The sequence below is a fragment of the Acomys minous genome (genome assembly GCF_964271855.1).
Source record: "Acomys minous genome assembly, chromosome: 8".
NCBI lineage: Eukaryota > Metazoa > Chordata > Mammalia > Rodentia > Muridae > Acomys > Acomys minous.
In genome coordinates, this window is record NC_140489.1 from 111,400,448 (window position 1) to 111,472,536 (window position 72,089).

General features: G+C 42.2%; 1 protein-coding gene across 2 annotated transcripts; it reads right to left on the reverse strand.

Annotated features, from left to right (window-relative positions):
- Window positions 1-3,778: 3,778 nt before the first annotated feature.
- On the reverse strand, window positions 3,779-30,797 carry LOC311603859 (uncharacterized protein). 2 transcript variants are annotated; one of them, XM_084793093.1, is made up of 4 exons: window positions 30,535-30,797; window positions 25,938-26,044; window positions 10,072-10,161; window positions 3,779-4,338 (listed from the first exon to the last, which is right to left on the reverse strand). In XM_084793093.1, the coding sequence occupies exons 1-4, from the start codon at window positions 30,580-30,582 to the stop codon at window positions 4,137-4,139; spliced, it is 447 nt and encodes a 148-aa protein (XP_084649219.1). In that variant the 5' UTR covers window positions 30,583-30,797; the 3' UTR covers window positions 3,779-4,136. The 2 variants fall into 2 exon arrangements, 1 of the variants encoding a protein (XP_084649219.1); XR_014781292.1 differs by lacking the exons at window positions 3,779-4,338; window positions 10,072-10,161 and adding an exon at window positions 24,783-24,900.
- Between the last annotated feature and the right edge of the window lie 41,292 nt (window positions 30,798-72,089).

Genomic DNA, 72,089 nt, shown 5'->3' on the forward strand with positions numbered 1-72,089 from the left:
TGCTGCACTGTGCATGTGGAGGGCAGGGAAAACTTACAGGAGTTGGTTCTTCCCTATCGTGTGGGTTCTGGGGATCAGACTGGTCGTCAGGCTTGGTGGCTGGTACTATTGCCCTCTGAGCCATCTGGCCAGCCAGATGTTTTACTTTAAAGACAGTCAGAAGAGGCCTGAAATTGAATGAGAAAGTGGAGCATTTGTCAGGCAGTCACACTGCACTCCAGAACAGGAAAAGCAGAATTTTTCAGGCTGACAAAAATTGTGACCATGGGAAGCCTTTGCATTTTATAATATCCTTCTCTGTCATAAACATCTTGGTGAAAACTGTATTGCCTGCTCATAGAAGATTAGAAATGGGGAAACATACTCTGTTAGAGAAGGAAACTGCTGTTTTCGGAGAAGGAATAGGAGTTATAGTCTAAGTAATAGTAATTTGGTATAATCATGAAAACAAATGAGAACATGGGAAGGTGGCTTAGTTTATGAGTGGCCTTCTGCAGAAGCATGAAGATGTGAGTTCAGATCTCTAGGACCCTAGCAAATCCTTGATGTGGTGGCCAGGGCCTATAATCCAAGCATTGGGTGCTAGAGATGGGCTGGGCAGAGACTACAGGAGGATCTCTGGGACTTGCTACCCAGCCTGTTTAACCAAGTGATGAGCTCCAGGCTCAGCGAGAGACCCTGTCGCAAAAACTAAGGTGGAGAACAATGGAGGAAAACACTCAGTGTGAACCTCTGGCCTCCACGCTTAGACATGCACTCATACATGAGGATCTGCATGCATGAATGCCCACTCATACATGCAACACACACACACACAATACACACACACACACACACACATATATATACATACCTCACACACACATACACACACCACACACATTTCACACATATTCACCACACACACACCATACACATACATACACACATACCACGTACACACATATACACATACACACCACTCACACACATACACCACACACACACACACACACACACACACACACACACACATCTTTCTGGGAAAGCCATTGACATTAACCTTTTTCTTATACGTTTCCATATTTTATACAAAGATTTCCTGACATCCTGCAGAAAAATAGAAAAAAAAAACTCTCAAGCCCCAGGTGGAGTTTTGGTAGAAGACTCAAGTTTTAATCTCAGACCCTGGGAGGTGTCTCGACTCCCAAAGTAGAAGCAGATTTGATATCATTCCTCTAATTAAAGCCATCTGTCACACAGAACCCTTCTCAGTTGCCCTAAATAACTTATTTTTCCAACACCAGCTTCAGTCTGTCTTCCCACAAAGCATGTTATCATTTGTTCAGGAGACTGATAACCCATGCATCGTGAATAATGGAAAAATGGCAAAGCTTGCTGTACATAATCGGTTGGCAAAGGAAGGAGAAATAACAGCTGCTTAATGGTTGTAACTTATATTTTTAAACTGAGCCTGGAAGTCAGTATGGCTGCCAAGTCACAGATTCTCTCAACAATGTCAAGATGGCTTAGGTCCACACAGATAGGACTCTCTTGGTGACTTTGGGAGACTACTGGGCAGGGGAAAGGCTACTTTTAGAGCCAAGGTTGCTCAGACCCGCGCCTGCCAGTTGGAACATTGCTGAAGACACATTTATGTCTGCTGATCAGCAATGGACTTCCTTGAATATCAATAAGCACTAATTTTGGGATCAAAAAATCAGTCTCATCTGTCTGGAATTAGGGGGTATGGGGGGGTGTCAAGGTAGAAACCTAGTGCAATAAAATGCCTAGGAACCTACGAGGGTGACCCTAGCTAAGACTCCTAGTAACGGAGGATATGGAGCCTGAAGTAGCCATCTTCTGTAATCAGGCAAGACTTCCAGTGGAATCTCACCAACCCAGCCACAAAGCCTGTCTTGCCTGCAAGATGTGCTGGGGTAAAGGTGACGCAGAACTTATGGGAGTGACTAAACAATGACTGGTCCAATTTGAGACCCATACCATGAGAGGGAGCCCATGTCTGACACTGTCTGGATGGCCAGGAACCAGAGGCTGGATAACCCAGAGAACCAAACGAACAGTAAAAATAGATAGGTAGTTGATAGATAGATAGATAGATAGATAGATAGATAGATGATAGATAGATAGATGAATAAGTCAATGAAATGATTCCTAGTCACACTCTCCTATATTTGTAGTCCAGAGTCTAGTACAACTGTCATTGGAGAGGCTTTATCCAACAACTGATGGGAGCAGATACAGACACCCACAGTCAAAGATTAGGCTGGGTTTGGGGAATCCTGGGGAAGATGGGGAGGAAGGATTGGAGGGACCAGAAGGGTCAAGGACTCCACAAGAACATGGCCCACCAAATAACTATCTAGGGGCTCACAAACTGAACCGATGATCAGGGATCCTGTATGGGTCTGATGGGCCCCCTGCCCCTGCGTTACAGCGGTGGGGCTTGCTCTTCTTGTGTCGCTCCTAATGGTGGGGGTGCAGGTGGCTCTGCTTCCTTTGCCTGCTTTAAGGTCTCTTTTCTTCCAACTGGGTTACCTCTAGCCCTAATGGGAAGGGATGTGCCTAGTCTTATTGCAGCACGGTATGCCATATTTGGTTGATATCCCTGGGAGGGAGGTCTGCCCTTTCTGAAGAGGAAAGAGAGAAGCAGTGATCTGGGGGAGAAGGAAGGTGATGGGAGAGAGACTGAGAGGGAGACTGGTCGAGATACAAATATGAGAGAAAAATAAATTAAAAAATCAGTCTCATCTAGAAAAGTTGATTGGCAGTCAGATTAAATAGAAACAAACACCAAATACAATAATGAAGCTAGGTCTTTACAGAGCTCTATCTTTTCTGGTACGTATTGCAAGCTAAGGGCCTTTTATAGAGAAGCATGTTAATTCAGATGAGTGAAGTTGGAACCCCGGCTCTACTCTGTGTCGGTTGTTGTATGAAGGTTAGTAAGGGATTAGCTATGAGGAATATCTCTTCTCATGTTTGAAGGGAGCTCTATAATATCTCATTTCAGGAGCTGTATTTAAAAATGTACCAGAGGGAGGCAGAGGCAGGTGGATCGCTGTGAGTTCGAGGCCAGCCTGGACTACAAAGCGAGTCTAGGACAGCCAAGGCTACACAGAGAAACCCTGTCTCCAAAAAAAAAAAAAGTACCAGAGGGGCTGGAGAGATGGCTCAGCAGTTAAGAGCACTGTCTGCTCTTCCAGAGATCCTGAGTTCAATTCTCAGTACCCACATGGTGGCTCACAACCATATATAACGAGATCTGGTGCCCTCTCTGGCATGCAGATGTACATGCACATAGAACACTCATATAAATAAATAAATAAATAAAATCTTTAAAAATGTATTAGATATATACATTATCTTGTTTATTAATTTTAATAAATTATAAATTGAAAACATACAGAAAATATAAGAGAAGTAGAGATATAGTACTTATCATTAGATTAACGAGCTCTGGTGTCCCATTTTTGACCACATCTCCTTGATGGGGAGACCTGGTGGCACTCAGAGGAAGGGTAGCAGGCTACCAAGGAGAGACTTGATACTCTATGAGCATATGCAGGGGGAGGAGGTCCCCCTCAGTCACAGTCATAGGGGAGGGGAGTAGGGTGAAAGCAGGAGGGAGGGAGGAATGGGAGGATACAAGGGATGGGATAACAATTGAGATGTAATATGAATAAATTATAAAACATTTAAAAAGTATAGGTAATCATTTTCCTCCACTTCTCTTTTTTAAGAAACAAAGAGTTCATAATTATAATTGATTGTCTGTATCCCATCCTTTTGGGAATGGTCTGCAGTTTCCCTATCTGTCCATCATGGTTACTGTTTGTCAATCTAACAGTATTCAGAAGCACCTAGGAGCTGAGCGTCTGGGCATGCCTCTGGGGAATCTTCTTGATTAAGTGATAGGGTAGACCCTTTGCAAGTCTGGGTGAAGCACTCCCTGGGCAGAAGATTCTGAGTTGTGAAAAATAGAGAAAGTGGGCAGCTGCATGGGTTGACTGCTTGCTGGTTCTCGGCCATGGCTGCATTGGATGGGTTGCTTGCTGATCTTTGGCTATGGCTGCATGGGTGGGTTGCTTGCTGATCCTTGGCCATAGCTGCATGGGTTGGCTGCTTGCTGGTCCTCACCCATGGCTGCATGGGTGGGTTGTTTGCTGATTCTGGCTGCATGGGTGGGTTGTTTGCTGATCTTCGGCTGTGGCTGCACTGTGACCAACTGTTTCAGCTCCTGTTGCCTGGGCTTCCCTGACACATGGACCGTGCCATGAAGAGTGATCCAAAACACATCCTTTCTTCCTAAAGTTGCATTTGTCAGGGTGTTTTATCCTGGAAACAGGAAAATAAATGAAGGTTTAAAATATATTTATGTATCAAATAAAGAAGAGTTACCCCATTGGTGGATTCCCTTTCTGTGTTTTCATTTACATGGCTGATTTCAATCCTAAAATATTAAGTGTAAAATTTCAGAAATAACTCAGAATCTTTAAAAATATTTGTGTGTGTCGTTTAGCTTTATGGTACTTCTGTGCCTGGTTCCCACTGGGGCTAGAGGAGGGCATCAGAGCCCCTGGGACTGGAGTTACAGACAGTTGTGGACCACCTTGTGGGTGCTGGAACCTTTATCGAAAACAGTAAGTTCTCTTAACCACTGAGCCATCTCTCCACTCCCCTAATCCAGGATTTTAAAGTAGAGTATTGTCCAGAGTAGTAGGATGAGAACTTACAACAGCCTAGTGCATCCCGCCCAGGTCCTGAATCTGTCTCTTTCTCCGGTACATCCATATTGAATACTCCACCCTGCTGATTGTTCCTCAGCCATGTGGGTCATTAGATTAACTCTGTTCTTCTTTTTACTCCTTAAGCTGCTCGCCCCCCAACTGTTCTCCCCTTTCCAAATATGTATCCAAAATGCATGGAATTTCCTCATTAACTAATATTTCAGACACTTGTCATTAATTTAATGTTAGTTTTAAATATCCAGTTCCAAATATGAAACAATTCCATTATGATTTTTTTTCATTGCGCACGAATAGCTTTCAAGGTCTATTTCCAAATGCATATTCCACCCACCAGTTGTTACTAGTTTCTGTTGCTGCATTCTGCATCACGTTAATGCTGTTATTTTGCCTCTCACACTTTTCTGTGGTTGATCTTTGAGTTGCTAACTGATTCTTTTTCATATTATTTTTCTCACACTGTGAATGATTTCCAAATGTTGGGTGTATCTATGTGTGTTAGTGTAAGCTCGTCTTCAGCGTAACATGTGCTTTTGTGTGGATTTCTCTGCTATCTTAGTTCTGCGGGCATTTCTCTACAGAGATTTTTGTATTTGTTTCTACTTGGAGCCCCAGGGTTTTGATGGTTCAGCACAAGTTTTAAACCAACAACTTACTATTTCTTTATTACCCAAATTATATAAATTTGACCCTTATCTCTGCCAAGTCATAGGTTTGGGTTTTTTTCTTTCATATTGTTGGAGTTCTGTCCCCTTCTGAGATCCCTTGTAAATGGCAAGGCGTTCTGTCATTCCCTGGGCTGATGAGATCCTGGGCTTCTGCAGTCTTTTGGTAGTAGATGCCATTCCAGCTCCTATTCTCCCATGGAGTAAAACTTTTCCTGTATTTCTAGGTGGATGTTGAACTTTGGCCTCCAGTCAGGCTACCTTAGGGACCATTGGGGCCCCAGTGAGCCTGTTGGGTTTCTTTTTCTGGCCCTGAGTAGCTCTTCGTTTCTGTAATTTTCTTCTGACATCAGCCTCCTGTTAAAAATAGCTATGATTATGTTTTAGAATGTTCAGGGAAGCCCCGCCAGTTCAGCAAGTTTCTCATAACCTATGTAGATTCTTATAAATATAAGTTAGCAGTATTTTTTTTTTAAATCTTGCACTGCAAACTACCATTCCTAAAGCAAAATCTCCTTGTAAATAACTGTTTTTATGTGTTAGGTTTGCTTAAAGTGGATAAGACATACATAATTATTTTAAAGCAAGCTCCCTTAGGGATGCAAAATCTAGGAATGAGTCATGGTTCTATCCCAAGGTGTTAGACACTCTTGGGGGCAGGGGAGTTCTGTATTGAGGGAGAGAGAGATGGCTCTATTGAGTGCTGATAGGGAATACTGTCTAAGTCTACATCAGTGTCAACTCTCTGGACTGGGATCAGTTGGATCCTGGTGGGCACCCGAGGTGATGTGCACGGTTCCACAAGTCTGGCATGATGGGTTTTGATAGATTGGTGAGCTTCACTTTCATCTACATTCTCACTGAGTTCTAAACCTGGAAATGAGTTTCACTTCTCAAGGTGGAGAATAGCAAGGGTTTGCTTTCTAAAGAGTAAGCTTTCTTCACTCTAGGTCTGATTATCTTTGTCATGTTGACAGTTCATAGGAAGTAGAGATCTCTTTTGGCCAGCCGGAGTGCCTGCCTATGAAAGTTTTAGAATGCTGAAACATTTAAATTTATATAACTCCCCTCTCCTTGGGTGTGGTGGGGCACACCTTTAATCCTAGTACTCTGGAAGCAGAGGCAGGAGGATTGCTGTGAGTTCAAGGCTAGCCTGGTCTACAAAAGTGAGTCCAGGATAGCCAGGACTGTTGTTACACAGAGAAACCATGTATTGAAAAACCAACCAACCAATGAACCAACCAACCAAACACCCAAACCAAACAACAACAACCTCAAGATCTAACTTTCCAGGTGTCCTTGAACATGCCTTTAATCCCAGCACTTGGGAAGTAGAGGCAGATGGATCTCTGAGTTGGAGGCCAGCCTGGTCTACAGAGTGAGTTCTAGGACAGGCAGGGCTATGCAAAGAAATCCTATCTTGAAACACCCCCCCCCCAAAGAAAAAAAATCTAACATTACAATAAAAAAATAGGACTGATTGTATGAGCTGATATTTCAAGATGCTAAGTACAAGAACCTACTAACAAATTAGAATTCATGCATATTGATGCACTTAAAATATGGAGCTCATTTGAATAATTGATAAATATAAACAGGAGCCTAACTAGTGAGTATATAATTATCCTTCTTACCATTGACATTGATAAGCATTTAGTTATTAAACGTATGATGACCATGAGGCTTCTCTTTTGCTAAAACACCTTTGATTGAGACAAGCACTTGGGAAGAGAAGAAGAAGGATTCTGGAGAGAACATAAATCACCACCGCTGTGACCAAGATACAATCTCATTTCCTGATGTGGTCCACACTGGGCTGTCTCCAGCACACGAATGCTCTAATCCAGTCATACTGAGTCTCTGACATTTCTATGTATTTACTTTGGTATTGGAACCTGCTGAATTCTAAATATTTCTGGCACTCTAGTAGCTTGTTGGTGTAACATTTCTGTACTTGCACTTAAAGCATAGAAATTTCATTATATTCTATAGAAGCCACTTTGTAACACTCTTTTGAAGACATCTGACACAGTGGTTAGTGATATGATTAACCTGTCTAAGTTCAAAGCCCATCTATGACTTTACTGAGATGGAAACAGACCAGAAGGACACAGTCCTCCCAAATGGCATATGGTCAGGGACCAAGTACTGTTGAGTACTGCTATGATTTCTCAGGCCTTTACCATAGGCATCCTTTACCATTACTGTTTCCACGAATGAACGAAACTTTTGCAAGTAGAAAGTGAGTCATTAAGCCCCATAGACCTGGCTTCCTAGAGTGGGGAGCTGGGAAGCAAGTGGCCCCTTTCTGGGCAAAGTGTTCCCTGAACACCCCCTGATCGCTCTGAGGGCATCCACTCTAGCTGCAGGGACTCCTGCAACCTAAACTGCTGCCGAAGCCAAGGCTATCGCTTCAGAAGTTTTGCTCCAAGTAGCATGCACCAGGCTTAGAGAACTCCATTCAGGTCAAGGCCAGACTCAGTGAACTTAGACAGCCCTGTTCACCTTGCTGTTCTTCTCCCTCAGCACGGGACAGAGAGCACTTATCACGTGACAGCAAAAGGCTTGCTGTTGGTGCATAATGCAAAGCCTATGAGGGGTGGGAGTGGGAACTGTGTGCGTGGAAGACTCTGACAGGAAGAATTACAATCTGAGCACAGTATCTCAGAAAACTGGGAATAGGGCTTCCGCAAGACCCAGCTATTCCACTCCTTGGAATATACCCAGATGCTCCAGCACACAATAAGAAAATTTGCTCAACCATGTTCATAGCAGGCTTGTTCATAATAGCCAGAACATGGAAACAGCCTAAGTGTCCCTCAGTAGAAGAATGGATAAAGAAACTGTGGTACATTTACACTATGGAATACTACTCAGCTATTAAAAACAAGGAATTCCAGAAATTTTTGGACAAATGGATTGAGCTAGAAATGATCATATTGAGTGAGTTCACCCAGAAGCAGAAAGAGTCAAATGGTATATACTCACTTATATCTGCATACTAGCCCAAGGGGCATGTCCCATGAAAGTCTTCAGTAACCAGGAAACTGGGACAGAGGGGAGGACATCCTATTGGGACTCTAGATGAGAGAAGCATGGGAGAATGACAAAGTTGAAGGATCCAGAGGATCCTAGAAACCTACAAGAATAATATTATGATAGGCAGACTTGGGTCCAGGGGTCCTGCTCAAACTATGGCACCAGCCAAGGACAATACAGGCCGTAAACTTCAAACCCCTACCCAGATCTAGCCAATGGACAGGACGTTCTCCACAGTTGAGTGGAGAGTGGGGTCTGACTTTCACACGTACTCTGGTGCCCCATATTTGAATATGTCCCCTAGATAAGGAGGCCTGGTGGCACTCAGAGGAAGGATAGCAGGCTACCAAGAAGAGACTTAATACTCTATGAGCATAAACAGGGGGATGAGGTCCCCTCAGTTACAGTCATAGGGGAGGGGAGTAGGGGGAAATGGGAGGGATGGAGGAATGGGAGGATACAAAGGATGGGATAACCATTGAGATGTAATATGAATAAATTAATAAAACAAAATAAAAAACCCAAAAAACCAAAAAAACAATCTGAGCACAGGTGTGCCACAGCCCTTTTCTAGCTACATAAACATGCCATTTCTCAGACCTATTGGCTTAGTCTGGAAGCCTTCTGTGTATTTATTCTAGTACTGAAAGACCAATCTGAATAAAAATATCTCCAGAATGGTCCTTTTTTTTTTTTTTTTAAACTGCGGTCTTTGCCACAGGTAGAGTGGGCTGAGCCAGCAGTGCTAAGAGTGGCCAGAGCCCTGTGCCTCTAGCCCCATCACTCAGAGGCAGTGGCTAGAAGGTGGTCCCCAGGCTTACAAACCCCTAAGAGTCCTGGGACTATAAATGAATCTTTCACTTAGTTGGGACACAGGAGGTTGTTGACAAATATCAGAAGTTGGCTGGGAACAGAGACTGAGGATAGTGAACTGTAGAAATACAGGGGTGTTGTGGAAGGCTCTGACTATGGAAGGCTGTGAGTAGCAAAGACAGAGAGCTGCAGACCCTGGAAGAGCTCCAGAGGACTATCAAGAATTAAGAGCTGAGGGTCTCAACTCACACATTCAGGACCTGAAACACTAGCAGCTGTTAAGAGGCAAGGATCCCAATACCGGAAGCTCAGGAGCTCCATCTGACACTAGCCACTGGGTCTGAAGGCCCAGAGTCTGGTACTCCCTAAATATCTAGAGCAATACGCCTCTCGCTTTAAAGCTTGGACCTAGATATCTCTAGTTCTCAGGATGTAGGTTGACTAGCCTCTGTGGTTGGAAAGCCCATTCTCTGATCCTGTGGCACTCAGGAGTTTCAGTGCTGGCAATAGCTAGAGTCTGGATTTGCCTGTTTGTGATCTCCACCTGAGCACAGCAAAGGATCCATAGCCGGCTTTGTCAAATGCCTATCCTGTTCAGAGCTGATCCAATGTCTCATTTTTTAAAAAAATGGAGACATTAATAATAAGACTACCACCCTCATGGGTAGTTGGGAAGCTTAGAAATATATGGAAAACATATGCTTGCCATGTGGTGAGCAGGCGGTGTTAACCACTGTAATTAAATATGTATATATTCTGTGTGGATACACACTCAAAGGACCTAAATTATAGTTTTAGCCACATACCAGTGACTGAAAAAGTATCTGCCATCCTTTGGGGAATAAATTTTGATTTTTTGTCTTGAGAAAGCAAGCAATCTGTCGAAGTCGATGATTCTATGGAAAAAGAAATAATCCCGTCAATCTCCGATATTTCAGCCTCAACAGGAGTGAGCCTTGGTCAACCAAGTTTTAGCTCCAACTTTGTTTTGCTGATTTATTCTTCTCTTAAATCCAGACTTTAATGAAAGGAATCTGAGCTTCATAACCATGCAAGGGGGGACTTGAATATCAATTGCTTTCCTGCCGCACTGCCTTGTCTAAGTCCTTTAATTGACTTTGCAGCATCATTGACTGCCCTCCACCAGCCCCTACCCTTCCCTCACCCCCTACTTATTTTGCTGTTCAGAGCTAAGGCTTTTCCAACTGGAACGATCCACTCTGCCTTTTGAACTGCTGGCTTTCCAGCTGGGAAGGGAGCGTGTGCAAACTCACAGAGCCTGTGTCTGTGCATTTCTGGTTTGCATTAGACCATCATGGTTTTATTGTTCCACAGTCTCTGGAAGGAGGGCCTGGGTACCCACTGTGCCGCGCATCCTCTTCAGGATGAGACATTTGTTTTAGGTGGCTGTGCACTTGACAGTTGTGAGTTTAGAACCCCCTTGGGGGAAAATCTTTAGATACAGTTCATCACCGTCAAGTAACAAACGGGGATATTCTGAATCCCTTGAGAGCATGCATAAAATATGTAATTGCCCTTGAAAATAAGCACAAATAATTTACTGGTATATACTTGTTTCACAAGACCACACCCTCTTCTCCAGGCTGCAGTCTGCACGCCGCCACAGATGTTGTCAAAGAGGATAGTTTTCTTTGGTTCACTGTGGTCCTAAGTCCATGGCTACTTCCATAGCTTTTTTGTTGTTGTTGTTTCAAAAGACATGAGACTGAAGAAAGGATCTTTTATTCACCTTACCATTGGCTTCTCTGACAAAGGTTTCCATTGCTTCCCTGGCTGGTGTTCATTTAAGCTCTTCCCCTCCCCAGCATTCGCTCTTTCTTCTACATACTCTTCTGGACTCTTGATCTAAACATTCTCTTACATTCCCCTCTACCTTCATCCAAAGCTACGAGAGCCATTTTCACTGACCTAGACATTCCCGAGTTTAGAAATCAATCTGAGTTCGCAATGAACGACAGCCTCATTTATTGCCTGGGTTTTTAGCAATCCCCATGTGACCACTGCCTGACCCCAGGTGTATTAAAATACCCTAGCATCCGTGTCTGCACATGTGTTCAGTTCATTGCTTCATCAATGTCTGGCTTGTCTTTGTTTTTCATTGGCTGTTAGAATGCCTATTGACTATTTTGTTATTGAAGGAGGTGGCCAAGACAAGTCTTTATGTGTACTTCTCCAAGTATAATTAGTCAACCATCAAACATAGAGTAAGTAAAAATATTCGCTGGACAAATTATCCTGACTCTGTATTATCTGACATGAACAAGCTGGGCAAAATATAGCTGAAAATTGAGAGCTGTGACAACTTATGAGCTGGAGGTGTGTGGAAAACATTAAAAGAAAAAAAGTATTTTCCATCAATTAATACAAAGATTAAAAGTTGGGAAGGAGATGTGTTGGGAAGTCCTGGGGTGGGAGCATCTGGGGGTGGGGAGTGGATATAATCAAAATATATTGTATAAATGTATAAAATTTCAAAGAATAAAAAATCCCTTTCCAGCTATATGATCTGTCTGTTTGCTTTTTCATAGTGTCTTTGTTTCATGAAAGGTATTTTGCTTAGATTAGGCATGGTGGCACATGCCTTTAATACCGCCAATTGGGAGGCAGGGGGTGGATCTCTGTGAGTTCCAGAACAGCCAGGAGTAGGTAGAGAGACTCTGTATCAAAACAAACAAATAGACAAAAACTTACTTTGTTCAGAAAGTTACCTTATTAAGTTTTAATAGCTTGTTGTTATGGATATAGCAATGAACTTCTGCCTCGTCTCGATCTAAAAGGCCAGTGTTCTAAACAAGATTAATGGATTATTTTGACTGTATTATATCTGCTCCTCTGCTAATGCATAGTAATTTATGATTACTGCAATTATTCATAGTTATTTAGGGTGAAGAATATTCCAAACATGCTTAACGAATCAATTATCTGTGAGAACTGTGTGCTTAGAGGATTCCTAGGATAGCATTCTCCATCCACATGAATATGTTTTCTCAAAAACTTCCTATATTCTAGGCAAGCACTGTTCCACCAAGCCACAGACCAAGTCACAATTAGAATTTAAGCTCATACATACATGTACGAGTCTTTGTCTTTGAGAGGTGCTGGGAAGAAATGTCTAGATCAATGGCTCTCAACCTTCCTAATGCTGCAACCCTTTAATACAGTCCTTCATGTTGGTGACCCCAACCACGAAATTATTCCTTCTTACATCATAACTGTAATTTTGCTACTGTGATGAATTATAATGTAAATATCTGATATGCAGTGTCCTGATACGTGACCCCTGTGAAAAGCTTCATTTGATGACCAAGGGGGTCGCAGCCCACAGGTTGAGAACTGCTGGTCTAGAGTCTTCTATAGGTCTCCATATAAGGTGAGATCTTGGTTACTTTTCCATTTGGCATGATAAAACACCACAATCAAGATGATTTTTATAGAAGAAAGTGTTTAATTTGGTGCTTATATCAGAAGGTGAGTTCTTGACCATCATGATTGCAGGCGTGGCACAGGAGCAGCCGCTGAGATTAGCATGAGGCAATAAGAGAGAGGCAGAGAAAGCTAACTGAGAATGGTGTGGGCTTTTGAAACCTCTAAGCCCACTCTTCGGCGACACACCTCCTCCTACAAGGCCATACCTTCTAATCCTTCCCAGACAGTTCCACCAACTAGAGGTTAAGTATTGAAATGCCTATGGGGGTCATTATCATTCAAGCTACAACAAATGGGATCAGAACAGTGTTCCTTAGAGGCCTGAGGTTTGATTTGGAACAGTAAGGAGTAGTTTTCAGTCTTGGGAAGGTGTGGATAGAGATGTAAGTGTGAATAAGTAAGAAAATTAGAAGAGGTGTGATGGCCAGTTTATGTACCTTTTGTTTAGTCTATGAAGCTCAGTTTGATCAAGCAACAATGTAGACATTACCAGAAAAGAAAGTTTATTCAAGAATTATTTTTTTAGCATTTAAATCAATAGACTTATCCATTACTTTCTATAGTGGTGTTGGTCTTCATCTTCGGAACAAAGACTGAGATGCCTTTTCACCAAACCAAAGAATATGGGATTTGAATTCTCCTTAAGATATAGAAATTCAACTTCCCTTTCTAGCTTTGGCTTTAGGATTCCAGACTCAACTCTCACAGGTTTCCAGCCTGTTGACCTGATTTATCCATTTTGAGCTTGGTAGCACCTACAATCATGTTAACAATGTATAGGCTCTGGGTTTTTTTTTTTTTCTGTAGATGTCTGACTCACACAGGAGATGAAGAAGATGGTAGTAGAAGGAGCTATACAGGGACCATACGTGCACAGACCTCAAGTAAGATGAAGCTGGCTTTATATATATAGGCTAAAGCATCTGAACACTTGGTCCCCAGCTAGTGATGTAGTTTTGAGAGGTTGAGAGGGTATGGGTTCTTTGGAGAAGTATGTCAAAGAAGTGGACTTTGAGATTTTAAAAACCTGTATCATTTCCAATTGTTCTGTTCTCCATGCTTATTGTAGTTCAAGATGTCGGTTCTCAGCTTGCTGCTCGGGCTACCGTGCTTACCTGCTGCCATGCCTCCCTGACGTAACGGTGATGGGCTTTTATCCCAAACAAACTCTTCCTTCTATAAATGGCTCTGGTCAGGGTGCTATGTTACAACAATAGAAAAGCAATTAATATAGCATGGAAATCCAGTGGTTAGAGAAGGAGGTGGCTGGAATTTTGTCTTATGAAGGCCTCTTGTGAGAATTGGCACTTTTATATTTATTATCTTGTGTGTGTGTGTGTGTGTGTGTGTGTGTGTGTGTGTGTGTGTGTGTTCTCTTTTCTCCTCTTTGTCCTTCCAAGTCTGTGTATGTTCTCCTTGTGTAGTCCAGACTTGTCTGGGACTCACCATCTTTCTGTCTCTGTCAAATGTGGGGATTACAGGTGTGTGCCACCACTTCTAAGAAAGATATCTGACAAGATCTGATATATTGTTAATAGAAATATCATAATGCTATTGCATAGAAAACAAATGCCTAGGGATTTCCATTCACCTTTTTTGATAGCATACTGTTCTTAGATGTTTCCTTTTTAACCTTCAAACTACAGAGTCATGTAAGCACTTATAGAATCTTTCTATGCTTTGGCCCTACAGTTAATGCACTTTCAGTAAAATGATCCCCACTCTTTCCACACTTGTTCCAGGTCCTTGATTTTCTTTTGGGAAACACACTCTCACATTCTTGGTGGTCAGACATCTCTGCTAGTAGAGCCCTCTTGCTTTCCTTTTGCTGAAAATGAGATGAAACTGTTCAAACCTTAAGCAAAAAAGTAAATTCTAAGAGTTGACAGATCCTCAATGGTGACTTTTAAAAAATGACATATTTACTTTTATGTTGTGTGTATGAGTGTTTGACTGTGTGTAGATGTGTGCACCACCTGTTTGCAGTGCCTGCGGAGGCCAGAAGAGGGCACCAGGTCTGGAACTAGAGTTACAGCAGATGGCTGTGCGCTACCATGGGGTGGTTGGGATTTGAACCCAGGTCCTTTGCAAATGACCTTACCCCATGAGCCATCCTCTAGTCTTCACTCTAGGTGTCTTTTTGAAGAAATCTTCAGCTTTTCCTGCTACCTGAATTCTCAGTCCTACCTAGTTTCTGCCCATTCTGCAAGCTGGTTTTCAGTTTTGTCTCTGATAGTGTTAGCGACTACCTTACATTCCCTGGTAGCAGATCCTCTTCTTTCTGAAGTTAACCAGAACTAGCTTTTGTGGCTTGCAGCTAAAGACCCTCCTGCTACTACAAGAAAGGAGAAAAGCAAATCACTCAAGAAACAGCCACAGAGACTGGCATACATGGGAAGCAATAGAGATGAAATAGTTCGAGCCCAGGTTCGGAGAGATGCAGGGAGAGATGTCAAAGAAATGAGAAACAAGATTGTTCTCTGCACAGACACAAATGGGATGTGTTCACTTAGTGGGAGAGTGAAACAAGAGCCAGCTGGGCCTCTAAGTGGGTTATGAGTGATTCAAGGAACTCCCAGAATTCCAATGGAGATGCAAGATCAGGGAGTGGGCATGAGCAGATAGATCATGGGAGCCTCATCCACTGTTTTGTGTGAACAGAAAGGCCTGGTGAAATGGCTCTGGGTGTGAGGCTGCTAGTGCAGCTCAGAGGCAGAGTGTATGCCCCTGCAGTTTAGCATGTATTAAAGGCCAGGCCTACAGTTACATGCACCCCAAAGGAAAACAAGAAACAAAGAAAAATGGCCATCAGTTTGGAATATAGATTGGAATAGATGCTACAGAAGGGATGTTCTGAGGACGAGTGGCTTGCTGCATCTCTGACACTCACCTGCAGAGAGATAGACAAGCCTGCTCACTCCAGCCAGAACATTGTCTGCTTCAGGCCAAGCAGCTAACTTTCCTTGAGCCACAAAGGATCTTTATTATAAAATGACTATTTGTTTAACTGTGTCTGGGGGGAGGGATAGCAACTCAGTCCAAAGGAGGAGCAAGGCTTGCCTGGCAGATATGCTTCAGTGAAAATCAATATGTCGGCAGCTTGGTCTCTTCATGACTTTTGAATACTTAGTTAACCTGGGTTTACTTCCAAAATACTGGCTGGATTTCTGAGCTTATGAATGTGAGGGCAAGGCTGAAGACTGTGATGGTTCATTCATTTAGGTAATACTATGAATGAAAGCTCTTTTGTATTTTGCATAAAACCATTTCTGTCCATTTTATTTTATAGTCCAAGAATGCCTGTCCTCAGAGGTTTATTAGGTAACAAAGGAGACTTCCCCTGGGATAAAATTAGGTCTGTGAGAACATTATTATGCGAGCCTGGGGAACGTGTGGGGACCCAAATGAGGCAATGACAGTGTACAGAGTTTGGAGATGTCAAATCTGGATTGAACTGGGCTCATAGACTCTCCAGGGCTGTTGGACAAGCAGGGTGAGGGGCTGAGCTAAGGGTTTCAAAAGGAAGTCTTGTCATTTTTTCCCCATTAGATAGTCTTGTCTAAGGGCCACCCCGCAATGTCCCAGCTGTGCTGCAATAGTTAAAATCGTGAGTGTGAGGCACAGAATCTGAATCTCATTAGCGCTGTCAGCCCATTGCATGAACCATCAATTCCCTCAGAGATCCAGCGACATATTGGATAAGGTGAAATTAATCCATTGGAGCTGCAAGTTGACATGTGCACATGTGAGGAATCCATAAAGTATACTCTGAGTATTAGAGGAGGAAGCTCAAAAAATGCAGGCAAACACATCTGTGTCCCATTCTCCAGGCGAAGCCTTGCCCCCGGTGTCATTTTCTCCCGAGACGCTGGACAAGGGCAGGGCCCTGAAACATGAACTTTGTTAATCTTTATAATCTGATGTGTTGCTGATGGCGCCCCTGGCTGAACTTGAGGAAGCCTTACAATCAGCTCACTGCTTTATTATGATCCACTACCTGAAATTTAGAGGAGGCACTGACTGTAATAGCCAGGGACAAAACCAAGAGAGTTTCAAGTTCTTATTGGTCCCCAAGTTACATCCCCCTCCAGGCCAAGGCAGAGTTGCCAGCTACATTAATGAAGATCACGAGCCTGTTGCGAGATAACCAGGAGGCACTGCTGATAAGAAACTCCGGAGGACACAACACACCTCACTTCTGGATTCATAGTTAAAGTTGTTCTTTTTGTTTTAAATATTTCTTTTAAAAGAAAAACTCTGTGAGCTAGTTTTGTGACTTTTCACTGCCTTGTGTAAAATAAAGGGTGTGTGGTTGGTTACGTGATAGGTTTAGGGCCTTTACCGCAATCCATCTTGATGTTGGAGGGCAGATTTTCTGTGGCAGATTGGCCTAGAAGTTACAAAAGTTAGCAGTTCACATCTGACTATGAAGCCCCAGCTGTGGAGGATTTGAAACCTGTCTGACCCAGTAATTCCTTTGGGCTGATCAATACCTCGTTCTCAGAGCACAAAGAAAACTCTGTGCTTCCCAGCTGATCGGCTGGGCAGAAGGAGTGTGCTGCAGAATGTGCCATAGCCCTGTACAGAGAAAAAACCAGAAAGGCTATGTAGAGGCTGTTAATCCTAAATACCATGCTTTCATTCACTCTACAGGGCTGAACTTACCCCCTGGACATCAAATTGCTGACTTTAAGTAAGCATTCCTCTCATCTTTTTGACTATCAACCATGTGTTTGGCATGGTCAACTGTGTATATTCTTAAATATATTAGAAAACAGCACAGACTTCTAGATTTGGGGTATTTTGTTACTATTTAAATAATGTGTTTATTCTTACTTAGGCATGTGTACCTGCTTATCTTTATGTGTGACACATGTGTGCAGTACCTGCAGAGGCCAGAATAGGGCATCAAATCTTCTGAACTTCAAGTTCCAGTGGCTGTAAACCAACAATGTGAGTGCTGGGAACCACACCTGGGTCCTCTGCAACAGTGGCGAATGCTCTTAACCATACACAGACCTCTTTGTAGTCCTCAATTGGGGACATTAAGGGTTGATTGAGCTTTCATTCTAATGTAGTTCAGCACAGATAGGATTCGCAGGCTGATTTCCTGTGTTCTAACATCCAGTTCAAAGCTCCCAAGTTCTTTGTATTCAATGCAGATTTCTGAATACTAGAGATTTTGACAGTACATAACCAAATAAACAGAGCAGCAAACGTGTAAATGCCACTATTTCTATTACAAAGAGATGAGCCACGGCATCCCTTAAGCCACCTACAGTTGTTGACAGTAGTCACTGTCTACGAAAGAGGTTTATAGTTCTGCCCATTTTTTGTCTTATACTAAATGGGAGAGTAGCTGTAAGTTCCACTAAACACACTACCTTTCTTTGAATACTGCACATCTTAACACTTGTTTTATATTTCTTACTCCTCATGTTGTACCCGACCCCACAAACATGTGAATTTCAGCACTCCATCTGGTACATATGGCTGGAGGGGTGTGTTTTACTCTGTTGTAGCAAAAATAAATTTTGTACATAGATGGAAACTTGGCAGCGTATTCACTTGCCTTGGCACACTGCCTTTGCCCAATGTTGGCACTATGGGTTATTTCAAGCAAGTAAAGAGGATTAGTGCCTTAGTTTCTCTTCTTGTAAATATGAAGATACATGCATGTAACCCTTGTGAGCCTCCACATGTCACCGGCTATGTAGCCTTGATGCATGCTAGATTCCAGAAGAAGCAGGCTCTAACATGGAGAACAGCTCACAGCAATGGCACTATTGGATGTTCTTGGAGTCACCAATATGGAGGAGTAGGCCAAGGGGGCCATGACACAGAACTCAGCCATGGTGTAGGAACTTCTGAGATCGGCATAACACTCCGGAGTTGCGTGCATTTGGAGTGAGGAGCAGCACTTCTATCTAGGCTGACCAGCCATTGAATAAAAATTTCCTTAGCAGGACTGAATTTGGTTGAGATGGATGTTCTTAGACCAATTGGGAGAGAGCTATCACCTTCCCAGCAGATAGGGAGCCATCCATCCATTCCTGAGTCAGTATGTAGACAGCACAGTACATAAGGACAAGTCAAAGTAGCAGATCCTTGGTCCAACTCTGTTTACTTTCATGATGGCTGGTGAAGACAGATTCATGGCATGGAGGAGCACAGTGAGAATCCTTTCTCTTTACCTTCGTGACTTCCATGCATGACTTCCACTTCCGTTTGGAATTTGGTTGATTCTGTCCTTAGTGAGCCATTTATGCTAGATATGCTCAGGACTACACAATCCAGTTGCATTTCATCTATAATAGTGAGCTCTTGGCTAACGGAAGTGGAAGATTGCCATCTCTGTGTCTCTCAGGATTTAGTTGTGTATATAAAAAGGGTCAGTTTTTTTTTTTTAAAGAAGGCATCACATTTATACTGACAAGTCCCTAAGTCTTAAATGGGGACAGAACTCCTAATTTTCTTTGTAGGACATTGGATTTTCCATTTATTTATTTTTAGAAAACTCATATGTGCCTATGATGTATCTTTATCATAGTCCTTATTCCATTCTTCTCCTCCAACATTTCTCTTTTCCAACTTCACATCCTTTTTTCCTATTTCCTCTCTCTCTTACTCCCCCTCCTTCCCCTCCCTCCCTAACCTCCTTTCTCTTTCTTCCTTTCTTTCTTTCCCTTTCTTTGTAAAACATAGCTGGCTGAGCTCAGTTAGAACCACCCATGTCACACAGACGATGGCTATCTACTGGAGCATAGGCAACCACCAGTAGCTCCAATATCTACACCCCAAAGAAAAGCGACTCTACCTCCACTAGCATCCAGCAGCTGTCAGTGGCTCCCCAGCTGGGCTTGGGCCTCAGGTAGATGCTCCTCCGTCATCTATGCTGGTATTTTAACTAGCTCAATACTGTTGCAGGTGGTGTGCAGGTAACCGCAGGTGCTGTGGCTGTCTGTAAATGACGTGTATCCAGAAGACAGCTCTGCGCAGTACTCCTTCCCATTCAGAAGCCCTCATGTTTTCCCCGCCCCCTTCCACCATCTTCCTTGAGCTTTGGTGTGAAGGAGGCTGGTATAGACATCCCATCGAAGGCTAGCAACCACAACCACTTGCTCTCAGAACTGTGACCAGTTCAGTCTCTGCTTTAACCTACCTACTGCAAGAAGACGCTTCTCTGACCAAGACTTTCATGATAGGGAAGTTATCTTGCAGAATGTCTTTCATGTTTGTGTGCCTGGTTATTCTCTTATAATTTTGTTTAACTTGTTCCTCCTTGGGTGTTATGGCTTAAATCTGAAATAAGTTCTATAAGCTCGTATTTTGAATGTTTGTTTCCCAGCTGGTGATACTATTTAGAAAATGCTACCGGGACCTTCAGGAGGTGAGACTGAATTGGCTGGCCAAAGTAGAGTACAAGAGGTGGACATTTGGCACTTTTTCTGCTTCATGTCTCATAGTGATGTCAACAGCCTCTGTCCACAATCCCACTGTCACAAATTGATCTGTGACACTATGACCTTCCTCACTCTGATGTACAAAAACCATGAGCTAAAGTGAACGGCTCCTCCCGTAAACTGTTGGTAGATGCTGAGGTCACAATAACACAGTGTAATTAATTCATGTAATTAAAAACTTAGCTGTGAAGGCTTGATAAGATTCAAGTTAAACAGTTATGCAAGAATAATAGCTTTATAATAACCATTATGGAAAACTAATATTATAGAATGTATTTTGAAATTTTATGATATCTAAAGTACTGTTTGACATGAGACACAGTTGATTTGAAAATCAAATTTGTAGGTTTAGATTTTAAGCCATTTTCTCACCAACTCATAGAAAAATGAATGGAAAAAATAATTAGTAAACATACAGGATTTGAACAAGACCACCAAGCACCTTGATGTTATTGATAGTTATAGAACATTATAACTCAACATTGAAGAATAAACATCCTCTTCAAACATACATGGGATGTTTAACAAAATAAGTCATGTCTGCTATTCCTCATATACCAGAAATTAATAAAGATAGAAATTAGGCTAATCATAGTCTGCTTCAATAGCATCTAACTGTAAATCAACAATAGTGAAGTATTTGGGAAACCAGCAACAGTTTAGAAATTAAACATTTCTGCATAGTTTCTATAATGAGTTAAGTCACAAAGCAAACTACATAATTTCCTATGCTAAAAGTAAAGAAAGTACACATGGATGGAATTTGTGGAGAGTATCTAACGTGATTTTTCTAAAGAAAACTTAAAGCTTTTAAATGCTTGCATTATGTTTAAAAAGCCAAAACATAATAACTGAGGATGCACTTTTAAAGAAGATACTAAAAGAAGAACAGAGTAAACTGCATGTTATTGAAATGAAATGATTTAAAACCATAGGTGCAGGAACAAAATATGAGAAAACACAACTGTCAGGAATCTTTATTGGTGGGACTGTAAAGGGTGGCAAAATATCTGACATTTCTACCATATCTACCTTAGTGGACAGTAATACCTCTTTTAAATATTTAGCCAAGAGTAACAAAATATGCACTCACAATAACTGTACAAAACTTTTCTTAGAAACTGTGTTAGCTTTCCGACACTATAATAAGTACCTGTGATAATTACTTTACAGAGAGCAAATTCTATTTTGGTTCATAATTTTGACAGTGCCTGTCCACGATTGATTGGCCCTAAGCTTGGGCCTTGAAGTGAAGCATCACAGCATGACGGGAAGATGTGGCAGAGTTTGGACACATGAGAGGAGGAAGAAGAGCCCAGGGCACCATGGCATCCCCAACCTTGGCAACTGTTCACAAATGTAGATAACAAGTCATGTAAGGCAAAATGTCAGCAATGGCTGAATCTAGACACTGGTCACTAGAATGGCCACCATCTTGCATTTCATTTTGAGATACCTAAAGAGTAAGCATTGGAAATGGTGACATTATGCAAAAGAGTAGAGAATATAAAGAATGGAAGCTACACCCAAGAGAGTTACCACTTCTAACATTTATTTAAAGGGATCAACTTTGGCCAGCAGCAGCATGGTTTGCTCCCCTGGGCAACATCAGGGCCTAATAAAGGGTTGTTTCCCCAAACTTGCCTGTTTGTGGTCTTTAACACAGGCGAGTGGCACAATGGGTAGATAGTACTCTAGGGTTTGCAGCTATGGTAGCTACATGTGACCACACCGAGGTGACTAGGAGCTCCAGAGAACCACTGAGTCTAAAGCCCAAAAGCTTAGAGATGAAAGATACTCTGGGATACAGCTTCAGAATTCCAGAGAGGGGCTGGAGAGACGGCTCAGTGATTAAGAGCGCTGTCAGCTCTTCCAGAGCTCCTGAGTTCCATTCCCAGCAACCACATGGTGGCTTCACAACCATCTATACCCTCTAATGCCCTCTTCTGGGATGCAGGTGTCCATGCAGATAGAACACACATATACATAAAATATTTAAAAAACAAAACAAAAAACAAACAACAAAAAAAGAAAAAAGAAAAACTAATGGCGGTAAACATTCTGACAACATGGATAACTCACAATTAAGAAAAAAAAAAAAGAATTCCAGAGAGTGGCCAAGGGCAGAATCTCAAGAGCCAAAGGCTATAAAGGATAGTGGGAGCAAGGACCATGACACAGGATGGGACACTAAAGGGACAGACGATGAGTGGCTGGGAGGAGATGAAAGGGAGTAGGGACTATGAGGATGCAAGCACCAGTAGTTAGAGGAATTTAACAGCCCCCAAGGGCTAAAGAGTAGAGGGTTCCAACCCCCAAGACCACGAGCTGTAACTCATGCTGCTGGGTGTTCATGCTCTCAACTCACCTCAAGAAGCCCATGCCTGGAACAGTTAGAGTATAGAAGCTTGGAGTTGTAAACTTCTGGATTTGGACCCACAGCTTGTGAGTGTCTGGAGCTCAGGGCTGCTCACGCTAAGGGAGCACATATCTATCTGTCTATCTATCATCTATCTATCTATCTATCTATCTATCTATCTATCATCTATTTATCTATCCATCTACACCATCCAGAGGTTTGTGACAAAGATGCCTGCCCGTAGGGAGGTCCTCCTATTTCTCCTATCACCCCAAGGCACAAGACGGACAGCCAAGAGAGCAAGCAGGCAAGAGAAGAGCAAACTCACTTCTTTATTAACTCAGTTCTTGTTTATTGATAACCGGCCCACTCCCATGATAGAGATAATCAATGAGAGCAAAGCTCTTGTTCTCTGAGCACCTCTTACTAAGGCCCTCCTCTCAACACTGGTGCACTGAGGATTACGTTTCTAGAACATGAGCCATGTGCATTCAGTTTGACAGCAGAAGCTCAGCTCTTCAGCATCATTACTTGGTTTCTGTCTTGTTTTACTTTTCTTGGCAGCTCCTATTTCAGAGTTTGAATGTGAATTTCTGGGTCTCTGATCTTGAGTTTTTGTTTATAAATCGATACAAGATCTTTCTCATCTTAGATTAAAAGTTTCAGTGTCATTAGAATCACCAGGACATTATTTCAGTAGAGATGCATTTGATGAGTGTTTCTCAAGATGTGGGTTACAACCCTCTTAGGAGTCAAGTGATCCTTTCACCTGAGACTACCAGAAAACACAGATATTTACACAAAGACTCATAATAGTAGCAAAATTATGGCCATGAATTAGCAACAAAAATAATGTTATGGTTGGGGGTCACTACAACATGAAGGGTCACAGCACTAGGAAGGCTGAGAACCACTGTTTTAGATGCTTAACAACAGTTTTACGGTCCCCAAAAAGAGTCTGTAAAGAGCAGAAATAACACAGCAGGGCATCTGTCACCATCTGTGCTTTAGCATGAAGTGACCTAAAAGCATAGACTGTCTAAGCATAGAGAGATGAGGTTGGGGATGGGAGAGGAACAGATGTAATCAATAAAGGCCAAGTAATCTTGATCGTAGTCCTGTGTACACACTTGGAAGTGCTGCTTGGCTATTTTCTTGGCCTCAGTTGATGTCTGGGTCTGGGTCTGGGTACCCTTATACAGTGTGAGTTTGATTCAGGACCTGGAAGTCCTTCTTTGGAAAAATTATGCTGTGCTTCATTGTGTTCAAAATTCTTCAGCTAGCATATTTTCCTATGATAGGAATTAGATTCTGAGACTTTATTTTTGTGGTTTAAAACAGATAGACTTCTTTAACAAAGATGGAAACATAATGACTTTCTGAGCATTTCAAGCTGCCTTCATTTGGACTCTTCATTCAATTTCTAATGAAAACTCAAGGTCATATTGAAAACTCTGCATAAGTGAGTCCCAGATCGGCTACCCAATGGTTTCATGGGGAGACATTCTAAAATGTGGACTCCTGGGTCCATCTCAATTGTATAGACTCAGGGTCTGAAGAACATGGGTGATTATAGTTTCTAACTGAAAAAAAAAAACCTCCACAATTTACTAAGAGGGAGGGAAGTCTGTAGGCTCATAGACAAGAGCCTCTTAGACTTTTGTATGTGTAGAACTGTATACTGTTATCCAGCATTTCTGAGGGAAATCATTTTTTTTTAAAATTAAGTTCCCATATGGTGGTGATGCTTGTGATCTGTAGACCACACCACAGGTATTGAGGAACTCCCTAAAATCAGGGTTGTATCCTGCATTTGGATAGTGGCCAGCACCTGACAAAGTTGATTCTTAACTCCATGTTCTTGGCCTCACTGGTTTGAAATGTTGATTAAGTAGCCAATGACTTAAACTGTTCATTTTGATTTTCCAAATAAGGCCCAAATTTATAATTTGTCTGGCATAATGATTAAAAATACCCCCATTACCTTCACTTTCAGAAAAGTTTCCATTTGAAAACAAATTATAAAATTGTCTTTTCTAGCAATAAAGACACATATACCTGATGTGTTTTAGAATAGCCTTATCACCTGGGGACATGGCAGATATTACTTCCTAAGATACCTTCCATTATATCCCAGCTGCATCCCATGCCATCTGCTTCTCATAATTTCTACTTGGGCTACCTCCCACCCATAATGCCAAAATGCTTGCTAATGTTGTTCATCTGGGCCATCTCTTTCCATGTAAGGTGGGTGTCAGCAGAGCTAGCTGGCACCTTGGCTGGCATGCTAAAGTGATTATTGATAAGGCACAGCATACTTGACAGCTCCAAGTTTTGCCTTCATTATTTTTTCCTTTCAAGGCAATCTGGTTAAAAACCAAACAAATAGATCGAACAGAGAAAAAGAAAAAGGAAAGAAATATAAAGGCAGTCTGTCTTATTGTCTACCCTGATATAATTTGTTCTTAGGTTCTCAAACACACACACACACACACACACACACACACACACACACACACACACACACACACACGTTTTTTGGAACTATCTAAAAAAAATGTGGGTTTCTATTTCCCATAAGACTTGAACCAGGTTTGAGATAATTGTAGGTTTAACGGACAGCTCTGAGCAGAAAGTCTAAACCTTTGAATCCCCAGCCCTCCCGGCAAGTGGAGTTTTCCTTTGAGAATGTCAAATAAATATGTTTGGGAAAGATGGTGAGTAAGTGTGAACAGATGGTCATTTTTAGCTGAGATATTAAGTCTCAACGTTTACAGTTAACTGAACGCTCTGCCTGCTGGAGGCAGTGGGTGTGATGGAGAGCTCTCCCTGGCAACACATCGATTCCATCAAAGCTAATTGACAGCTTCAGAGTCCTTCCTTATATGGCCCTTAGGACCAAGGGAGTGTTGGAGAAGACTGCAGCCCTGTGCTAACGCCAACGCCGTACACTGCAGCTCTGCGGACTGGACCGTGGCTCTCTGCTACCCACGCCAACGCCGTACACTGCAGCTCTGCGGACTGGACCGTGGCTCTCTGCTACCCACGCCAACGCCGTATACTGCAGCTCTGCGGACTGAACCGTGGCTCTCTGCTACCCACGCCGACACCGTACACTGCAGCTCTGCAGGCTGAACCGTGGCTCTCTGCTACCCACGCCGACACCGTACACTGCAGCTCTGCGGGCTGAACCGTGGCTCTCTGCTACCCACGCCAACGCCGTACACTGCAGCTCTGCAGACTGGACCGTGGCTCTCTGCTACCCACGCCGACACCGTACACTGCAGCTCTGCAGACTGGACCGTGGCTCTCTGCTACCCAAGCCGACACCGTACACTGTAGCTCTGCGGGCTGAACCGTGGCTCTTTGATGTAAATACGTGTTTATACCAGACAACACTCACTGGAATGAAGAACGCGCGGGACCCTGGCTCCACCTTCCGCAGTGTCCTTGGCCGACTTTGTGACCCGAAGCAAGTCCCTGGAGCTCTCTCAGTGCCACACTCCTCATCTTTAAAAATAGGACATAGTCGCATTTAGTATCCGATTAGTGACTTTTCAAGAGATTGTCCACCTAGCAAAGTGATAGCACAGGCAGGCCAAAGCTTCCCTGGTCTTGTTATGTCAAAGGACAGGTCTGAGCTTTTGAGCTGGAATGCTGTGAGCCTTCTGTGTCTTGCAGTTAGAGAAGGCCATGAGCTTCCTGAACTTTCCAGGTGGTGCCTGAGCTTCAGCCTGCATTCTTTTCCCTCAGGTACTTTCTACTTACAGTTTTATGCCTCAAGGATTTGAGAAGTTGGGTCGGGGGGTACGAGAGATAGACCAAGGAGCTGAACTCATAGCAAAAACAAGTCCGAGGTTCCGTAAGTGTCGGTGAGGCATGTTAAAAGGTCCATTAAGGACAATGGATGGTACACACAGGCCACCCACCTCCACCCAAGCGCATCTGAAGAAGGTGAAGGACAGGTGGAAAGGGAGATTTGGATGCTTTCAGCTTTCTTTATTATTATCTTCCCATGGAATGAACACACACACACACACACACACACACACACACACACACACACACACACACAGAAATGGAAGCTATTGAGAGATGAAATTTACAACCAAGATAATATTTAGTGAGATTCTTGCCCTGAAGCAAAGGCTGAAAACCTAGATGCACTACAGTATACATACACTTCACAGTTTGGAACGAGCACCCACCCACCGGAAATGGTAATAGATGCTGAAGGGGGGAGGAAGCTCCTGTCTTCACAAGTCCAGTGTTTTGTCAAGTCCATAAATCTCCCAGGAGCAAGCGATTTAAAGCCATTATTTCCTCAGTGCCTGAGACACTACTGGGAAGCCCATTGCCTGCAATTATGTTGTAATTAATGGGCGCTCCTGGTCACAGAGGTCGATAAAGGAGGCCCGGGGAGGAGAGCCTCTGGAGCTGACATAACCACTTGGTTCACAGCGGAGAGTTAGGGCTCCCAAGGCAAGAATCCTTGTTGTTGGGCACTGTTGTCTAGACTCCTGCGATGCCCTTGCCTAAGCTTGCACAATGGAGTTCTGCCTCAAGTGGTGTTTCTCATGGTTTTAATTAGACCCGTGCTTATCAGATCCGTGGCTGGTGCCCAAAATGGATCGAGGGAGAGGTACCTTTCCAGCTAGCATTTTCTCCCCTCATAATCAATGTCAAAGCACTTTTCCGTTTGTATACAATCCATCTGAATAATGAGTGAACCTACAACTCAGGAACCTTCTCAGTTTACTTTAGAAAGGGACTTTCCTGTTCCCCGATGTCTTATCCTCTGAGTGGGGCGGCTCTTTTGCTTACGGAACACATGGCCAAGGCTATGGAGAAGGTGGTAATTGCTATTTGTAGATTCCAGGCCATTGAACAAACAAATGGGAAGCCTAAGCTTTTAGAATTTAGTTTCTACCAAGTATCTGCGTAAATCCTTCAGCATAACTATGCATCAGACGTACCTACCAGAAGCATCCCGATATAGTATGTGAACAGAATTAAAAATCTCACAGATTAAAAAATTACTTACATAACATACATTTTCATATGTATCTCAAGATGTGTCGTTAGTGAGATTATCCTAAATAAACACGTGTTAATATGACTTAAATCTAAATTTAAAGTGAATAAAAATGAATTTGGAGAGCATACACGTCTATTCATTGTAACTTAGCAGTCTTCTTATTTTATCTAAAACTTAGGGATCATGAGTAGGATGGCTAAAAGATCTGTGACCAAATTGTACACATTAGGAGTGGGGCAACAGGTGCAATTGCTGGCTTTAGCTCTTGTGTGTGTCACATGACTGCCTCCTTTGTGTCTGTCAGCTTTTACATCAAAAGCCGGCCCCTCAAAAGTCTTACCTAATTGAAAATGTCTTTGCACAAAAGCCATTGGAAAAGCCTTCACCTCTCTAGCCCAAGGTATAAAAGAGTAACCGTGACGGCAACTACAACTTGTGCCCTTTCCTCTTTTACTGTTAAAATAATAGCACTCCCGGACTTTCAGCTAGACGTCACTCAAACAGGGACTATGTTTCCAAGGTGGCTTTGTAATTTGTTGTAGCTATGTGATTAAGTGCAGGCTGAAGGGACGGGCGAGGATCTTGAGCTCCTTGCTTGCAGCTCTTTTGTTTACTATTTACTTTTATTTATTCTTCTCTCATAGGATGCATTCTGACCATGCCCCTCCCCTCTCCCACTCCTCCCAGCTCTCCTCCCACTTGCATCTCCTCTGGATCCACTCCTCCCTGCTTCACTCCCACCCCACACCCTTCCTTCTCTGTGTCCACCCTTCCTGTTTCCCTTCAGAAAAGAGCAGGCCTCCCAGGGATATTAACTGAACATGGCGTAACAAGATGCAATCAAACTATATACAAACTCTCAAATCAAGGCTGCATGAGGCAACCCAGTAGGAGGAAAAGGGTCTCAAGAGCAGGCAAAAGAGAGTCAAGACACCCAGATTCCCACCGTTAGGAGTTCTACAAAAACCCCAAACTATACTAGCACAGCTGCATGCAGAGGACCTTGCACAGACCCATGCAGGCTCCATGGTTGCTGCTGCAGTCTCTGATGAGAGGCCCCTATGAACTCTCCTTAGTTGATTCTGCTCTCTTGGTGTCCTCAACACCCCTGGATCCTTCGATTCTTCCTATCCCTTTTTTTCTGAGTGGTTGCCCTGGGTGTGGATCTCTGCATTTGCTCCCATAAATTGCTGGAGGAAGCCTCTTTGATAGTGACTGGGCTGGCACTAATCTTAGCAGATTATTGTTAGGAATCATATTTTTTATTTTTTGTTTTTGTCAGTTATGTTTGGTTCTATCCTAGGTTTCTGAGCCATCCAACCTCTGGTTCTTGGCCATCCAGGCAGTGTCAGGCATGGGATCCCTCTTGTGGCTTAGAACTTAAGTTAGACCAAGATTTTGGTTGGGCATTCCCACAGACTCTGAGCCACCATTGCGCCAGTACCTTGCAAAGCAGGGCAGGCGTGGGTCGAAGTTTTTGTGGTTGATTTAGTGTCTTAGTGCCACCACTGGGAGCCTTGTCTGGTGACAGAGGATGGCTTGAGGGTCTTCTTAACAGAGACCCACTTGTTTAAAATTTCTTCATTTTCACTGGCTAAAATGCAGACATGGGCTGATGCATTGCTCAGACCACATGCGTGAGGACACTACCCTGTAGGATGAAAGAGGAGACCAAAGGAACCTTGGTCCTTGGAGCCTCAGCAGTGGAGCCACCTTCACCTTGGGAACAACTACAAAATACATGCGCATTTTCTTTGAGTGCTATGTTTCAATCTCTCTGTTACTGATGTTTGCTTGTATCCCAAACAATATATGCTCGACCCCACCTCTGTATTTCATTTTCCTCATGGGTCACCAAGTTCTTTATTTCTCTCACGTATTTGTTTATTTTACTGTTTATTCCTATGAAAGCTTTTGCTAACATTTACGCTCCCCTGTAGTTAGCGCAGCGCCGACCACATAGTGGGTACACAATAATGTGGATCTATGCTTTAGTAATTAGAGAAGTCACAATTAATTAGCTGCAGAAGTACATGTTAATGGATTATTATAAGGCAAAGGGGAACTGGCCATCTCCCTATGAGGATTTTGTTGTAAGAGGCCAATGCCTAAGGCAATTCAGAAGTGGTGATTGCTTATCTCCTCTGTTGCTTCAGAAGGGAGAGTTATTTGAGTAGGACAGTATGGGAAGAAATGATTAAAAACCAGTACTGTTATTTCATCTAAGATGAAGGATCACAAGTGGGTGACTAAATAGATCATCTTGGTGGCCAGGCTGCTTAGATTGGCAATGAATAGTCACACTGGGTCACCAGGTGCCGTCGGGGACTGTCTTAGGCCGACCGCAGCTACATCCTCGCCCAGTTCATCACCTGACAGCCCTGAAAGCACCGATGGACACAGGACACTTCCTTTCTTGAAAGCTAAGTACCACACCTAAGAAAAACGGCACCGAATTCACTAGAAACACAGAAGTGGCCCAAGCATTACCTCTGTGACTGGGTGTTTTCCGGAGGCACGAGTAAGTTACTCACTCAGTGTGTCTGCTCCCAGAATGTGTAACCGGTAGACTAAGTCTCCTTTGAGTTATGTATGGACGTGAAGTAAAGATCGATCGCTAGGCTACAGTCCAGTACAAAAAAGAAAATTTGGCTAAAAAGTCAAGCTCAGAAAGGGCTTTGGAGCAGCGGAGGTTTTTGAGGTTTACTTTCGGCAAATGAACTGAGAGAAAGACCTCGTTCTAGTGTATCCACGAACCCAGAGGGTTAGCCATAAGTTCCCAAGAAAAATTATACTCAGAGGATCAAAGAGATGGGCAAGATAGGAACAGAATAAAGAAACACATGTAAGAGAGAAGGAAACAAATTTCAAAAAGATGTAAATAGTTAAAATAATACGAAAACCATAAGGGGCTGCTCTGCATTCTGTTTGAGCCCATGGGGCACTGTAACTAGGTACTTACCAGGTTGTGGTTGAGTAACGGAGTAGTGGTATTCATGTAATCGTTCATTCCTCGCCCATTTAAATACCAGGGCTGGCAGGTGATGCACTGGGCTAAAGAGGCTTATCCTTTCAAACCAGTGTCAGCGACAATGTCAGTACTTCCCCCAAGAATGCTCACATATATATTCTCTACATGCTAGACCACAAAGAGTCACACACATGAGGAACTTAGCCAAGAAAGATGTGTACAACTTAATTTGTTTCGAGGGACCCCCGTGGAGGAGCCCGATGCCATGGTAACGCTTATTTACCCATTGCGCATGCTCAGGGAGCTTTGTGTATTCTAAGGAGAGAAGCAGTCTCTCCCACAATGGAGCACAGACACAGTCAGACTCATAAAGAGCTGAGATGGTTTATATCTGGGCTTTACCAACTAGTGAAACTCGGCAGCTAGGACTTTAACTGTTGGGGAGAACGATTAAGCAGAAGAGAGTTTACTGGACCTTGAATAATAGAGTAGTGGGAGAAAATGAGGAAAAGGCGGCTGCTAGTTTCTAGATGAGGAAAAATCCCAGTTGGTTTCCTGAGAAACGATTCCTTTTAGGGCTGGCTCCAGATGACAGTGGGTCTCAAAGTGTTCCCTGAGTAAGAACATACATGACTACAGCGCTGATTCCTGGGTTCAGCCCCAGAGATTTTGATTTCATATGATCAAAGAAAGGGGTAGAAAATTACGTTTTATTTTAAACATGTCTGTTTCCCGGGCGATGATAGTACAAACCGCTAGTGAACCACACCTTCAAACACAATGTCCCGGAATAGCCTCACCATTGCCTTGGAATCTCCAACAGACCTGCAGAGACTCGAGGCAAGGTTTTGGAAGCAAATTGGCCCCGGGCTGCCAGGGGACAAGCTGCTGGCTTCGCTTTTTCATCCCTAATGAATAGAATCTGGAGGCTACAGTAGCTGGCATGCTAAGTTAGTGCTATTTTAAACAAGACAAAACAATGTGCAGCTGGTAACTGCTACCTTGAACGACAAATTCAGCTGCAGTTTTGTATCCAATTTCTTGCAGATGTGGAGGAGCAACGCCATAGCTCTTTCTGAAGCCGGTGGTGCTAATGTGGCAACAACCTGCTCTGAGGCTGATTTGACTATTACTTCCCCTTAAAGTTATGATCAAGTAAATAGGCAGTTCAAATAAGGTTCAGTTGCCTCAGCATTTTGTCTGCGGCTGTCCATCATGTGTGCACAGAACTATCTAGGACCTAGAGAGACCCTAGGTGTTTTCCTTCTCTTTATGGGCGATTTCATAGACACTTTCGTTTTAAAATTCCACCAAACAGCACCCTTATCTTCATGAGACTTATTAGAGATTAAAGATTTATATGGTCTTTAGTGTGTGTGTGTGTGTGTGTGTGTGTGTGTGTGCAATTTCTTGTGGAGGGCTAAGGGGGTAGGATCCCCCTGGAGTTGGATTTACAGGCAGTTGTGGGTCAACTCTCATAGGTTCTGGGAGGTGAACCTGGCTTCTCCACAAGAGGAGTTGACAGCCACAACTTCTGAACTATCTCTCCAGCCCCTGACACTTATTATGTACTGTCACAGGGTAATGTAGAAACTCTCAGCGAAGAGCCACTGCAGGCTTGTAATTCCGCTGGGGTTCTCACGTTTGCCTATCTTGCCTGGGGAACTGCTGAATATAACTGTGAGCATATCTGTGAATTGTATGACACAGTAGAAATCGTGGTCTTTGTTGTTGGCACACAAGAGGGATCATGTGAACGTGATCACAGAATCCCTCCCGATGGCCAATAGTTACTTCTTTATTCCAGTCACAAGCATTGGCTCGTTTAACTGTCAGCCTCTAGATCTGTAACTGTGTCCACCTACAATGCAGATAAATAATGCAGACAGAGGTTAAGTGTGCTACCTAGAACACAAATTATAGTGCGTCTCCACCTCCCGAATGCTGCTCCCCTTTAATACAGTTCTTCATGGTGTGGTGACCCCCCCAACTATAAAAATCATTTCCGTTGCTACTTCATAACTGTAATCATGCTACTGTTATGAACTGTCATGTAAATAAATGCTATGAAGATGGTCTTAGGTGACTCCTCTAAGCCCAAAGGGGGCCAGGACCCACAGGTTGAGAACCTCTGCTCTAAGGTGCTCCAGTTACATTTGAATGGGCAGGGCTTCCTCAGAACTTCATTCCAAATTCCATACCCCAACCTCCGGCTTCTGTACTTTGCTTTCCGAATCCAAATTGCTTAAGTATATGAGTAGATTAAACAAACAAACAAACAAACAAAAGCTGTGTATATATCTTTACAATAATTGATATGGCAAAATAATTTATAGTTTTCCTTTAAAAATAAAATATTGTTGCTTAATCAAAATAACTAATTTGTAATTGTGTTTGTACTACAGATTGTAGTAAGCTGAAGCTGATACTAGGGACATAAGAACAAGGGACTTTGGGGAAAGCGTCCAGTGTAAAGGGGATTAGAGCCGGTCACTATGCGGGGCAATTCTGAGCACTGCATAGGCTGGTCTTGGTGGTAGGTACATCAGGGAGCAGCAGGTATTTCCTGTGGAAGTAGATGGTGGTGGAGATTGGGGAGAGGGGTTCACTGTGGCCAACTACCACATTCAGGTTAGAGTGATGGAAGGCTTCACCAAAGACATGGGGTCCACTTGGAAAGTATGCCAGAGAGCCCACAAACATCTAAGTACCCACTGAGTGCTGCCTTCCATCCATCTGCATTTCCCAAAGGACTTGGATACAACAGTATATACCAGGGCTTGGCACCCAGCTCCGAAGCAAATGTCTAGAAAAGAAAGTGAAGGTACAGCAAGGATTTTGGAGACTGTGAGTAGAAAATGTACCTTGGGTCAAAGGACAACTGTGATATTTAAAGAACTGTGCTGGAATTTTGATGGGGGTTGTGTTGAATCTGTTGAATGCTTTTGGTAAGATGGCCATTTTTACTATGTTAACTATACTGATCCATGAGCATGGGAGACCTTTCCATCTTCTGCTATCTTCTTCAATTTCCTTCTTCAAAGACTCAGAAAAAGGAACTCTTATTCACTGCTAAGAGGAGTGTAAACTGCTGCAGCCACTATGAAAATCTGTGTGGATGCTTCTAAAAAGTGTTTAAAGTAAAACTGCCACAGGACTCAGCTATATTATTCCTGGGAAAATATCCAAAGGGCCCTATATCCTGCCATAGAAATAGTTGCCCACCCATGTTTGTTGCTGCTCTATTCATAATATGAAGAAGTGGAATCAGCCTAAATACTCATTAAAAAAATGAATGGATGGGCTGGGCAGTGGTGGTGCATGCTTTTAATCCCAGCACTTGGGAGGCAGTGGCAGGCAGATGGCTGTGAGTTTGAGGCCCCTTATTCAGGGGCAAACAAATATCAATAGCCCTTCAGGAAAGGGTGTCCTCCTCCCATCCCCAGTGCTGGCATGTTGTCTGGCTTGAGCTTGTAGAAATCATGTGTGTGTTGTCACAATTCCTGTGAGTTCATATGTGCATCTGCCCTGTCATGTCTGGACATTGCTGTTTCCTTCAAATTATAGACCATCGCTGGCCTTACAGCCTTTCTGCTCCCTTTTCTACATAGACCCTTGAGCCTTGAGGGGAGCAGTGTGATACAGAAATCTCATTGAGCATTCCAAAGTCTCTCATTGTACGAGTCTTGACCAGTTGTTAACACTTTCTTAATAGTAGAGAATCCATGTTCTCTAAGTAATCTCTAAGTAAGCCTAAGTAAGGATGGCTTTAAAAGGAGCTCTTGGAAAGCTAGCTAGGCCTGGAGCTTAGCGTGATGACTGTCCAGCTTGCAACGATGATCTGGCTTCTATCTTTGGTGCCACCCCCAATAAAAGCACGAAGAGCCATTCTTCCTAGAATGTGCATGCTGACATTTAGAGGGTAATGCTTGTGAAGCAAATTCCAATTCCAATTCCATTTTTTAAAAACTTGAAGTATTTCAAATGTTGAATTATTTCAAAGTTAACTGGAAAAACAAATTGGGGAAAACAGTAGTTTTGAAAATGGAGTGCTTTATATGTCCTGCATATAACAATGTATAAAAATACCCTAATAATAAAAACAGTTTAATACTTGTGTGAGACAGGCTGATAGATGGAAAAGAATACGTGGATCCGGGACTCTAGTATAAAGGGATTGGATATGTTCTCAGTGAAATGTCACAAATCAGAAAGTTGAGGATAATGAACATTGTTTGACAAACCTTTCTTTAAAAAGAAAAAGAAATCCATCCATCTATCTATTTCTATCTATCTATCTATCTATCTATCTATCTATCATCTGTTTTTATTGTTTTTTTTTTTTTGAGACAGGGTTTCTCTGTGTAGCCTTGACTGTCCTGGACTCACTCTGAAGACCAGCCTGTCCTTGAACTCAGAGATGCCTCTGCCTCCCTGAGTGCTCAGATTACATGTGTGTGCCACAGCACCTGGCTTTTTTTTCTTTTTTGACACATCTACTTTCAATACAAGAAGGTAGAGAAAATGTATGTAGTGTAATTTCATACCATATTTTAAAATATTCCCCATTCCAGTTAAATATGATTAATAAAACCATTATAAAAACATGTCCTAGAATAAAGGAACACTTTAAATGTGAAGATTAGGAAGGGTTTTTAAAATTAAAAAATGAGGGAAGGTACAACAAAGGAAAATAAATGTTTTGATTATGTAGAAATGTAAAACTGAGAAATCATGTAATTAAGAAAAAGTGGTTAAGATAATTAACAATATATGTCAAATAAGTGTTTGATTTCTTATAAGCAATCATTAAATTAATAACAAAATTGCTAAAATTAAGTAGACAGAAGGCACAAGCACACAAATCACAAAAGAGAAAAATCATATAGTGATTACACATGGAAAACCTCTCAGCCTCATCAGAAAATGTGAAGTAGAGTGGAGTGCAATTTACCTTGCAAATTATCACGGACATGTCTTGAAGGATGAGCGTATTGATGAGCAAGCAGGGGACTGCAATCAGGTAATGTGTGTCGGGGGCTTGAAGCTGTCAGTTTCTTAGCTCTGTAATGCTGTTTCTAAAATCTACCTTGAGAGAAAAAAAAAAAAAAAACCAGAATGAGAGGTTTGTGCATTTGCAGAATATTGCTAATCACACAAAATTAAAAATAACTGAGAAATAAGCCAATAGTTAGCCAAATTGCAGCTTTTTCATATGAAGGGATACTGTGACAGCAATATCATTATATTTCTAAGCAGGTTTAATAAAATGGGCAAACAGTTGTACTGTAATGCTGTTCTAAAAAGATTAAAGTGTGTAATAATTTGCAATATGCTTTACAAAAATGAGTAGAGGAAGAGTCATTAAAATATTAAGAAAACTTACTATCAGTGGGAGAGACAGTGTCCCTCTTTATTGGACCTGATTACATAAACACAGCCAAATTCTTATGCTTTGGCAGTGCTCCTTCTCAGCACCATGCGGCTTGCCACCCTTCTGTTAACTGTTCTCCAGCCAGAAGACAATCAATCTAATTTGATTACGTCTTTTTTTTTCTTCCATTAGTGATATCAGCAGGTCACCTTGCTTGTGCATGAGGCTTTGTGGCCTCTTCATTGCATTAGAAATCTCTGGAATTTCTTCAGACACAGATTTGTAAACACTTTGGTCCTTCTGCAGGTGGCATTTGTTTTAAAGTTGGCTTTCCTAGGTGTCAGTCTCACACAATATCCTTTCGTCAGCCGATTGTGACATCCCAGGGCTATGTTTTATGCCTATAGCCCGTCTTGAACTGGCCACAGCCACCTGTCATCTTTGGTCCCCTAGTCACCTACCCAGCTTCTGCTTTCTATTATCTTGGCTGCCGTGTCAAGTTTGGCTACATGTGGGAGGAAATTCTCAGGCGATGAGACCTACTTTAGAAATCCTGGCTTTGCGATGAGGAATGCAGATGGCTAGGCTTTCTTCTGTTTGCTCATCACATGCCATGTGACACACCACTTGTCTTTTTAAGCCATCTCCTCTCGTAGTGACAAAGCTAGAAAGCACGGAGACGAGCTTCCCACTTCCTTGAGCCTCACCGGCCTTCCTTGGGGCTAGTCTAGCAGGCTCTTTCTGAGGAAGCGCATGCGGACTCCTGGCAGTCATCGTGTCCTTCTCCCTTTCCTGTGACACCTTCTGTTTACCAACAGTTGCCAGACATGCGTGAACCACAAATGGTTATTTTTCATCCTTTCTGAAAATCAAGACATGTGCTCCTTCCAGTTTTATGCCTCAGGCCGTGGCCTTCAGCAGCGTCTAGGGGTTATCTCAGTCACACTTGAGTGTTGTCTGAGCCTGAGTTAACTTGGGCATAGAGATCCGAATCCATTTAGTGTGATGAAGTCTTTAGTTTGGTTTCGAACTCACCTTTGCATCTAGGTTTTCAGTTTCCTAATGATGCTTATTCTCTTCTTTACAGAGGGAAGATCAGTCTTGATGGAAAAGATAAAGCCAAACCGAATGAACTCATCACTTTGCTATGTAATTTGTCTACTGTGGCCCACTGTCTTGGAGAGATCAAGACCCAGCCTGTTCTTTCTCTGAAAGTAGTTTGTTAAGCATTTTCTATAAATCTTAGTGAGTTAATCCTCTGGGAGATTTGTGTCAGCCTTTGACTGTGACCTTCGGCAAATTGCTTAATTTGGGTTTCTTGTATTTGAAAAAGCTAACGATTATAGCGTCTTATTATCATTGAGCTATTATGAAGATTTAATGAGTCAAAATTTCTCGAAGGCTGAGGAGAAGGACTATGCTCATTAAATGTTCTTATAAAAACCCTGCACTCCATGGAGAGCCCCTTCCATTTAAAAATATTCTATCTCCTTTAATCAGTTATCAGGATTATCATTATTGAGTGGTCAGATAAATGGGGGTTGGGGAAATAGATTAGTCAGTGAAGCGCTTACATTGCAAACATGAGGATCCGAGTTCTAGCCCCGAAACTCATATTTTAAGGAACAAAATAAACAACAACCTGTAATCCCAGCACTGGGGAGGCATAGCAAGGGCCTGGGGCTCTCTGGACAGCCAGCTTATGCTATCTACTTGGCAAGTTCATCATCTCTAAAAAGAAAAAAAGAAAAAAGAAAGGTGGCTAGCACCCAAGGAATGATGACATCTGAGTTAGCCTTTGCCCTCCACACACATGTGAACATACAGTGTACCCGCTGCCACAGGGACACAGCCACATCTACACACAAGAAAAACCCCAACTTCTTAAATAACTGACATAATTTCCCACCATAAGAGACAGTCAGAATGCAATACCAGCCAATTTTTTAAAATGGAGTGTGATTTTTTTTTGTCTAGCTTTGAAAATTTGTGGGTTTTTTTTCCCATTATGTTTTTGAAAATTTTCCAATTCTAGTAAATGGCAATCTGTAATAACTAGCCTTACTGGTTAGATCTCATCAATTTGATACAAGCTAGAGATGTCTGGGGAGAGGGCCCTTCCAACCAGGAACTGGCTCCATCAGATCGGCCTTTCCTGACTGCTAACTGATGGAGGAGGCCTCACCTCACTGCTGATGGTGTCACTTCTGGGCGGGTGGCCTGAGCAAGCCAGGGGAAGCAAGCCAGTAAGCGGTGCTCTTCCATAGTCTCTGCTTCAGTTCCTGCCTCCAGTCCAGGTTCCTACCCTGAGTTCCTGCCTTGGCTTCCCTTGGTGACACTAGGATACTAGCATTTTATCAGATCAGGTAAAGGAGCAGAAATGGACACGTTTAATGCTTATGTCCCTGTGAAGCAATACCCAAGTGCCTAGATGTACAGCCCGCTCCTTTCTTTGAAAGAGTGTTAAAGGAGTAGCTCTGCAGAGGAATGGAATGGAAGTTTTTCGTGATGTAGAAAATGCACGACCCTCTGGGAACCCTCTAGGCAGGATTCACACTAAAGAAGGAACATCATCGCATAAATACTTAGGAAAGGAATCACTCATCTCAGTGAAGGCTTCCAGTCAGGATGACTGTGTAGCTTGAAGTGTGTCTGTTTCCTGCTGCCGTTTCTCACCTTTCCCAGGGAGCTGCCAAGGGGAGGGCGAGCAGCAGACCCTTAGTCGCAGCTACACGCTCATCACCTCTGTGCAGAACTTGTGTAAAATGCCCCCAGGAGCCCACTTACGTCTCTCTCTTGCCCTGGCCTACCGTGCCAGCCTTTCATTACTCTGAGACCTCCTGCTGCTCCCTGACATTCTGGCTTGCTGAAGATATTTGCAGCTTCTTCAGTCTATCTTCTGCCTGCTGCTATCTATAGCTTAATCAACCACCACATCTTCCCTAATTAGCATACTGATGAAAAATGGTTTTTAATTGGTGAAACTGACAACTTGCTAATTAGAATAAGTGCTGTAAAAGGGAAGCTCATTGGTGAAATTAAAAAAAAAACACTCTGTTTATATGGATTGGTTAAAGTATGCTAATGACACCGTCTTCATCCTTGCATGGCTAGGGTTTCAGAATCGGTCAAGGTCTAACGCCTGTCCACTCTAAGCTGATGCTACAGGCTAGCCCCTATTCACTTTTGTGTCTAGCCATTGGCTTGGGACAGATTTTCTTGACTTCAGCCTGTGTTATATTTTGGACTGGATAATGAGTTACCTTAGGGGGCTGTCAAATGCCTTGTACGATCTAGTGGCCTCCAGAGCCTGGCAATACACTGCTTTCCTTGTAACAATGAAGACGTGTTTCCAGTTGTTGCCATGTGTTCCTCGGGGTATCCAGTCACCTGAGTTGAGAGCCAGTCATTTTAGAGAATTTCTAACTGTGTGGTCTGAATAGGAGAGAACGGACTCCTGCATAGGATGTGTGGGCACATGCTTGTGGGACTGTGTCATCCAGGGGCAGAGGACCTAAAGTTGGCTGTGACTTAACCTGCAGAGTAGGTTGTTTGCTTACCTTGTGCCTGCCATGCTGATAGATAGTTATCTGGTGTCTGAGCCTTGAACTCATTAGAAGCTAGTAAGTGAGTGAAGTTTAAGATTGTGAACTAGCTCTTTCCTAACACAGACCTTTCTGGTTGCTTATGCTCTTTGTGGCTAAGTTGACGTTGCCAGTTGGCAAAGGTGATCATGCCAGCGAATGGCTTACACATTTCCACACAACTCATTAAAGACCAGTGGGGATGTTGCTGGATTGAAGACTTCACTGGGCCATGGAGGCGGGGTCTCCTCTGTAGCCAGTCGACAGGGCTGAGTCTGACTCACAAGAGGTGAAGGGGATGTCTGAGGGACTTCTGATTGTTCCTTGAGGCTTGTAGGGAATCACCTTGGTGGCTTCCTGTGGTGGTTAATGGAAAGGGGCTTGTGTGCTTGACTGAAAACTGGCCAAAGGGTCTTGGAAATAGATTGTGATTTGTAACTCATACCAAAAGGAAAGGAATCTGAAAGAAAAGGGATAAATAGGGCACTAGAGCCATCTGGACCTTCCTTCTGAGTCTGGCTTGTGATTGGCCCAGTATCAGCCTACAAGACCACTGCAGACACCAGCTCCAAACATCTGCAGGTTCTCAGCCTTGAGTCTTTATAGACATTTCTTTGGAGTCTCCTTGTAAGGAATGGTGGGCAGAGGCAGGGTGGCCACAGTGCTTTCTTCCCTAGGTTTCTGCCAGAGCTTCTCCAGTGACTTCTGGAAAGAGAAAGCTCAAACAGAAGTAGGTCTAGTTCTACCTCTCTAGTTTATCCCCAGAACTATTGTCCTGGGAGCTGAAGGCTCCCTTTAGAAAAAAAAAGTTGCTTAGCATGCCTTGGTGCTCAGCTTCAGGCAGTAGTTAGTTACAGATTCCAAAATAATAGTCAAAGCTTATTTAACATCCCACTACAGCTATGTCAGGACTAAACCTGGAATTCTCCACTTCTCATAGCTGCCCCCCACTTCCCTCCTTCACTTAATCTTCTCTTACAAAAAGAAGTAAAATGTGAAAAATATATCAAGCCTTTTCTGCAGGGCTACTCAAAATGGCCAGATTTACAGCATATTTTTACATTTCACCAGAATTCTTAAAAGAAATAGAACATTTAAAGCAAATCTGAGGTAGCTTTGTGTAATCTAACATCATATTCTTCTTCCCACTGGCATTTGTTATCATGCCGCTGGTCAGTATCTTCACGATTTTAAGTATGTATTAATGAACAGACTAGCATTATGTTTCATTTACTTACATGAATCAAACAGTATGTATTTGTCCTGGAAATTACTCTTTATTCAGCATCACACTTTTGAAATATTTTTTAACTCAGAAAAAAATACATTTGTTTTTGCTTCTATTCATTAGTCCATTGTGTTTCTTTTTCATTTTTCGATATACTCCTTATGTTTGGACATTATGTGGGTTATTTGTTACTACTTTTGAAAGCTAACGTACAGTGTCCTCTTATGCACACATGTTTGGTCTTCTCTAGTACATGTTGTTAAAGTGAACTGGATCTTAAATCAACAAAATCAGAAATGAAAAGGGAGACATAACAACAGACACTGAGGAAATCCAAAGAATCATTGGGGCTTACCTCAAAAGCCTGTAGTCCACAAAATTGGAAATTCTAAATGAAATGAACACTTTTCTTGATAGATTCCACTTACCAAATTTAAATTAAGATCAAATAAACACATTAGTCCTATAATCCCTAAGAAAACAGAACCAGTTATTAAAAGTCTCCCATCCAAAGAAAGCCCATGGTAGAGATGGTTTCAGCACAGAATCTTACCAGATTTTCAAAGGAGAGCTAATTCCAATACTCATCAAACTATTATACAAAATAGAAAAAGAAGGAACATTGTCAAGTTCATTTTATGAGGCCACAATCACCCTGATACATAAATTGCACAAAGGCCCAACAAAGAAAGTCGTTCAGACCAATTTCCTGGATGTACATTGATACAAAAAATACTCAACAAAATATTCGCAAACCGAATCCAAGAAACATCAAAAATATCATCCACCATGATCAAGTAGGCTTCATCCCAGGCATGCAGGAGTGGTTCAGTATATGAAAATCCATCAACATGATCCACTATATAAACAAACTGAGAAAGAAAAAAACCACATGATCATCTCATTAGAAGCTGAAAAAACATTTGACAAAAATCCAACACCCATTCCTGTTAAAAGTCTTGGAGAAATCAGGGATACAAGACCCATACCTAAATGTGGGTTCCTTTCTCTGGGTCGTAGAGTTTTTTCTTCAGCCTTCTGGAGGCTAGCTGAGGAGGGCTCTGTCCTGAGAACTGGTCACAAGGAAGGCCTCCTGGGCAGGGAGGGAGCTTTCTGGCCAGATCCCCCAGGTTGAGGGAGCACAGGGTGGCCATGTGCTTAGCCAGGATTGAGACAACAGGAGTCCTTTTCCCTTCCATTGGAGGAAGAGAGCCTCAGACTTGTAAAAAGCCAGGTAACCAACTGCACTTGGTTAAAATAAAGACAGTCAAGAGTCGAAGAGCTAGATTTTTAGTTCACTAAGCTTAATGATAAAAGAAAGACTAAGACAGGGAGTTATGGAGGGAGAAAAGAGGAGTGCGTGCCCCCACCCCAGACCTCTGGTGTATCAGAATTGAAGGAGCCACACCCAGGACAACTCTCAGGGTCTTGTCTCCTGGGTAGCTTTGATATGTATTTCTTCAAAGAGCCAGCTTTTGATACCCTTTGGCCTAAGGTCTATGTGGTTTGCTTTGGAAGTGTCCCTGCAAAGAACTAGCCTTTTAACACATTTTGGGGTCTGATGGATTGTTGCCAGCAGGGAGTATGCTCACCTATTTCTGAGCACAAAGTTTATCAGAAGGGAGTATCTCCAACTACAGACAAAGGCCCACACCTAAACACAATAAAGACAATATACATCAAGCCAATAGCCAACAACAAATTAAGTGGATTTCATTTTCTAAGTCACATATGTAACTACACTGTGCTTTCTATATTCCTATGCGTAAATTTGTCTTAATGGGAGGTGTGTGTTTGTGTGTGTGTGTATGTGTGTGTGTGTGTGTGTGTGTGTGTGTGTGTGTGTGTGTGTGTGTTATGTTTCCCAGAACCCAGTTTTCCCTGTGAAGAAGTGTGACTGCCTTCATAGGACAGATATGCATTCCCTATAGTGAGTCAGGTCTCTCACTGATAATCTGAGTAGTGCAGATTTAACTCAGCAGTAACTTTAAACTGAATGTGGGAGCATGCATTTACTGTAATGACATGAAAGCATCATACATCATTCGGAATATGTAGCAGTCAGTCTGAATTCTGATATCAGAACACATGAGAAGGATTATGTCATATGATATGAAATAAAAACATGGCACAGATTAATAGTTAGGACTTAGAACTTCCATATAAGGCCAGCATACTTTGGACTGTGGCATTGATGACACTGGGATGTGTGATGGTTGTTCTTGCTTGTCAACTTGAACACTTCTTAAATTAGCTAAAATTTGAAAAAAAGAACACATCTGTGAGGGATGTCTGCTTAATTTGAAGTGGGAAGAAGTACTTCCAATCCAACCTTTAATCCATCTTAATACCTTTAATCCAGTTCTAATCTGGGCCATGCCTTCTTCTGGAAGCCCACATAAGGACATGGAAGAAGGAGGCTTTTGACCTTTGCCTGCCTCCTCTCACCTTGCAAACAAGTCCATTCCTTCACTAGCGTTAGAGCCTACTTCTTCCAGCATAGACAGAAGACCAAGTGAGACATCCAGCCTCATGGACCGAACAACCACTGGATTCTTGGACTTTCTATTCATAGTCAGCCATTGTTGGATTAGCTGGACCACAGACCACAGATTATAAGTCATTCTAATCAGTCCCTAAATTCTGTTACTCTAGTGAAACACTGACTAGTACAGGATGTGTTGATATTTGTAGTCCATGAGCAATGGTGCTGTGGTTGTTTGCACCTGAAGAGTCACAGACTTAGTCCTTTCAAAACCAACTTTACACAGAAGGAAAATGTTTAAAAAACATTTGAGGGAGGAGCACAAGAATTGATTTTCTCTTATAATATCCATCGACACATGAACAAATTAAAATTGTTCATGTAAATTTGTATAAAAGTGCCAACTTCTCGATGTCATGACTGAAAGATGACCAAAAGGAATGCCACGTTACCAACCTTCCTGATGGAGGACGGGACAATGTTTCATGGATAAAATGTGAACCTTGCTAACACTAAGTTGATAAATGAAATTATAAGAACTTGGATTTGAATACGAGCACATAATTCTCTAGTTTATTTTGCACATTCCTTTTAATGTATGGACAAGATTGATCCATGATAAAAGTCTAGTGTAAATCAAATGGAGCTCTAAGTGCTGTGACTGTCAAAACAATGATCCCAGCCTTGGAAGGAGGCAAAGGGGATGGCTACACATTCTCTCTGTACAGTGCCGCATCTGGTTTTCTCTTTGGTTGGTCCTTTTGTAGCTCCATAGGAACAGTTTAGTTTGTAGATTTATGTTCAGTATAAATGTATATAATTTATGCTCAATGGAATGGATAAGCCGAAGGATTATGTCTGGAGCTTCCCCCCGTCCCAACATTAGCTAGTGTTTTGTTTAAATCTAACCAAGCAAGCTTTTAAATTGCCTTTATGTACATAACTTCTCAAATCATAATTGTTCCTCCAGTAATTAATGAGTTGAGGAATGAAGATATAGCTTAGAGACAAAGCATTTGCCTAGCATGCTCAAGGCATTGAGTTCCATCCCTGGCAAATGAAATTAAAAAAAAAAGAAAGAGCTAAATAACCAATTGAATAAAATCTATGTTACAAGTTCATTCTTTGACAGTTGCTTATACTTTGAGTTTTTATACTTTAGAATATTGTCCTCTTAGCAAGTCATAGGTTACTTGGCAATGTTTCTTTAGTGGTACTTAAAATAATGCCCTGACTCCCAAAGAGGGCTAAATGGATTATGTTGCCACTTGGGCATCAATCTGCATCTCATTATGGGAAAGTAGTCCACAGCCCCTTCTATTTATTTTATGAGACCAGGCTATCCTTGAACTCATGAGCCTCCCACCTTGGCCTTCTGACTGCTGGGGCTGCAGCCATGCACCTCTATGTCTGCCCATCCTAAGATGCTTTGAAAAAGCAGTGGTATGGAAACACTCTGCAGTAGACACTTGTCATTATTTCATCTGTGCAATCTCATAGACATACTCCTATGAAACTATCTGTGGTGTTTTTAAAAAACATATTCTGTATGTTTTCTGGCCTCCTTTGACACTGGGAGGTGGATATGTGGCATATTAGCCTAGACTAAATTAGAAACTAATGTCTCAAGAAAATAGACTTCAGGGAATTCTCTCTGGGGATGGCGCTGCCTGTGGTGAGACAGGATAGTCCTCAGATTATCCATGGCTGAGGTGAGAGGCCAGAGCAGCTCCTGGGATGAGATGGTGAGGTGCCATTAATCCTGTGCCTGATTGGACAGCCTGGATCCTCTGCAGTGACACAGTCTATGGTCACCTCTCCAGCTACCATGGAAATGTGAACGCACTCACCCCTATTCTTCTCTGATTGGCTGGAACGAGGTGCTTGTACCAATGAACACAAACTGGAATAGAAAAAGGCTGAGAATGTCTACAGTGTTTGGTGTTTGGAAGGCAACTTGGTTTTCTACCTACCCAGGTATTTTGGTGTCTCAAAAATCATCTTGTTTGAGATGTGATGTTTTAAGGATGCCCAAAGACCTGCAACATTTCTATGTTGCAGAGGTTTTATCCCTGCAACCCATTTTCTTTTTCAGTGGGCATGGAACTTGAGGAGCCTGCCTCCATTGCCAAAGTGTTCAAGGCCAGCTCAATACTTTTGCAAAACAGTGCTGTGAGCACATAGGTCAAAAATAGCCAATGAGGGCTTGTGGAGGGCTAAAGACAGTGAGGAGGACCCAGTGTTCTTGGATTTTCTCAAGTTCTCTGACTGTTTCTGTCATTCACTGTATTGCTTGCTCTCAGGAGGCTGGTGGCGTAGTTGAATGATATTGCACTTGAAATGACTCCTTGGCTTCAGTGGTGATCTTAAGGTCCCCAAGTGTCTATCCCAGAGCTAAGAGATCATTCCTGGCATCTGAAATACAATTGTTATCTTGTGGTTAAGGGGTAAGGACTTATTTGGCTATGGAATACATTTTTGGCTATTTCATCCTGTAGCAAGCCTAGGAACGAAGGATGCAGTGCTTAGGGTATGACTAGAGTTCAGGCAGTTAGCATCAGACAAAGGTTCTTTGGCCTATGGGGAAGAGTCACTACACTTGGAGGGGCCAAGAACACACTCATATAGAACTATGACTTCACTTAGTGTTAAGACTTCCTGTGATGATCCCTAGGCTTTATAGAATCCTTTAAAACATTCTCATTCTGTTGAAATCAGCCATTTCTGGTTTCATAAGCATGATACATTCATACATGATTATCTTCCCAGTGAATTATATGATTAACACTCAAAGAAAGGAAAAAGAAGTAGACATTGGCAGCTGGCATACATACCCAAGGCAAGCAGCTGCATTTCAGCAGGAGAGGAGATTTCCTGTGATAACACCCCCTCTCCCCTGTGAGCTTCTGCAGACCCTCAGCAATTCACTAAGTAACCAAAAGATTGGGGGGGTTGGACACCAGCAGCACATTTTACTGATTTAAACAGTGTGGGTACAACCATTTATTGGACCACAGGCAAAAGTCCTGATGTTTGGTTAAAACAGAGTGCTGTGTCACTGTGAAACAAAGATCTGGGGAAACATAAACCCCAGATCGCTAGGATTGCTTTATCACAAACAACCAAGCCTTCTGCTACCATTGGGAAAATAGTAACAGACTTCCAATAGAAAAACAGTTCTAGAAGGAACAGCTGTTTGGAAAATACAATTTGCAGAGAGTACAGTAAGCACACATCTAGAAATTGGTGAATATCCTCTGTATAATAAATATAGCTTAATGAAAAGAGGCAACATTAAATTATACTAAAATTTTAAGATAAAGACTCCTGCTGCAGAAATGACAGAGCCATACATATAAATACACTGCCTTTTCTTGAATAATAACTCCATCTATTCCTGGGTAAAAGCAAAATGTAAATTTATATCTTTTATTTACTTATTTTTTGGTTTGTTTCTTATCAAGGTTACTAGAAGTTATCAATGTCTTTGATGTTTAAGCATTTGTTCATGTAGACTTTTTGTATTATGTTAGGGAAAGTTGACATTCTACAGGTGAAGTGGGGAATTGTTTAATTAAGTTTAATTAGGACATGAACAGTTGTATTTTATAGTCACAACTATCATTAAGACAATAGCTGGGAGAAACAAAATATGGATGCAAATAAATGCACTGTGTCAGCTCATGGTTAACTGAAAGGCTTCAAGAGAATTGTAGACAGTGACATAAACTTAGGCAAGTGTCAGCGTGTGTGTGTGTGTGTGTGTATGTGTGTGTGTGTGTGTGTGTGTGTGTGTGTGTGTGTGAGAGAGAGAGAGAGAGAGAGAGAGAGAGAGGTGGGGGGGGGAGAGCGAGCTCAGATTCTGGCTTCCAGTAAGTTGACCGGTGATGCCAATCAATACTACATGTTACTAGAGACAGGACTGAGGTGGCGTAAATGATAAGTTCAGTGATTCAAAGGTTCAGCTGCAACTATTTACAACACACGCAAGTCACAGTGTCTCAAAGACTGTCTCATACATTAACTTGTCTGGGTTTTGATGAGAGTATTAAAAAAAAATCACATAGACAGAGGGCTTGGAAGAGCTAGCAAAATGGATGCGGACAAGAGGGAATGTGTGTGTCTATCTGCAAAGCAGGCTGAGAGCCAGCAGACAAATCGGGACCAGAGGTGTCATAGAGACAGGAAGGAAAGAGTGACAGGGATAGACGGGGACTGAGCAGTTGGCAATTAATTGAGCAGTTGGGCTCTTTCCCTAGTTGTCACTAGGGAAGAGTTCTGAATGTTAGCCAGCCATGTCTCACCCTCTTCCTTCCCAGTATCCCTCCTCTTCGGATTTCCTTTTTTCTTTTCCTTCGCCTGTCTTCTCTTCTTCATTTCTTCTCAGATCTCCCAAAATCTTGTGACCAAGAGAAGGTTTTGGAGACTCAACTCCATCTCTCAGATCCCATGTTTGCTTTATGTAGTGACAGTTGGATGTATTCAAGACAGTTTCTTATCCAAATTCAACTTCTCCTACCTTCTGCAGGTGACTAGTTCTAGGATAAGCTTTGAGGGACAGAAGGGTTCCTGGGTCATGAGGAAATCAGTAGGGAAAGGAAGAATCTTTCGATAGTATTCTAAATGCCAGGATTTAGCGGGGGTGGTGGGGGGCTGTGTGGACTTGGATATCAGAACTGGGTATAAGAAGGATTCCTGAGTAGTAAGAAGAGAAAGGAGGTGAACAGGAATAGGTCAAATAGAGTTCCAAGATGGTGGTGCCTATTATGCACTGTATCTGATCTACTGCACTGAGACCAGGGACTGGACTAGGATCCACAGACTGCAACAGCTGGAGAACACTAGGTGAGTGGGGTCCCACACAGTGCAGACCATGGGCGGGTCTGACCCTGGGGCAACCAACAGCCCACAGAGGTCCTGAACCCACTCTCCAGACTTTGGAATGGAACCCACCTGCAACTGCAGCCAGCCTCTATAGCCCAGGCTCAGTGTGTGTGATGGTGGAAAACCAGAGCTTCTGGCCTAGGCAAGTCTCAGGAAAACAGGTGAATCTGTCCTCAGACACCCCTACCCACCCCACTCCAGTCCACAGAGATCCCCAGAGGTCTCAGGGAAGCCCACGGTGCCCAGCCACAGCACATGTGGTTTGAACGGGTCCACACTGGAGCCAGGCAGCCAGCTTCAGTGGACCAAGCCTGCAAAATTGGGCTGATAGAACCTGGCCCAGACCCCATGGCCGGCAGGGACTCTCAAGCTCACGGGAGAAGCTGGACTGCCCTGAGGGGTCTGCAGGGGGCTTTGAATTGCAGCCACTGCTCAGTGGGACTGAACCACAAAAGGTGTGCAATCTAGACTGGTCCCCTATCTAGACTGGTCCAGGAAGGAACCTGACTGCAGGCCACAGTGGTCTGGGCCTGGACAATTGGGCAGATATAGCCCAGCCTGGACAGTCCCCACAGCCCAGCAGGGACTCCCACACTCTTGGGAGAAGCTGGGCATCCCTGAGGGGTCTGGACAGGGTCTGAACTGCAACCACAACTTAGTGGGACAGAACCACCAAAGTTCTGCTGTCTGAACAGGTCTGAGGAGGAACCTATCTACCTGACACAGCAGTCTGTGTCTACACAGTTGGGCAGTTAAAAGCTGGCCTGGCCAGTCCCCATGGCCCAGGGGGTCTCCCATAGGCTTGGGAGAGGCTGGACTGCCCTGAGGGATGAGGAGAGAAAGTTAAACAGTGGCCTCCAACACAGCTGGTCTGAATCCCCTCAGTAGTGTGAACAGGATCAGGCAGAAACCTACCTCTGCTGACCCAGTCAGGAGCTTAAGGTGTAGAGCAAAGTCTCATGGAGCAGAAACCAGGTCACCTCCTGGTTCCAGGGAAGAATTCCCTGATCCCCACAGGCAAGGGCATATACCTATAATCACTCACCAACTATCTACTCTCAACGACCAATGAAGGGCACCAGAAGTTACCACCCAATATCAGAGATAGCAAGATGACTAAAGGACAGCATAAGAACGCAAAAAACAAAAATCAAACTCGGCATCTCCAGATGCCAGCTATCCCGAAGAAAGCAACCTTGAGAACTCAAACACAATCAAAATACGAGAAAATGACCTCAAATACTTAGTAATGGAGATGATAATGGAGGAAATGAATAAAATTCATAATCAAATGCACGAAGACACAGCCAAAGAGGCAGAAGACATAAAAAGAGGCCTACAGGAAAATACAAACAACCAGATGAAGGAAATCAATAAAACAGTTCAAAATCTGAAGATGAAAATGGAAACAGTGAAAAACCACAGACAGAAGAAAAATGGGAATAAGAGACCTTAGAGAAGAAATTAAGCAACACAGAGGTGAGCTTCTCTAACAGAATCCAAGAAATGGAGGAACAAATCTAGGGACTAGAAGATACAGTCATAGAACTCGAAGCAACCATCAAAGAAAATGCCAAATCTGAAAAATTCCTGACACAAAATATCCAAGAAATCAAGAACACAATGAAAAGACGAAACCTGAGAATAATAGGCATTGAGGAAAGAGAAAACACCTGATTTCAAGCACAGAAAATATCTTCAATAAAATCATAGAAGAAAAATCCCCCAATTTAAAGAAGGAGATGCATATAAACATATAAGAGGCCTTTAAAACACCAAATAAATAGACCAGAAAAGATAATCTTCCCACCACATAATAATAAAACACAAAATATATAGAACAAAGAAAAATATTAAAAGTAGCAAGAGAAAAAGGCCAAATAACATACAATGGCAAACTTTTCAGAATTACACCTGACTTCTCAGCAGAGACCATAAAAGCCAGAAGGGCCTGCAACCTGAAGAGACCACAGATGCCAGCCCAGACTACTATACCCAGAGAAACTATCAATAGCTATTGAAAGATAAAACAAAATATTCCATGACAAAAACAAATTTAAACAATTCCTTTCCACAAAATCAGCTTTACAAAAGTTACTAGAATTAAAACTCCACACCAAAGGGACAAGACACAACCAAAACTACACAGGAAATAGATAACTACATCATCATAAAAACACAACCAGACAAACTCTGTACTGTAGCAAACATCAAAAATTAAGAAACTTAACAGTAACTGGTCATTAATATCTATCAACAACAATGGGCTCAATTATCCAATAAAAAGACACAGACTAACTGGGTGGATGCAGAAACAAGATCCAACATTCTTCTGCATTCAAGAAACACATCTCACCTACAAGGACGGACATTGCCTCAGGGTAAAAGGCTGGAAAAATAATTCAAGCAAACAGTCACAAGAAGCAAGCTGATGTAGCTTTTTAAATATCTAATAAAATGAATTTCAACCAAATTAATCAAAAAGGATGAGGAAAGACGCTTCATACTGATCAAAGGTAAAATCAACCAAGAGTACATCACAATTCTGAACATCTACGGTCCAAATACAAGGGCACTCACATTTGTAAAAGAACTACTAACAAAGCTTAAACCACACATCGATCCCCCCACTTTCACTGAAGGATAGGTCGTTGAAACAGGAACTAAGCATATTTACAGAACTTTTCACCCAAACACAAAGGATTATACCTTTTTCTCAGCACCTCGTGGAACCTTCTCCAAAATTGATCACATAGTAGGTCACAAAGCAAGCCTCAACAGATAGAAGAAGATTGAAATAATGCCTTGTACCTTATCAGATCGCCATAGTCTAAGGCTGGACTTCAACAACAACAGAAATAACTAAAGCCTACACACACAGAAACTAAATGACTCTCTACTTAATGACACCTGGGACAGGGAAGAAATAAAGAAATTAAGGACTTACTGAAATTCAGTGAAAATGAAGGAACAACAAATCCAAAATTGTGGGACATACTGAAAGTGGTGCTAAGAGCAAAATCCATAGCACTTCGTGCCTTTAAAAAGAAATTGGAAACATCCTACATAAGCAACTTAACACATCTGGAAGCCCTAGGAAAAAAAAGAATCAGAAACACCCAAGCAGGGTAGACATCTGGAAATAATCAAACTTGGGGCTGAAATCAATAAATTAGAAACAAAGAGAACAATTCAAAGGATCAACAAAACCAGAAGTGAAAAGGGAGACATAACAACAGACACTGAAGAAATACAAAGACTCATAAGATCCTACTTTAAAGGTATTTATGCCACAAAATTTGAAAATCTAAGGCAAATGGTCAATTTTCTTGATCAATTCCACTTGCCAAAATTGAATCAACATCAGATAAACAAATTAAATAGTTCTATTTCTCCTATAGAAATAGAAGCAATCATTGATAGTCTCTCAGCCAAAAAAAAAAAAAAAGCCAGGAGCCAGATGTTTTCAGTGCAGAATTCTACCAGACCTTCAAAGAAGAGCTAATACCAATACTCTTCAAGCTATTCCAAAGGATAGAAATGGATGAAACATTACTAAATTCATTCTTTGAGGCCACAGTCATGTTGATACATAAACCCCACAAAGACACAACAAAAAAGAGAGTTTCAGACCAATTTTTCTTATGAACATTGATGCAAAAATACTCAATAAAATACTCATAAAATGAGTAAAAGAACATATCAAGGATTTCACTTACCAGTAGGCTTCATTCCAGGCATGCAGGGATGGTTTAATGTAAAGAAATCCATCAATGTAATCCACCATATAAACAAAATGAAAAGAAAAATACGTTATAATCTCCTTAGATGCAGAAAAATCATTTGACAAAATCAAACACCCATTCATGTTTAAAGTTTTGGAGAGATCGGGGATACAAGGCACATATATAAACATAATAAAGGCTATATACAGCAAGCCAATAGCCAAGATTGAATTAAATGGAGAGATACTCAAGGAAATTTCTCTAAAATCGGGAACCAGACAAGGCTGCCCACTCTCTCCATATCTCTTCAATATAGTTCTTGAAGTTCTAGCCAGAGCAATAAAACAACAAAAGGAGATCAAGGGGATCCAAATGGAAAAGGAGGAAGTCAAATTATCCCTATTTGTAGATGATATGATAGTGTACATAAGCGACCCACAAAATTCCACCAGAGAACTCCTACAGCTGATAAACACCTTCAGCAAATTGGCTGGATACAAAATTGACTCTAAAAAGTCAGTAGCTTTTCTATATACTAGTGACAAACATGCAGAGGAAGAAATTAGGAAAACAACACCCTTCAAGATAGCCACATGCAATATAAAATATCTAGGAGTAACTCTAACTAAACAAGTGAAGAACTTGTTTGGAAAAAACTTCAAATCCCTGAAGAAAGAGATTGAAGTTGACATCAGAAGATAGAAGGATCTCCCTTGTTTGTGGATCAGGAGAATTAACAGTAAAAATGGCCATCTTACCAAAAGCAATTTACAGATTCATTGCAATCCTTATCAAAATACCAACACATTTTTAAAGACATTGAAAGATCAATTCTCAAATTCATATGGAAGAACAAAAAACCCAGATTAGCTAAAATAATCCTATACAATAAAAGATCCTCTGGAGGAATTCCAGTACATGATTTCAAGCTGTACTATAGAGAAAAGTAATTAAAACAGCATGGTACTGGCATAGTAGTAGGCTGGTTGATCATTGGAATCAAATCGAAGACCCAGAAATGAATCCACACACATATGGTCACTTGATTTTTGACAAAGAAGCCAAATCCAGTCAATGGAAAAAGGATATTCAACAAATGGTGCTGGTCTAACTGGATGTCCACATGTAGAAAAATGCAATTGGACCCATATTTGTCACCATGCACAAAACTCAAGTCCAAGTGGATTAAAGATCTCAATATAAAGCCAGAGATACTAAATTGGTTAGAAGAAAAAGTGGGGAAGAGCCTGGAACACATTGGCAAAGGAGACAACTTCCTGAACAGAACATCAACATTCCAGGACTTAAGGTCAGCAATTAATAAATGGGACCTCATGAGGCTGAGAAGCTTCTGTAAGGCAGGAGACACTGTCAACAGAACAAAGCAACAGACTACAGACTGGGAAAAGATCTTCACCAACCCTACATCTGACAAAGGTCTAATATCCAGAATATATAAAGAACTCAAGAAATTAAACACCACCAAACCAAATAATCCAATTGAGAAATGGGGCTCAGAACTAAACAGAGAATTCTCAACAGAGGAATATCAAATGGCTGAGAAACACTTGAAGAAATGCTCAACATCTTTAGTTATCAGAGAAATGCAAATCAAAATGACTCTGAGATTCCATCTTACACCCATTAGAATGGCTAAGATCAAAAATTCAAGTGACACCACATGCTGGTGAAGATGTGGAGAAAGAGGAAGATTCCTTCATTACTGGTGGGAATGCAAACTAGTACAACCACTTTGGAAATGTATCTGGTACTATCTCAGAAAACTGGCAATAGGGCTTCCTCAAGACCCAGCTATTCCAATCCTTGGAATATACTCAGAAAATGCTCCACCATGCAACAAGGACATATGCTGAACCATGTTCATAGCAGCCTTAGTCATAATAGCCAGAACCTGGAAATGGCCTAAATGTCCCTCAGTTGAAGAATGGATAAAGAAGCTGTGGAACATTTATACTATGCAATACTACTCAGCTATTAAAAACAAGGAAATCCCAAAGTTTGCGGACAAATGGTTTGAACTAGAAATGGTCATACTGAGTGCGTTAACCTAGAAGCAGAAAGACTCACATGGTATATAGTCACTTATAATTGGGCACTAGCCCAAAAGGCATGTCCTATGAAAGTCTTTACTTACCAGGAGATTGGGATAGATGTGAGGACATACTACTGGGACTCTAGGTAAAAGAAATATAGGAGATGGGGAAATAGAAGGATCCAGAGGGTCCTAGAAACCTAAAAGAAGAACATCATGATGGGTAGATCAGGGCCCAGTGGGTCTGCTCAAACTATTGCACTAACCAAGGACAATACAATAGTAAACATCGAATCCCTACTCTGATCTAGCCAATGGACAGGACATTCTCCACAGTTATGTGGAGAGTGGCCACTGACTCTGACATGAACTCTGTTGCCCCATATTTGACCACCTCCCCTTGATGGGGAGACCTGGTGGCACTCAAAGAAAGTATAAGCAGGCTACCAAGATGAGACTTGATAGCTTATGACTGTGTAGTCAGGGAGGAGGTCTGCCTCAGTCATATACCTAAGGGAGGGGAATAGGGTGAAATCATGAGGAAGGGAGGAACAGGAGTATACAAGTGATGGAATAACAATTTAGTTGTAATCTGAATAAATTAAATATTAAAATAAATAAATAAACAAATACCACCCACATACAAAAGAAAGAAAGAAAAAAGAAAGAAAGAAAGAAATAGGTCAAATATACCAATTAAGAGCCAGCATCAGAACATATGTAAAATGTAGACAAGTATTCAGAAGTACAAGTGTTGAAAGAAGGGGGGAAACTAACTCTGGAGATTGTAAAACCAGGGAAGCGTGAATGTAGCAGCCAGGCTGGCAGACAAGGCTGGGGAGAAGCCACAGGCCTATCAGCTTTTCTTCCAGAGAGCACAGACGAAGACTTCTCTCTGCTTTTGCTTTGCACTTCTCTGTTTGGTTCATTTTCTACATCTCCTTTTTCTATATATTCATATATTCATCCACCATCTTATTCAGCAAACAGTTGCTGAACATTCACCATGCACACAGACGAAAAGAGAGCCTCCTTGGCTTTAGAGCTTAGACTAGTCACCCACAGGCCTCCGAACTTGCTGTGATGAGCGAAGTCAGGCACAAGTCCTGTTGACATCCTGCAGGAGTAGATGTCATCATGGGTCACCGAGGAACAAGCTTCAGTGACTCTGTCATCATAGGCTCAGGTGCCCTTTCTTTGAGAAACGCGGGAATGCCCATCTTCTCTTCTGAGTGTTCTCTTACAAAGCCTTTGGGAATAGTGTCCCTTGGACAAACGTGTTAGGTTTTTGACCTCTTGTTCAGAATCTCTCAGCCATGTATTTTGTCATAGTCCTTAAGATGTTGCACATTTCCGGCTTAACGTCTCCTTCTGTCTTAGGATATTTCATCTCATAAAGTCATTAACTTTCAGACTTAAAATGAACAGTTCATCTCTTTGTCTGTTTCATATTCACTGGGGAAAAAAGTAAAAAAAAAAATCAAAGAAATTCTAACCTTCTTGCCTCTGGCCAACTCAACGACACTGATTGACGAAGTGGCTGAGAATGATTAATGAAATAATGTCACTTTATAAACAAGAATTAAATCCCCTGATGTCTTTTTGTAATTACAGGCAACAAGAATCTGACTCTTATGAATTCAAAGTTAAACATTCAAGTCTGTTGATAATTGAGCATTTTAAGTTAGTAGAAAAACATATTCTGGGAAACAAACCAGTGCATCTAGAAAGCCATGCGAGTTTATTAAGCACTTTAAAGGGTATATGGTTTGCAGTATTGTGAGTGAGTACAGACAAAAATCTACTGTTTGGGTAGCCTTTGATTTTCTTCAGGGAGAAATCTTGTTTAAAATTCTGTCCTTTGAGAAAGTCAGAAAGAGAGAGATGCCTTAATCCCAGAATAAAGCTTCAAAATGATATTAAGCAGAAATGGTATGCTTCTGAGCTTAAAACTTGATAACTTGTAAACAGTTTATGGCTATGATTTCAAGCATTCAGTTATGCTTGATATTAATTAAGAGGGATACTATGTGCTTTCCTCCCAGAATATAAAATTCAAAGGCCAAATTGATACATAATCTAAAAGTAGCAAGACATACAAGTGTTGATCGAAGGGGCTTATCAATGCATGACTACCTTCAGTGTGTACAGACATAAATGGGCCTCTTATTTTTCTCCACTTCTACTGGAGGACTATATGATGGACATTTGACACAAAAAATGATCACAAAAGAAATGAAAAGTATGAGACGCTACAAAAGCCATACTCCAGGAACAGTACACAAGTTTGAAACTCTTTGTTTGTTTGGTTGGTTTTTGGTTTTTCGAGACAGGGTTTCTCTGTATAGCCTTTGACGTCCTGGACTCACTTTGTAGACCAGGCTGGCCTCAAACTCATAGAGATCTGCCTGCCTCTGCCTCCCTGAGTGCTGGGATTACAGGCGCGCACCACCACGTCTGATAAGTTTGAAGCTCTTAAGCATCTTAGTTTGTAAATGTTGTTTTTTTACTTCCTCAGATGAGGGGATGAGATGCGAACTGTTTCCGAGCCTCTCTAGTTCTTTCTGAACTCTTGCTGGCTGGTTCAACTCAGCTGTCCTAGCCCAAACTCTCCTCTCCAAGCTGACTGATTCAAAGCTTGGCTTCTGACTGAACTGCTCTGTCTGGCCTCAACTAATTCTGGTAATTTGTTCTAATCTTCTGTTTCCTTCTGTCTTCAACTGTGTCCAGCTTGTTATCTCTGCACCTGTGTCTGTATAAAGAACTCTTGGTTTAAAAAAATCTCTCTCTCTCTCTCTCTCTCTCTTGCTCTCTCTCTCTCTCTCCTCCCCCTCTCTCTGCCTCTGTCTCCCCCATTCCCTCTTTCTCACTCCCCTGCCCCACCATCCGCTGCTCTTAAGTTGTCTCTCTTTCCTGTCCTGTTCTTATGAGAGTTGAGCGTATCCTATCCCCGACTCATTCTGTCAGAGACTTTCTCTGATTTGTCATTTTGCCCCCCAATTAAGCATCAATTTCAAACGTGGCTGCTTTCTTCTATAAACTAACCTTATCTTCATTGTTTGGGATTAAAGAGGGGTTTGAGAAAGTAGCATGTGTTTGTTTGAACTTGATTTTGTAAATTGGCCTCTGTTTTTTACTCTCTTGGACTCAACAATGAAAGCAAGATGGCATACTGAGGAGAAAAGAAACAGAACAGAACGGATCTGGCCAAACAGAACAAAAAGAGGGAACGTTTGCACACAGTTACAGACAGCATCTTTTCATTTAATGAGGGGACAGATGCCAGTCTCTGTCTGCTTCTCTGTGCTCTGAGGCTGGCATTGGAGGCCTCAGTTGCCCTAGAACCCCAGGAGATTGGGTTTGTCTAGTGGGAGACCATGTGACCACTTCTTTGGTCCTGGTCCTGTTGTAATGGTGGCCGTGTCCCTCCAGGGTCCCACCTCCTACCTAGCTTCCTCCCTCTATGGCTGCTGCTTTCCCTGAGTTCCGGTTCTGTTTCCCATGCACTTCTTCTCTGGACAATGGTGCTAATAGCTGGGCCACGCTAGTCTAAGATTTCTCTATGCCCAGCGTACCTCTTCAAAGTTCACACTGATAATCTCTTTCATCTTAAAAGAAAAAGAAACTCACAAAGATTCATTTATCTCACTTTATGGGTTGTGAGTGTTTTACCTACATGCATGCTTGTGTACCATGTGTGTGCCTGGTGATCACAAAGGCCAGAAGGTAGCACTGGATCACCTGTAATTAGAGCTATGGATAGTTATGAGCTTCTGTGTGCATGTTGGGAACTGAACCAGGGTCCTCTGAAAAGCAGCGAGTGCTCCTTCATAAACCCTGGCTGAATGGACTATTTGTTTCCTGCTATGGTCCTAATTAAAGGATGCCAATTGCATGCCTGATGGATTCAGAAACTTTAATGAAATCCTCTAATGATTGCTAATGGTTATGGCGAAGGCCTCTTACATCTCTCCACATCTTAGGATTAAATGGCTTGCCTAGCTCTGCTTCCGGTGTCATCTGACAGCAAGCACTCAACCATGCTTCTCTCAGTGCTTTTGATTACAGAAGCTCGTTTTCATGTTTGCTTGCCAGAGAGGACTCTGAGCCATCCTGTCTTTCCTTGGCTTTTGCTGGGCAGACATTTGTAATACACCCTACACAGAAGCTCTGACCTGACATAGACTCCCTGGTAGTGGCTCTTTTGTTCTATGTTGTACCTAACCCTGCCATGGCAGAGGAATTTTATGCTTTCCAATTCAGGTTCAGCAATGTGAAGCTGCCGGTGCCAAATTAATAATTAGGAAATGAGATTGAAACCACAAAATCACCTGCTAACCAACATTTACTAAAATAAAGTCTCAAGATACAGTGTTAATTCAAGCCTCCGACACATGCCAGGTGTGAAAAATGAGCCTTCTGCGCCATGGAGGTGGACAGATTCTGACCTTATGGGAAAAGGAAATGGCCAATCTCAAACCTCAGCTCTTTCCAAAAAGGAAAGCTGTGTCTTCTGGCTTGAGACCAAATTGCCTGACTTGGGGTCTGTTGCAGGATCCTGTATTATTAATCTCTATGGCATTTTGCCGTAAAACAAGGGCATACACACAAATCTATGGTGGGTTAATGTTTTCAGGTGAATTGAAGTTTAAATTAATGGATCAAAATATATGCCTATTCAGATGTCATAAACATGCTGCAAATTAATAACCAGATCCATATACCTTTGTGAGTAAAACTTCTGGCTAGAGAAATACCTCTGCGGGAAAAGTGCTCACTGCACAAGTGAAAACACCTGAATTCAAATCCCTAGAATCCCTGCAAAGCTGGGCATGGCACTGGCCACGTGTAACCCCACCATGTGTGCAGTAAAATGGGGCACACAGGCAGAGAGGTCACTAGAAGTTGACTGGCCAGCGAACATGATGCACACAGGAGTGAATAACAAAAAGGCTGTATCTCAAATGAGGGCTGACACCCAAGATTGTCTTCTTGATCTTCATGTGTACTGTGGCACACATGCACACATGTGAACACACACATACATACAGTACATACAACATACATATACATGTATGTATTTTTTTTTGAAAAAGGAATCAAAGGCTGTTCTTCCAGAGAACCTTGGTTTGATTCCCTGGACCCACACGGCGGCTTACAGGAATCTGTAGCTCTGGTCCTGGGAGGTTTAATGTCCTCTTCTGGTCTCTGAGGGCACTTCAACCATGTGGTGCACATACACACATGCAGGCAAAACACCCATGAACACATAAAACAAAACAAAATGAGAGAGAATAAACGTTATTTAAAACAGGAGGATAAACTTTCCCAAATGGACTCTAGTCGCTAGAATTAGTGATGAATGTCTCGGCTCTCCCCCAGGATTGTGCCTCTGGTTTCTTTCAGATTAGCCATGCCTGTGCCAATGAAACATAAAAGAAGGTAGCAGGTGGCACTCTTGGGTAGAAGTTTAATGTGTAAGTGTGCAATGTGCCACATGATCTTCCTGCCATAACCTAGCAAGGCCTCTGTTGAGGTGCTTCCTCTCATAGCCTAGGCCTTTACGTGAGGTTGAGGGGACCATTGCTATCCAACTCGAAGCAAGCATGCTGCATGAACACAACATGGCTTTGTTACGTAGAGCAAGTGAAATTCTGGAGTCACCTCCTGTGAGACTGAGCCTATATACAAAGTAACAAGGTTCTAAAAAAAAAAAAAAAGTTACCTTAAGACACACACAAAAAAATCTGAACCCATAAAAACACCGAGGGAGACGCAATGTCTTCGGGAGTTGCATTTCTCATGAAGAGCTAAACGGGACATAAATCTAATGACAAGGGATAATTCATAGATATTACAGATATAAATAATTTTTATGAGAGTGGGTCGTAAACCCCAACTGCAATGGCTATAAAGTCTCGTGATCATCTAGGGCAGTCTTATGCACTGTGCGCTAATTCTGTAAGAAGCACCAGCTCATTTGTGGCTTCAGCTTTGTTTGCCAGGGGAATTCTCAGTGACTGATGATGGGTAGGGGTCCACTTGCTGCCTTAAGCTCTGATGGAGAGCAGGAGATGGAGGCGAGGGCAGTGGGAAAGATTTGGACTCTCCCTGTCTCTTTCATAAGTCAATGCCATCCCTATTTTCTGAGCAACATACCTGTTGTATCCTCAAATGATTCCAACCATGCATGTTTGTTTCAAATGATCACAACAGCCAAGCAGTAGCAAGCTTCGTGCAGTATTTCTGGTCTATGTGCTTGCAGTGCGGGGGTTCTTGGCTTGGGTTTGTGTGGCTCACTATTTGCTTTCCCCGTCCCTCTCTTCTCTTTCTTCATTCCACTAAGCCACATAATTAAGGTGAAGATATATGACCTGGAGAGTGTCTGGGCTGGGTAGAGATGGTGGCCATTGCCTCTGTTTTGAGGCTAGTAGGAGGTTCTTGTTTGTTGATGAACCATCTGGTTGTTGTTATTATTATTATTATTATTATTATTATTATTATTATTATTATTATTATTATTATTATAATATAGTTTACTGATTTATTCATATTACGTCTCAATTGTTATCCCATCCCTTGTATCCTCCCATTCCTCCCTCCCTCCCATTTTCTCCTTACTTCCTTCCCCTATTATTATTTTTTTAACACTAAGTAACAAAAAGCTTACTCCTATAACCCTCTTCTGGTCAGTTCCTAGTCCTAGGAGCTAGGTTCTGTGGGAAAGTGCCACAGACAGTTCAAAGTAACCCGGTGAGACTTGGGCGTGTTTTCAGTAAAGCACCAAGTTTGATTTTCTTTGGGCTGCCTGTTGCGAAGCTCAGGGGACAAAAGTGAATGGGTGGATAGTTTCAGGGGGGAAAATGCAGAAATAGTCTCTGTAATGAAAAAGATTAACCCTCCAGAGATCAATTGGCCTAAAAGACGCTACTGCTTCTGAATATAAGCCTAAGTTCTGGAATATTCTTTTGGGTCTCTCCCAATGTTTGTTTACATCATTTAATTACTGAGTCCTGTAAGAGAGTTCACAGATATTCTTTCAATAGTCCATTGCACACCATGAGAGTGCCACATTTTAGTAGGTACTACTTCTGCTCCAATAATGGGAAAGCAGCGTGACCACAGATAGTTAGCTCTTACTTACGTCTCAGTTTCTGACAGGACCTTGGATGGCTGTGCTAAGAGGGTAGAGACTCTAACGCTTGTGGCTTAGTTGTAAATTCTCACTTTGGAGAGATGATGGAATTTTCTAATTGGAACATCAGGCGTAGCTTCCTCAGCCCCAGCTCCTACAGCTGCATGAAGCATTTACTCAGTACTTGCCTGAACTCATGTGAAGTAAGAAGACCACAGCTTGCCGTATCCTGCCGCAAGCCCCTCCTTTACTACACTGGATAGATGTATATAATTTTTTTGTTTATGTTTCATGTCCATCACTAAGCTGTATTATTTTCTTGTCAGCCTGGAGAGGCCAAAAGCTACAGAGCCCAGAGAAGACCTCAGGAGAGGAATTCATTGGATACACTGAGGGGAAAAAAAAAGATTTCAAAAGTGAACAATACTTAGAGATACAAAGGGTCTCACAGTTGAGCCAGAAGTCAGAGAGGCTGGGGAAAACTGCCCATCTTAAGAGATGAGAGATCTCACGTCACCACCATCATCATCGTTATTACTCTTGTTTGTTTGTTTGTTTGTTTTTTGAGACAGGGTCTCACTCCATTCCCTGGGTCTCTTGGAACTTAATTTGTAGAGTAGGTTGTCCTGGAAATCACAGGGATCTGCCTGCCTGTTTCCTGTGTCCAGTGAGTAAAGGCATGCACCACTATATGCAGACTATCACTATAGTATTATTTTTATTATTTCTATATCAGCCTAACACTGTGCTTGGTACTTACAGCAAGCTTAGTTACTCTTTTTAAAAAATCAATGTTTCTCATTGGCTTAGGTTGCTAAATGACAGAGATGTCTTGAGATGAGAATGTCTTTTAGAAAGAAAAAAATGGTGGAGAAACTATAGCTAAGGAGTCCTTTGGGAGACTGAGCAGGAGGCCAGTTACATGCTGGACAAAAACAGTCCAGGAGGTCTGTCTCCCTATCCAGGCTGAACTGGATATCTGTGTCCTGGAAAGAGAAGAAGGTTAATGACCCAGAGGCAGGGACTTGGCTGGAAATAACCCCAGTGGCAACAGTAAGCTTCTCAGATGGGGACTAACACTCACCCCTCCACTCTACCTCCATCACAGAAAAGCTTAGGCCAGAGGGCAAAGTCCCTGAAAGTGGCTGCAAAGTCAAGTTCTGCTCTGTGTTATTTATTCTGTGATGACCCACATTCAGCAAATGTAGAGAAATTCTTCATTCCTCCTCTTTATATGGCATCACAGTAGAAATTTAAAGCCTATGTAAGTCTTTTTGAGGAGAGAACCCTTTTTTTGCACAATCAAAAACCATCTTAGAATATTTAACTTAGGAAAATTAAACCCCTTGCGATCTGTTCGAGTATTGCAGGGTGGTGGCCTCACCCCTAGATTTCTGTTGATCGTTGAGTGAAGGCAGGTGAACACTTGTCTCCATAAATGTCAGCAAGACTCTCCATCACACAGGGCTGTTTTGTTCAGACTGAGTTAGCTGATGTTCTGTGACAAGTAGCTCCAGTTGTTTTATAAACAACTGTCCTGACAGTTTGATGGATGGAGATAACATTTAGGTCTCATCTGCTCTGCTAAGAAAGATAGATGGTTGCTTCTGGTGGGAATTATCACTGGCATCATGGAAACAGAGAAACCCAGGCCTGAGCCTCACACTGTCCAAGGACGTAGGACCATACCAGAAACCACTGAAGACAAGGTTCTGTAGCCTGGATTACAGTCTGATCTGGGCATGGGGAGGGGGCTGCAGGGTACCTGCTGTGTTCTAGAAGGAGCAGAGGCCTGCTGTTGAGTCTGAGGGAAACCCCAAGGAAGGGAGGCAAGCCTAGCTAGAAAAATAGAAAATCAGCAAGCTAGCCTTGGCCCTTAACTTAAACTCATACCATGGAATTTTATTGTTATTGTTGTTTAAGTTTTACGTCCTGTTCTATCGACTGATTGATTTAAAAATATCTTAAACCACATCTGTTAAAAATGTACAATTAAGTGCATTTTAGAGTCACCGTAGACTTACAGAACCATTGCTGCTACTTTATAACTCTGTCACTTACTTCCAAGGTGAACTATGTCGTTACTTATCCCCCACACGGTCTCAGGGAATCAATATTCTACTAGATCTATTGATTCGCTTATTCTGAACATTTCATGTGAATGGCGTCATGATATATAGTGTCTTGTGTCTGGCCTAATTCACTCGGGGTTTTAGGGGGTGTTTTGTTTGCTTGTTTGTTTGAAGCTAATCCATGTTTCGGCATACAACAGCATTTTGTTCTTTTTATGCCCCTCAAATATTCCATTCTACACATTTACTCAATGATTGATTGATATTTGCGTTGCTTTTATTTGGAGGCATTTGAAATGTAAAGCTGTGGTGAATATGTTTTGTGCTTTTTTTTTGTATAGACATACATTGTTATTTGGCTTGGGTATAGATTTGGGAAAAATTACAGGGCAAATGGTGACTGCACATTTCACTATTATGTTTTGTTGTGCCAAGGACAGGGCACAAAGCTTTGTGCATGAGAGACAAGCACTATGTTTCTGAGCTGTAACCCCCAGACTCCATTGTTAACTTTTAAAGGCACCATGCATTCAATTTTTAAACAAGTTGGATGAGGATCATTGCTATCAGCCCACCACCACCACCTCGGATCCTTTGAGGAGATGGTGGTCCATTAGAAGCTATATGGCCACCTGCGTTGTGGGATGGTGTAAGTGGAGGCTTCTCCTCCAAGTGTCTGTGTCTATAATAGCTTCAGAAATGTGAATTCCTTTTCAGGAGAGAGATGCCTTGTTGCAGTGGCTCGGAAGCAGGTGCTGCTGCCGCTAGCCATTGAGAATGGAGCCAAAGTGTTTGCCAGGTGGGGCGAATTTCTCTATTAAAACAAAACAAAACAAAACAAAACAAAACAGGCCATCCAGAGATACAAGTTCATGCCAACCCAGTACCTACATATCCTGAGATTGTCCTCGAGGGAACATAACATGACTTTGGCTCTCTTGGCTGCAATAGATTAGCCCAAGGAATGCTATTAATACAGTATGCAAAAATGTTTTAGTCAAATACTAAGCAAATCACTGTGGGCCATGATTATACCTGACATTGTCTCCCTCAGGAGAGACTGAAGCAAGGCTAAGTTGGCTCTAGATGTATCTATGTAATTTGTCTTGAATGGAAGAAACACCTACTTTGCCCTCTTTTCCATTCGTAGGTGCTGTTTATCACAAAAGTCTTGATGGATGAACGCTACTATGGAAACGATAGGATTGTTGTGGTCAAGTAGTAATTCCGAGGGGGAAAAAAACCCAGGAAGTTATGTGGGCTCTATTCAAATATACAAAGAGCAATAAGTTATCAAGACAAGCTGCACAGCCTACTAGACACTGGCTTTAGCAGAGTGAGTCTTTCTGGCAACCAGATCCCTCTGAGATTTGATTTCCTTCTGGCAGGCATATGACTCACGTGGAATCATTTTAAGAAATGACTGTGGCCCGAACAGCCCTGCTCTACTCTGCAGCTGAGTCTGGATACCAGAAAATGAAGCTGAATCAGTATTTTTTTTCCAGTCTTAATTCAGTTCAGCACAACAGGATCTGGATGAGGCAGTGAATCAGGAAGTAAAGGGTGAATGCAAAAAAGGACCACCATTCTGGTTCAGCTCAGAGTTACGCCAGCGCCAGGGTCAACGCCAACGTGGAGGCCTTATGCATAGCAGCAAACAGATTGGATGACAGAAAAAAAGAGGCATTTGAGAAGTTCAGGGAGTTTTGCTCAAAGGGGGAATATTTGAATTTCCTAGAAATCAGTGCTCTTGTTTCCCCCAGAGAACAGAGAACACAGTAAGAGTAGTGAGGGCTTGGTTCTTAGTCGCTACTCATCAGTTTAATATCCTGTTAACAGTAGTATCTCAAGTTTGTTTTTTGTTTTTTTAAGTTCAAGCCACAGAATACTTTGGATTTAATGTGGTGGAGTAATTTAACCACTGAGCCATCTCACCAGCTCGTGGTGGAGTCATTTAGAACACACGCTCTCTTTGCTTGCATTCAAGGCCAGCTATATATGGCATAGAAAACTTTTTTTTTTCCAAGTTGGTCAAATGCAACACATTTGAAAGTAAGTGAGTCTGACATGAAATTTTGAGAAGGGCTGGGCCACAGAGGCAGATCCAGCATGCTGGAGCCCGTGTGGACTAGCCTCCCAGTGCCAGAGTTTGAACTCCCTTTTGAATGTCTAGAGTGATCTTTGAGAATTAAGCATAATGCCCAATGATTTATGAGAGCTGACTGTGTGTGTCAGGCAGCTTTTGCGCATTTCACATGTATCAAGCTCATTAATACAACAGTCCAGTGGGTGTGATAGATGCGTGCTACCTTCAAGTAGGTCAAAAGAGAGAGAGAGAGAGACAGAGAGACAGAGAAAGACACACACACACAGAGAAAAGAAATCAATGGGAAAGGAATAAGAAACCAACAAAGCAGTTAAGAAAGAAGGAATCAGAATGAAAATAGGATTTCTTATACTAATCTGACAACTGTTCTTTCAGCTAAAGTTGTATTAAAATAAGCCTTTACTGAAAACGCTCTTAGGGTTAAGGATTGGACTCAGTCGAGTGCTTTCTGTGTAAACATGAAGGCTGGAGTTCAATTCCCTAGAACCTGGGCAAAAGGTTGGTAGAGTAGCTCGTGCCTGTAAACCCAGTGCTAGAACTGGGCAGATTCACGTGGGGGGCAGGGGGGCTTGTTTGCCAGAGAGTCAGTGAGAAACCCTGTCTGCAAAAACAAGGTGATATGCAATGGAAGATTTGATGTCTACCTCCGTTCTCCATGCTCTCTCTCTCTCTCCCTCCCCCCCCCCACACTATTCCTATAAGGAGGGCATTACTATTGTCATCATCTTAGAGATGAAACCGTGGGGTACCGACAGGCTACATGGTTTGCTTTGGGTTTGGTGCTATCATGTGGCAGTGCCAGGATTCCATATTGTTGTTCAGAGAGAACATGACAAAGAGAGGAAGACAGAGAAGGAAGTATTTCTAGCCTCATAATAACGATTTATGTTTTTGTTGCATGCTTCAATCTGCAAACTGAGTATTTATGCCCTTTCAAAATCTGTAGGTTCACATCCTAACCTTCACTGGGATGTGTGCTAGCTATGCACGCTACAGTATTTTTCTACAGGAGCCCTGGGAGATTCTGGAAGGTACTCCAGAAGTGTAAGTGTGACCACACTGTTAAGCTCCCATCTGGATGCTTGGAAAACCCAGAGGATTTGCAGGTTGACTGTGAGCAGTAGGATCAGACAGCTGAGAGAGAACCAACATGTCATACAGTCTGGTGCTCCTTATGGGTCTATGGGTGACTGATGATCTATATGTTCCTAGCAGTTCATGGTGATATCAATATAGAAAGGGCAAACATTCAGAGACCTTAATAGTAATTTGACATTGCTTCAACATTCAACCATCATCATTTTCCCCTGACAATTCATTTTTACTGTGCTTCACAAAAGCTCAGCATCCAATGAATTTCTGGAAGGAAAGAAGATGTATTTCTCCATCACAGAGAATTTGAGGCACTGGGTCTACTCAAACCCTCTTTCGTTGCAGAGGAGAAGAGCAAGGCTCGGAGAGGTAAAATGCTCACCCAGGGTCTTCTAGCCAGCAGCTCCAGCAGGACAGTGAGGGAACTGGAGCTCAGTCCTCTGGTGCCAGACCTGCTGTCATGAAGCTCTTCAAGGAATGCTCTTCCCTTCATGTTCTCACAAATCCCAGGCGACTGCAAGGACTGCCCAGGGTCTTTCTTTCTTTCATCGTCAGTTTGTTTTGGGAACTAGATTGAAGTCAGAATACTGGCTGCTGCCTTTACATCAATCTTCACAGGATCCAGGCTGTAGCTTAGGGAGAAAGGAGACTTTGCCAGAAGCGTTGCTGTTGACACCCGCTGCTGGTCCCCGTCTCCACTACACACGTGCTTGTTATTACTTGGAACAGGTTAATGAGCGGTGAGAATAAATAGAAATCTAGGTGACCAGAAATATTTCTCAAGGATATGGCACCTCTTTAATCCCACAGAAGTTCATAAATTGTCCAGCTGTGCCAAAAGCACGTGCTTGCAGGCTAAGGAAGCCAACTGGCACTCCACATGGAACAAATGGAAAATTCTGGCTGTAGGAGCCAAAAGGAATTCTTTACCTTAATTAAGTATGAAGTCTGCAATATTGCAAGCCCAGGTAGACAAGGCAGGACCTGGCCTCTGACTTCATTAAAACAAACCGTGCTTAATCCGAACTTAGTCAACTAAAGTTGGAAATGATCAAGACTAACAAATTTGGCTTAGTTGAGGAATTTGCAACCTATCCATTTACCCTTGGTCCCTAGAGTAGACCTACACCTTCTCAGCTTGCTAGGCAGCAAAGGTGATCCTCTTCCTAAGGGAATATAAAACCACTGTTTCTCTAGAGGAAATGAACGCCGGTCCACTTAAAGTCCTCTCGCTACAATAGTGACAGAGGTTTCCCATCACCCACGAGTTTATTTAGGATCAATCTTGCTCTCTGGCTGCTTGTGAAAGTGAAATCAACAAAACAAGCTGTGTCCCAGGTTGAAGAACTTCATATTAATGAAATGTAAATAAAGCCAGAGAAAGGGACATTTTGGAAAACCAAATAAACACATTTAATGTGATTTGTCTCCTCAGACAGTTCCTCAGAATCTCCTTGCTTTGGAGCCATGACTCAAGCCCTTTTTGGTGATAACCCCAGATGCTCCACATTTCAGCAAGATGTTTGCATTTCTCTTGTGTTTTTGTTTGTTATTTCTGTTGGAAACATGAAAGTCACATTAGCTAGCTGGAAATCCTAGAGGAATTTAGGAAGGAGAGATCAAATGTTTGACAACAAACGCAGTAAATCCCATGTAAATAAACAACTATCCATGAAAGCAAGAAAATGCACTTTGGATGTTTAAAGTTAGGATAAAAAATAATTAGACGGGTGACCTGTTTTTTTTTGGAGGGGGAGGAGTAAAAGAGATGGGTTGGAATTGTTATTTCATCAGAAAACTTGGAAAGTCTTAATGACAAGGCAGAGATTAGGGGGCATGTTGAGAGCTGACATTGTTATTGAAGTTGTTTTGTTCTTGGCTTCACAAAATGGATCTGAGATAATCTATTTTTTACAAATTCCTGCAAATGAAGTGGCTGAAATTATATCATAATCATTAAAGAGATTGGCCCCTCTCTGTGCTCTGTGAATTTGGGACCTTGGATTTTAGTTGGTTTTTAGTTGGCTAGAGGTAGCACTATCCAGGTTCGGGGTCTGTCAGAAGAGTCAGTTATGTTTTGGTTCAGTCCTTTCTGTCTCAGGATCATGTGAGAGTTGCCACATGACACTCAGAAAGCAGGAGGTCATATTTACATAATGAGGCGACAATTAGATCCAATGCTGGGATCTAATTTCATATTTTTTCCCACAGATTTTTACTTTCCACTCTTGTCACTTATATCTGAAAAGCTGATAGTTACCAGGGACTGTGGCCAACATGAGGGAGAATGTGTCCATGTTGGCTGTGGTGGCCATAGCAACATGTCTGCCTCAGGACAGATTCAGCGTGGATGAGCAAACAGAAGAATGTTTAAGTAGACTTGAGACTGAAAGAGAGCAAAGGTGAGGCTAGGGCCATCTATCACAAACTTTCAATGGCCAATAACAGGATAGTCACATAGTCATTTTATTTTTTCAACACATTATCAACTTGGCTGAACAAATAATTAATGGTGACTTATCACTAGTTGGCAACTTCCCAAAGTCTATGGTGGGAAGGACCAACAGTCCTCATAAACCCAGGAAGGACTGAATTAACACTGTCAATCAGCAAGTGTATCCAGCACTGGTTCTATGCAAATGGCAGCTGAGGAATCTCACATCATGGATAAGATATGTTTCTAAGGTACAGTCCTTATTTGCAAAAGCAGTTCAGAGCTGGTGGCAAAGATGTATAATCACACTGTTCTAATGTAATAAGATGAGAGCTAGAGTAAATGAATGTAGAAGGCAATATAGGTCAGTTGAATATGAGGAAGGATTAAGGACAGAAGTGTAGGTTCCTTGAAGGATGAATAGAATTTATCAAATAGAAGAATGTTTTAAGCTAAGGCGTACATCATCTGGAAAGGCATAAAGTCAAGAATGTGTTTGTGTTACTGCCCTAGCTAAGACTTCAAGTTACATCTTGTTGATCCATTGGCTAAATGGGTCCTACGGACTCCCCAAGCATCACAGGCTATATTGCCAAGGCTATTGGCTGCTGTCCACAATCTGGTGGTAAATATCTATTGCTAAATACAACACTTATATCATTGGACACAGAGAAGTTGAGTTGGCTCCTAACTAGAAGCTTTACCCTTACTGACCAGTGCTCATGGTACTGGAAAGTACTTCACACCTTACTGGAGGAGAAACTTAATCATCAAAATCTACCAGCTAAACACCCTGTGACTTGCAACAGTAACCTGCCTGCAAAATATGCTGGTAAAACAATGGCACAAATGTTAACGGACTAACCAACCATTGGAGGAGGGATTTAAGGCACATTCCAGGAGACAGAACCCATACCTGACACTTCTAAAGTGGCCAAAAATCTGGTGCTAGATAGGCTATGGGCCTAGAGAAAAACTTACTACAATTATTTTGTTAAAGGAACATTGCAGTAAAATGACTCCTAGTGACGTACTTCCATACCCATAGATCAGTGCCTTGCTCAACCGTCATCAGAGAAACATTCTCTTGCAGTATATGGGAACTAACAGAGAGACCCAAGCTTGTCAGTAAGCATAGAGTGAGAGACTTTGGAACATCTAGTCCTAAGTTGGATGTCTTCATGAAACCTTCCTCCTCTCAAGATTTGGGGATCTGAAGGGGCAGAAAGATTGTAATAGGCACAGGTCATGAGTGACTCTAAAAAACAATGTCTTCCAGATACAGCATGACTGATGCATATATGAGTTCAGAGAGGCTCTGGCAAAACCCATAAGAGATCTTATGCTTGAGCAGATCCAAGCCAGACAGGATCCAAGCACTGAGTGGTGGAAGTGGACATGGTGTCCCACCCCTAATCAAAAATGCACCTTGCAATTGATGCCTGTTGGCAAAGGGGAAAACCGGTTTTCTCCAATCAAGTATCACTGGATATATCAATCACACTCCAGGGCAGGCAAAAAGTAGTTGACTAGTGCAAAATGAACTCCATGTAGTATGTGTGTATATGTGTGTGTGTGTGTGTGTGTGTGTGTGTGTGTGTGTGTGTGCGCGCGCATGTGTGTGCATGTGTGTGCATGCACACGCTCACAAATGTGTGCCACATGTTCATGTTTTGTTTGACTTGTTTGGCAGCTACTGGGACACTGTTTCTTATGGAGTAGAGACAAGGAAGAGTAAGGCTTTCGCTTGAAGCAGGGTGTTCTGTGACCGAGATCTTGTTTGCATTAGCAGCCCCCCCTCCCCCGCCCAGCGAAGCTTGAAAAGAGCAGCAAGCCTCTGTGACCTGAGCACTGAAAAAAAGAACTAGAAAAGCAGAAACAAGACCACCACAAACTATAGGTCTGAGACTGCAGTACCATAGTCAGTTCAGGGCTACCCTGTGCTGTATAGCGAGACCTTCTCTCAAAGCAAATAAAAGCACCGTGTATTTCATTCACCTATAAAATACAGTTGTGTGAAAAGGGAGATCTCGAAACAGAGAACTGAGTGATGGCCTCCTGTGATTGGAAACCTCCTTTGCTTCCTCAGCAATCCCACTGTGCTTGGCTTATGACTCTTTACAGCAAGTAACTTTAACTTGCATTATCAGCCTACTTTACATGGCTGTTCCAATCCCCCTGCTACAAGATAGCATTGTAAGGAAATGAAGTTAATTTAGCCCATGGTTCTAAGGGCTGCATGCTCACACAGCCTCGTCATCAACGGCAAGATAAAGAGGATGGATCTCACCTCCTTGTAGTAAGGCAAAGAGACACTTGATATCACGCTAAAGCTTTATAGGAACGTTTCCTTGGTGACCTAAGGACTTATGGACCCCTCACCTGGCTCTACCTCTTAAAGGTTTCACTATCCTGGGGCAAAGGGTCCCAATACATAAACTTTTTGGGTACAAAAGTATCAAAACCCTAGAACCTTATATTATTCCTTGTCACAGAAACAGACACTTTTTACCTTATACATTTTTAAAATTTATTTTAATCTATATCTTTACTTTACATCCCAATCGTAGCACCCTCCCTCCTCTCCTCCCAGTCCCACCTTCGTCCCCCATCCTCCGTTCCTTTCTCCCCAGGAAAGGGGAGCCCACCCCCACCAACCCACCCCAGCACATCAAGTCGCATCAGGACTGAGCTCATCCTCACCCACAGAGGCCAGGCCAGGCAGCCCTGTAAGGGGGAAGTGATCAAAAGCAGGCAACAATGTCCATGTCAGATAGCACCCGCTCAACTTCCCAGGGGACCCACATGAAGAGGCACTACATATGTGACCAATGGGCAGCTTGATTTTCTTATGATTTTTAATGTGTTATTCATGAAAGCAAATTCTTTCTTTCTTTCTTTCTTCTTTCTTTTCTTTCAAGGCCAACCAAGCTCAGACTTTATTTGCAGTTTTCTCAGTTCAGAAAGCATCATCTCAGACATCTATAAACATTGCTTCTTTGTTTCTTTAAGATAGAATTTTATTTGATGGCTTTTTCCAAACATCTTATGTATAACAGAAGGCATACTTTCACATACACACAGAGACAGACAGAGACAGAGAGAGACAGACAGAGGGTGAGAAACAGAGAAGAGAGAGTGTATTGCTTTAATTTTACACACATACACACACACACAGAGAGAGAGAGAGAGAGAGAGAGAGAGAGAGAGAGAGAGAGACAGAGACAGAGAGACAGAGAGAGAGAGACAGAGAGAGACAGAGACACAGAGACAGAGACAGAGACACAGAGACACAGAGACTTTCTTGCTTTAATTTCCCAACACATTTATCACCCCTTGACAAATTTTATATTTCATCATTTGTTTCATGTTT

Excerpts from the sequence above, each read along its gene's own strand:
- LOC311603859 (XM_084793093.1), bottom strand. The coding sequence starts at position 30,582 with ATGAACGATTACATGAATACCACTACTCCGTTACTCAACCACAACCTG. Across the intron at positions 26,045-30,534 it reads CGTTACTCAACCACAACCTG|ATGAGGAGTGTGGCACTGAG; the intron begins GTAAGTACCTAG and ends CTATTTTTAAAG. Across the intron at positions 4,339-10,071 it reads AGATACTTTTTCAGTCACTG|GATAAAACACCCTGACAAAT; the intron begins GTATGTGGCTAA and ends TCCTGTTTCCAG.